The 71,477-nt window shown below is 41.9% G+C and overlaps 2 protein-coding genes across 3 annotated transcripts; both read left to right on the top strand.

The window, feature by feature from the left end:
- The first annotated feature begins 1,430 nt into the window (after window positions 1-1,430).
- LOC131084108 (G-protein coupled receptor 26-like) lies at window positions 1,431-9,027 on the top strand. 2 transcript variants are annotated; one of them, XR_009114505.1, is made up of 4 exons: window positions 1,431-2,198; window positions 2,919-3,032; window positions 6,967-7,579; window positions 7,630-9,027. XR_009114505.1 is itself a non-coding variant. In XM_058025223.1 (3 exons), the coding sequence occupies exons 1-3, from the start codon at window positions 1,531-1,533 to the stop codon at window positions 7,202-7,204; spliced, it is 1,020 nt and encodes a 339-aa protein (XP_057881206.1). In that variant the 5' UTR covers window positions 1,431-1,530; the 3' UTR covers window positions 7,205-9,027. The 2 variants fall into 2 exon arrangements, 1 of the variants encoding a protein (XP_057881206.1); XM_058025223.1 differs by having other exon boundaries at window positions 6,967-9,027.
- Window positions 9,028-23,641: 14,614 nt separating this feature from the next.
- Window positions 23,642-58,148, top strand: CPZ (carboxypeptidase Z). Its single transcript, XM_058024481.1, has 11 exons — window positions 23,642-23,729; window positions 35,889-35,912; window positions 36,844-37,218; window positions 38,341-38,553; window positions 40,601-40,797; window positions 41,735-41,896; window positions 47,652-47,810; window positions 51,837-51,972; window positions 53,055-53,194; window positions 55,811-55,910; window positions 57,778-58,148. The coding sequence occupies exons 1-11, from the start codon at window positions 23,642-23,644 to the stop codon at window positions 58,131-58,133; spliced, it is 1,950 nt and encodes a 649-aa protein (XP_057880464.1). The 3' UTR covers window positions 58,134-58,148.
- Window positions 58,149-71,477: the final 13,329 nt, after the last annotated feature.

Genomic DNA, 71,477 nt, shown 5'->3' on the forward strand with positions numbered 1-71,477 from the left:
ACAGCATTTCCTTAGGATATTAACAGTAATTTTGGACAGTAGGAAAGCTACCTTTTCTTCTCCTTTTTCTTTGTGTCAGTTCTGGCGATCAACTGTAAAATGTGACAGTGATTAGACATGGCAGCTTTTTTCTGTACCAGTCTTTTGATGCACCAAAACTTAGTCACTTAGTCTCTTTTCTCTCTCTCTCTCTCTCTTTTTTTTTTTTTTTTTTTAAGACAAAGATTCACAGCATTTTTGGGAATTAGCCACGTGATCTACATTTCTGACAACTGCAGGGGGGAATTTCTGTCCTCTTTCTTGTCTGTCTTTTCAGCTTTTGTCAGAATGTGATAACAGATAAAACCTTTCTGACCACCACACTACCGTGTTATCAGTGTGACTGGAAAATGCTAAAGAGAGAGACTTTAGTTTTCCACAGAGTGTGCCAGCATCACCCTAATGGGGCTACTTGTTAATAACTTGTTCAACCAGCTGGTGAGTCCAAGTACTCAAAGTGGAGTCTCTAACCGAGAAACATCCCTCACTGGCCAGCAGCGTGCCGGTGTGAATACCCAGAGGGCAATCACAGCAAGCATTGAAGGGGGAAAAGGGCAAACAATCCCTCAGATGGAAGGGGGAGTGCCTGCCAAGGGGCACAGACACAGATTTTGAAACAGGTTTCAGGAGCACCAGATACAGCTGGTGCACTCAGGGTGTGCCTGAGCACAGCGCAGGGATCAGACTCATCCCAGTAACTCATATCCAGGTCTGATCCTTCCTGAGCTGCACGCTAGCGGAAAGTTGGGTTGCTGCTGCTCTCGCCTGCCATCCGGGAGTGGATCAGCCCGACGCCGCGATCCCTGGCTGAGCCTGTGCCTCGCAGCCGCTCGTCTGCGCATGAGTCGCTGCGGGAGGCTCCGCGGCTGGAGTATTTGAGGGGCTGGGCACGGGGAAGATGCTCAGAGCCTGCGGAGGCCGTGCGCCCGGCGGAGCGGAGCGGCGGCGGGGCGCGGAGGGGGCGCGGGCTCGGGCGCTGCGGGGGCCGCGCTCGGCGGCCTGAGGGAGAGCGGGGCGGCCGTCGGGGCAGCGCCGCTTCAGCACCGCGGACAGCGCCAGGAGCACCGCGCCTCCGGCCCCGCTCCCCCGGCTCCGGGCGCCTCGGGCCCCTATTCCAGCTCCGATTCTCGGGTACCCCCCTTACCCGCTATCTCCCGATCCGGTCGCTGCAGCATCTACCCTCGGCTCCGGCCACGCTCTCCCGAGCCCTGCTCCCCGCCGCAGCCTGACTGCTGTCAGAGAGCCCCCGCCCCGCTGTCCCTGTCCTCCCCCTCTCTGCCCCGTCCCGCCGGCCGGCCCCGCTCCCCTCGCCCCTCTCTCGACTCCGCTGCCCGGCGCTGCCCTTCCCGCTGCCCCCGGCGCTGCCCCGGCCCCTGCCCCGCCGCCGGCACCATGCGCGGGCGGCCGCGGTGGGCGGCAGGCGAGGCTGCGGTGCCGGCGCGGGTGCCCCCTTCCTCCTGCCCTCGCCCGCTCCAGGCGACCCGCTGAGAGATGGACTTGGCAGGCGTGCTGCTGGCGCTGCTCCTCGTGCTGGTGCTGGTCGTCTCTCTGCTCTCCAACCTCCTGGTGCTGCTATGCTTCGTCTACAGTACGGAGATCCGCAAGCAGGTCGCCGGGGTTTTCCTGGTGAACTTATCTTTCTGCAACCTGCTTCTCACCGTTCTGAACATGCCTTTTACCCTGCTGGGCATCCTGAGGAACCAGCAACCCCTCGGGGGCTGCGTCTGCAAGGCGGTGGGTTTCCTGGAAACTTTCCTGACTTCCAACACGATGCTGAGCATGGCAGCGCTCAGCATCGACAAATGGATTGCCGTGGTGTTCCCCCTGAGCTACACCAGCAAGATGCGGTATAAGGACGCTGTGATACTGATGGGCTACTCGTGGCTCCACTCCCTCACGTTCCCCTTGGTATCCTTGTTTTACTCGTGGGTAGATTACAACAGCGTTTATGCCTCTTGCACCTTACACCTGAAGGAAGAGACGGAGAGGAGAAGGTTTACAGTGTTCACCATTGTCTTTCACTCTACCAGTTTCATGCTGTCTCTGGTGATCTTGTGTTTCACCTATTTAAAGGTGTTGAAAGTTGCCCGGTTCCACTGCAAGCGGATAGACATTATTACCATGCAGACTCTGGTTTTGCTGGTGGATATCCACCCCAGGTAACGGTGCGCGCTCGGACCCACAGCCCCCCGGTCACCCGCGGTAGTTACCCCAGGCAGAAAGAAGCGATATCCCGCCTCCCCAGCACCCTTTCCTGCCTGCCCCGAGCGCTCCTGCCTCTGGTTTCAGACGCTGCTGACAGTGCCAGGAACGGTGACTTGTGCATTTGTAGCCTTCTCTGTTTGAACGCTAACCGGGCTCTCCGGGTTATGCCACTTGCCTGAGCTCCCTTCAAGCAGGAGGCACTGCTTAGCTGAGTGCGGTCGTCCCGAGGCTCGGCAGGGCTGGGGCTATGCTCCCTCCCTCGGGGCTGCCCTCCTCTCCTCCGGAAGGCTGCCTTCCTCCCCTCGGGGCTGCCCTCTCTCCCTCAGGGCTGCCCTCCTCCCCTCCGGGCTGCCCTCCTCCCCTCGGGGCTGCCCTGCTCCCCTCGGGGCTGCCTTCCTCCCCTCGGGGCTGCCCTCCTCCCCTCGGGGCTGCCCTGCTCCCCTCGGGGCTGCCCTCCTCCCCTCGGGGCTGCCCTCCTCCCCTCGGGGCTGCCCTCCTCTCCCTCCGGGCTGCCGTCCTCCCCTCGGGGCTGCCCTCCTCTCCTCGGGGCTGCCTTCCTCGCCCTTCCCTTCCCAGGTGCTTTCGGGCGTGGAGTTCTTCCCCTCTTCCTTGGACTCACTTTTCACCTCCTCCCTTCTTGCCTTAACACCCTTACTGCTCTTTTCCCTCCGTAGTGTGAAGCAGCGCTGTCTGAACGAGCAGAAAAGGAGGAGGCAGCGGGCTACCAAGAAAATCAGTATTTTTATAGGGTCGTTCGTGATCTGTTTTGGTCCTTACATTATCACCAGGTTAGTATCCCCTGTAGGGTTGCGGGACTTTGCGGGATCAGGATGTCCTGTGATGCCCAGGTGCCCGGGGGTCCTACAGCTAATTTTGGGGGGCCAAAACGAAACGGACCCCCGGGGCTGGTCTTGAGGACCAAAGGACACGAACACAAACACGTTGCTCCTGTCCGCACACCCAGTCCCAGGGGACAGCCCCGGCAGGACCTGGCTCTCCTTCCCTCATCACAGCCAGGTCTGGGCACCTCTGCCAAAAGCAAGTGGCTTTTAGGACAAGTACCGGGAAATAATTACGTGCCAGGGGGAGATAAAGGCAGTTTAAAAGACTTGACACCCTTCCTTATTAGCACAACCCTCACAACAGAGAGGAAAACAGACAGACTTTTCTGATTAGCTTAGCTTAGGGTTTTTATGGGGTTTTTTTGGTTTTTTGGTTTTTTTTGGTTTTTTTTGTTTGTTTGTTTGTTTGTTGTTTTTTTTTTTTTTTTAGGCATAAGGCCAAGCTTGCTGCTGTTGGAAGCTGAGTTGATATAATTTAAATTCGTCCAGCCTAATAATTTGTCAGATAAGGTTTCAGTCTGGAAACACTAATGCCTGTAAATATATTGCTAATGGTGCAGCACAGACTTGTGATGAGGTGTAAAAGTTATCTCCCAGGAAAAGTAATCATTAGACTCCTTAAATGTATAGGAAACACCATGTTCCTCAACTGGGCAGAATTATAAGTATCCATTCTGGTGGTTTGCACCTTTTGAAGTGTCCATGCATCATTGTCCTTATCTACTTGTGTAGTCTTCATACAATAGATGATTATTATTATTTTTAAACCTTGTGTAAACCAGTGAGCTGGAAGTCAGTGTAACTACATTGAGTTGCAGCAGGCCAGATTTAACCTTTCATCTCTAAACTGCAATGGGCTACATATTTCACAAGTGATTTTTAAATATATTTCCCACTTTCACAGTGTGTTCCAGACAATTTTGAAGAGTGCTGACTTGTGTTGAAGGAGGTGAACTAGTGTGCAAAACCCTCTGGTGAGGGCTTCTTCAAGGTTGCTACCAAGCTGCCAGTGTCTGCAGCCACAGCAGCTCACAGAAACTGGCCAGCTTCAGTGCTCTGATCTTACAGTCACATACATACAGGCCATTTATGGTCAGAGTCACTGCCCTTTTCTGAGAGGACTAGGGGGCAGGTTATGGCCAGTGCACCAAACAGACAATTTTTTTTAACATTTTTAAAGTCACATTTATTTCAGTTCCCATTTACGTGTTGGAAGGGAATCCTTCCTGATTGCCTGGAAAACTATATCTTTTTTCTGCAGTTGAAAAGATTATTACAAATATTAACGTTACATCACATAGTTAAAAGGTCAGTTCATCGTTGTTCAGTACATTTTGAGTCATGTTCTATTCACTTTTACCATAATCAGGATGTAATTATGTTGAGCAAAGTGGATTTTGCCATCTTCTTTCCATCTGACCATTACAAAGCTCAGCAAATTCCAAACATGGCCACATTTTTCAGGGTGAAGGTATTTCTCATAAACTTCTACAATAAAAGTTACTTCCTTCTTCAGGCCTTGCATTTGGCAAATGTGAGATGGTGTGTGACAAACTGGTACCCAGTGAATCACTACAGAGAAGGCTGAGGGCTGGTTTATGGAAATGTGAGTCAAGGTCCAGCTTCTGTTTGTCACAGGGACCGAGCTGGTTCAGTGACAGCAGAATGGGAAGGTTTGGGGGAAGACATCCTAAAAGGCTGCTTGTCTCAAAGGCAAGAGAGTGCCAAGACAGCACTTCATGAAAGGTGGTGATGGAGGTGAGACTGGAGGACTTGCTGCCACGCCTGATTCTCTGTTCTTCCCTCATTCTGGTTTTAAGGGAGGTGGCACTGAAGCATTCTCTGGGGAGGCAATGCAAAAGCCATCCTCCCTGTCATCTTGCTCTTGGCCTGGTGACTCATGTTGCATTGTGAGCTCAGTATTTGCTCCTCACTTCAGAAATTTGAATGAGATTTGGCTCATTAGCAATATATTCGTCTGTTCACTAAGAGGCGACAGATGAATTTAATCTCTTCTGTAACAGCACTGAAAACATGGAAATCATACTAAGATGCATTCAGATGGATATTTCTGACTTGTTTTGGCCAGACCCTTTATCTTATTAAAATCTGCGTAATTTTTCTTCTCTTGGCTTCAGTGCAATTAAGTTAGGATCCATAATGCATTAATGGGAACACAGCAATACATCTATGTTCAAGACTCAAAGATATCTTACCCCTCTTATTTAATGTCTTTAAAAAAAACATCAGTTGTGTAAATATCAATTATATATTTCTTGTATTAGGATGATATGCAGGATGGGATAAACCTAATCATGTAGCAAGTGTCATCTATTGTACATTTTTTCTCATATTTTGTATCTTCCTCTTCTACTTATTTTGAATTCACTGGAAATTTTTTTCTGAGCAACTTCAAACAGAAGTAATTTGTGTTTTTAAGTGCACTTGCCATAAAAATGATTTTACTTTTAGTCATATAAATAAGGAATTTTCCTGTCATTTGTAGCAATGTTCAGTCCAAATGATGGTAAGTCAGCTTTTCTATGAGGAGGGACTGGAACAGCTTCAAAAGTCAACACCCTGAAAGTCAGGAGCTCTGCATTTTGGAAAGAGGACAGAAGGTTCTTCAAGCCTCGAGAAAGCTTCTCATCTTACATCTTCAAACAGTGATGACTTAGAGTAGAGAAAAGGGCTATTTTATCTCCCAGAACATTTTCTTTTCTTCTGGGATGAATAGAGCAAAGTAGAATACTCCTGCTCCTGCAAAAGGCTTTACAAAAGACATACACAAATTAAAAGTCCCTCACCCTGTTCTTTCCACCTTCCTGGAGGATTTGCAGATGAGATGGGTGAGACATTTGCTGGAATAGTCTGAAGGATTGCCCTCCCTTCTGTGGAAAAATTGTTTAACTTAGTTGTGGTTTCTGCCCCCATGATTAATGCCTCCCTCTCAGCTGAGGTGCTGAGGCCACTAATCATCCGTGAAGCACAGGCCAGGAGACACAGGCCTGGATGGAGCTGACTGGTCATATAATGATGATAAAAGCGTTGTCTCCTTGTTTTCTTTGGCCAATCTAGAAGTCAGCCAAATGCCCACAAAAACTTCCGTGGCTAAGTCATTGTGGGTGTGATGCTCAGCACACTGTGGGATTGCAGGTGCCAGCCAGACCTCCCTGGGATACTGCCAGGTTGTTTTTCATACTGCAATGGGCTGACATGAATCCACTTTGCATCTGTGTTAATTCACCTCAGTGGGGTAATGAAAGTGCTCTGGTCTGGTCTGAGGGGATGGATTCAGTGACCTAGACCACATTTCTGGTGTCATTTGAGATGCCGCATGGCATCCAAGTCCTTTATCTAGGCTGGTAGATATGCCACAGGACCTTCCAGGAGCAGCAGCCTGATGCCAGTGGGGCCATGTCCAAATGTCTCAAGTGTCACTAGACAGCTCTGCTCAGGAAACTCAGGTCACTGAGTCTGGGTGCCCCGAGACACATGTGTCTATCTCAAACTTGCTGTGGGAGAGAGGTAGTCAATTATGGCACCACAGTTTTGACCACTTACCAGCACAGCTCAGTAAATTCAGAAAGTGAGCAGTAAACTACAGCACTCTCTTATCTCCTCTGCACAGAAGCATTACCACTGAAAACAGTTTTCCCCTCTTTCCATAGTAGGAATTGATTTTGTCTCCCAGTGGCTTTGCTAGGAAAGTTCTCTTTGCCCCTATTGAATGTGAGATGTACAAGACGCTACTCTTGCAGGGACTGTGTACTGGAAGAAAATAAATGGTACTTGAATGTTTCATGAAGCATGAGTTGAGCACTGGCCTCAGTGTGAATATAACACTCAAGTGTTTCCATTTCTCTTTAATGTTTAACAGGTTGATAGAGCTCATTCCTTTTGTTACCATAAATTACTACTGGGGAATTATAAGCAAGTGCCTCACCTACAGTAAGGCTGCATCAGATCCGTTTGTTTACTCACTTTTACGTCAGCAGTACAAAAAAGTTTTGATCAACATCGTCAACAGGATACTGAAGAGGGACCTGTATCCCTCATCAGGGTACAACAGCTCTCTCGACACTGAAAACGATTACTGCTTGCACAGAACAAACTGACAACAGGAAAGCACTGCCCTTCCAGGGAGACAGGTGTTTGCTGCTGCTGGAAAACTGCCTTTCTCCTCTCCTGCTGACAGTGTGACAGTGTCTCCAGGGTGTGAAGGCTGCATTAATGTGACAAATTGCATCGTGGACTTTCATAAAAAGGCTCTTCCCTGGTCTGCAGCCAAGCACAATTCATGGCAAAGCCTTGTCCCCAGTGAACAGAGTTGCCTTGAGGGGTTTTGAGAGAGTCTTTCGAGGCTTTCAAGGAGCTTAGACAGCTCTTAATGTTTCACGTGTGAAGACTTGGTATGTCTTGGAGTGTTCCATATCAAACATGACATTCCAGTGTCTTCTGGGAGCACAGGAATCCCCACATTGGAAGGACTGGTTCAGAGTCCTCCTCTGGGAGCACAGGAATCCCCACGCTGGAAGGACAGGTTCAGAGTCCTCTGTGCTGCACGTGCAGCCCAGGATGTGCTGTTGGTTTCAAATATCAAAAATAGATATTTTAATTTATTGATTTATTGTATTGGTGCCTCAAGTGAGTCAGCACTTTGAATCTGAGATTGTTATTATTATTACTATTATTTATTACTAGGCATCATGATTGTAACATAGCCTTTAGGAAGTGGTACATATATATATATTTGATATGCCAGTATTCTATCAAGCATAACCAAAGTCCACATATCTGAGTTACTAATATTTAACACTTCAGTGGTATGTGATTACAATAATTGCAGCAACAGTAACAAAGACATGTATGGAATTTAGTTAAATAGCACTGTAGTTCCACCACTGAGCTAGTAGTCCTATTCAAGCAAGCTTTTTATTCAGAAAAAAAAATCAGTAGAAGTTACAGATACCATTGTGTTTAAGATATATTACTTCAGAAGCTATCTGTTTTCAAAGGAAAAACTAAAATATATTAATTCTTTTTAAAGGATATATAATGTGTAAAATATCTCATGCATTGGCTATATATGGTGGATTGTCATAATACTGTACAATCTTTTCTTTAATAATGATCAATTAATCTGGTGATTTTAACTGAAAACAAGAGATGTCAGAAATATTATAAAAGACCTGCTGCCAAATGCCCAGAAACATGAAGCTGCTTTGCTTTCATATGTATTTTTCTCTTTTATTTCTTTTTAAATTTAAACAGGTTTTGGAAAAAATGTGGGAATTATTTTTGAACAATATTCTTTTGATTATGTAAACATTTATTAAAATTTAAGAATTCTATGGCATTCAATAAACTACTATTTTCTAATTGAGTACATAAGGGAAAAAGTAAAGCAATTCTAAAGTATATTTTAAGAAAAATAGAAAGAAAGATGACAGTAAAGTACTCTTATTTTTTATGTAACAATGCACTTGACCCTATAAAGCATCGAGAAGGCTATTTCTGGTCAAACTAAGCATATAAGCATGTGATTAGGCACAATTATAATTTTCTTTGAAGCTAACAGTTCTATTTCTATGCTGAGAATTAAGTACACACTCAACTGTTTTTCAAAATCAGTGTTGAGCTGTCAGCACATTGAGAGGGTTTTTCCCACCATCCACAGTGAGGAAGGAGAGTGTCTTGTTCAATCCCACTGAAGTCAAGGAAAGATGATGTTGCCTAACAAATACAATGTTCTCTTACCTCCTGCTTTTAATCTCTGGGGCCTTTACGATGCTCTTTTTTTTCTTTCCCCCATGCAAGTACCTTAGGCCTCTGTGCTTTGCATCTATAGTTCTGCCTGTGTTTAAACTGAATGTACTATAATGGTTTTGTCTTCTTAGTAAAGTATTTGTACTCTCTTCAATTTTGTGTAAATACAGTATTTCAGAAAAAAAAAGTTGTCTGTGGAATCTTTTTAGTTTAAAATGTCTTCCTGTCTCCCCATGCCTCCCCCTCTTCCATGCTGCTAGAAAAACCTGATGTTTCAGTCTCTCATTTCAGCTGCAACATAAGGACCTGATAACTCTGTGGGGAGTGGGAGTGATGCTAAATTTTCAGTAATTTTTTAGTCAGTTTTGTGCCAAAAAGTTTTAATAGCTTACAGTAGCTGTCCATGAATAAACATGAGCATAATGATACCTACAGTTGTTAGCTTACCCTTGGTTTCCTAAACAAAATGGTCCTCACTTTGGGAAAAGAATATGTTGCATACAGTTAAGACATACAAATGAAATAAAGCATTATTATTAGAGAAAATGGTAAAGAAGAAAAAATAATAAACTTTAAAGCTATTAGAGTAATAAACTTCTAAAGCTAATAAGCTATAAGCCACATTTCAAAGGTACAATACAGAACCTAGTTAAAATGCTACCTCTACTATTAGGTTAATTAATGATGCTTACATATGCCAGTTGAAGGTGTACACTTTACAATACTTCTCTATTTAACTAAACATTGAATATTTCTGGAGATGCTCAGGTCTACATGGGGAAAAAATATTTGAGCCTGCACTAGGTGTTACAGAACATCTTTTAGATTTAATTTCCACATGTAATTAGGAAGCCGAGATCTGCAGTGCTGCAGACCAGAAACTGAGCAAGGGCAAGGAGACCTGCAGGGCTCAGTCCTGATTTGCAATGAAGTTCAACAGCTCTGTTTAGCACTACAAAAGGCATCTCCCCCTGCTCAGTATACAGGTAAATTTGTCCTTTCTCTCTTCTTCTCACAACCCACTCCCACCAGAAAAGATCTTGCTCTACTTTTCTAACAAAGCTGGAAACATTCAGTGAGGTCTCACTTTCATTCCCTTGGCTTCCTGACACAAGCAGAACTCACGAGGTTTGTGCTCCATTCTCCATGCTGTAGGTTATTCAGGGGCAGGAGGAGCTGGGGGAAGCCACACTCTGCCCCCATTGTGGCCCTGGAATGCCACAAAAGGCACCCAAGGATTTAGTGCTAAATATATTGACAGGATGGGAACATTCAGCACAGGTTGTAGATTCCCTCTTACTGACACACTGACATTTTAGGTAAAACACAGTCCTGACAGCAGGGTTTTGTTTGGATCAGATTTCCAACAAAGCTGAAGTGTGATATCCAAAATGGCCTCTTGCCATTGACACACTCTTGCCAACTCAAAGGTGGTGCTCTAGGAAACTTCATCTGGATTTCCTGCCCAAGGGCCTGGGGCACCCTTGCTAAGAGACAAGAGATTGGCAAATACTGAGCAGGTGTGTTGGGGAGGTGGAAATGCCATAGAGGTGAGCAGGAACTGCCTGAAACTGTGATTTCCATAGCAGGAGGTGTCTCACCTACCTGTGGCTGAGGAGAAAGGATGGCAAGCTCTTAAAAGAGTGTACAAGAAAATTTCTCAAAGCAGTAGGGCCCCCAGAAATTTCCTGGGCTGTGGCTTTTCAGCTCCTGGCTGCAATTCAAATTCACAAAGTCCTCTCCTCTTCTCCAAACCTGTATTTTGTCTGCAAAGACTGGAGCTGAGAACTGAACCTCCCCTGAATGACAGACATCCTCCACCTAATGGCAGGCAGGGTATAAACTCTGCAGCACAACAAACCTTTAATTAGTCCACGCAAATGAGGAGACTCATAACTTTAATTTTTAACACATGCTCACCAAAATATTTCCAAGCCTGCTGATTTGGATATTCTCAGCAAGATCTGGGATGGCATTTTGAATCTGCCTTTTCAGAGGAGGAAATCGAGTCTGCGTGCCTCATTTTAATAGGTGAGTGTGCTGATACTCATTTATGAAAAAGAGGGTCACCTCTTCAAAAAGAAAATAAAGCTTTTTTTTTTTCCACATAAGCTCTGAGACTGACAGACTGAGTTTCTGAGGCAATAAAGTCAAAGTATTGCTTCGACTACAGATTCCCAAAAGGTTTAGGTATGAGCTGGCTCCCAGTCTGCTAAATACTGACAGAATGGATGTGCTTCACTACAAAAGTAGTTTTCTTGGATGAGAACTTTAGTGTCTCTGAGCTTAGATGGCAGCTGAGCATTGAGGACCTTGAATTCTGTGAATTTTCTCTCCACAAATTCCTTAGCCTCACTGAAGAGCAGACATGTAACTCATCTGGGAAAATCAGCATCTAATAAACTTCTGCAAATAATCGGTGCAGCTCAGTGATTACTGAATACATATTTACATTGTCTTAATGTGAGTAATGCTGCTATTGAACTTATTGAACTTAAATTTCAGAGCTAATTGCAATGTTAGGCTTGTTACATGGTTAAATCTGTTTACAGCTGGAGTCCATGAGCTCAAAAGTAATTTCCAACTTAAATGGCTCCATGATTTTAAGTGACAATCCAAGTTTCTTAGTGCAAGTGCTTGGATATGACCAGAGACTATGGCTGGATATGATCAGAGATCATGCTCTTTTACAACTGCAGGTTAAAATCTGAGCTCTTTGATAAATTTAGCAGCATTGAGCCTTATTGAAAAAAAAAAAAGAAAAAACCAAAAAAACTATAACAAGATATTCAAGCCCGTCTATGGGAAATGCTTAAAAAAAAAATCAAACACAAACTGAAGAGAACTATCTAGTGTGAGTGGGAAAGTTTGATTACATCATTTAGAGGGCATATTTTCTGTTGTATTTAAGGTGCTTTTCCCCCTAAATAATTACCTGCCCTTGTGCAGATGGAATGAACAAGCAACTGTGTGTCTGTCTGAAAAGCACACAGCATATTTCAGTATTGTGAAGAGCAAATGGCTTGTTCAGTCTGGTTCAGGAGGACACCTGGTTTGTGGGAAGTGTTAATTACACAAGTAAATCAGAGATTCTGGTTTTTATTTTTAGAAAGTAGTCCAATTAATATTTAATGGCTCAGCTGGAGACACAGCAGAGATGACCTTAAGAAAGGTTGTAAATATATGAATATCTTTCAGTAGCAGAAGCCTGGGGGAGCAAAATGTCACCTGGCAGAGTATATGCAGCCAGCTCCTTCTCTGAGCTGGAGCTGCTTTTCCCTGTGGCTCATCAATGGGAAACAGGCCAAATGACTGGTCCCATTTCTGCATATCCCTGATTCTTCTCCCTTTAATGTCAGATTTTCCTTGCCAGGACAGAGGATGCGTGATGCAAACCTGGTGCTTCTGCTCTTTTCTGTAAGTGAGCAACGCATGAACTACGAGCTGCTCCCAGCCAGGCTTCTCATACATTCTCTATGCAAATGAAACATATTGCAAAGCAGGTATGTTGGATGTCATAGAGTCCATATGGTTTTAAAGGTAGTTTTGAGTGTTGAGAACTACAAACCATTCCAGTCCACTGACATCACTTTTTAACTAGTTGCCTTTAGCCGTAAGTGAAGCACCTTCGTTTCAGGGTCCAATCCATTATCACAAGACTGCAAATTGTTGAGCAGTCCACTGTTGACAATAAAGATGCCAAAAAAAGCCCAAAAACATTTCCTTTGGGATAGAATCTAAGTTTTGCAGTGCATGTTTCATCCATCTCACTGCATCTTTCTGTGTCATACACAGGTTTGTATCCAGCAAATTTGGAGCAAACTATCCAATATATCTTTAAGTTTCCAAGTTTCCTTTCCTTTACTAAATGGATTGAAATCTTCAAACACTTTCCAAGAAAGCTTCTCATGCCTAACACTACAGTGCTTTTACTTAACCCACTTTCCCAATTTGATTTTTTTTCCAGCCAAGGCGTAGCACTCAAATTGTACTTCAATGAAGCCTGACCGAAAGTGGCAGACTCATTACCACCTTCTTTCACTCTTATAATTTCTGTCATTACATATTCAACCTCTCTCTTCTCTTTGCTTGCAGCTGCCAGCCCTGATGCACATTTTCAGAATGTTCTCTGAAATCCATTTAACTGCTCAGTGCCCTTGCTCCATGGCATGGAACTGGAGATTGGGTTTGTGTGGTTTGTGTGTGTGCATCCACGGAAATATTTAAACATGTTTTAGGTATTATGTTTCATATTTGTCTTTTATCATGGGAAAACAAAATGTTGATTGGTGACATGTGGCCTTTGTGTTACAAAAGGCTGCTGATCACTCCGTGCAGTTCTTAGCTCAGACTGGTTTTCAGCTTGAAATCTGGCTTTTCAGCTAATCAGGCCCTTATTGTTATCATTGTTAATGAAGCCTGCTTTAGGCATTTAAAGTATCTTTTGGGCTTCTCACCCAGAAGTCTGAATACTTCATTATCCTTTTATTCTTAATACCTTGCTGGAAGCCAGATAAGTATTAGAACTGCTAATCTCAGGACACCTGAGGCACAGACAGATGAAAGACCACACAGCCTGGAAAGGATCAAATTACATGAAATGTGGTTTAGAAGATACCTAAGAATGAAAGACAAATAAGGTCATCCTGAATCTGTCTGTTCATCTTTTGGTAAAGTTTCTTAAAAATGTGCTTGTCATATTAAAAATGTGCTTGTCATAATGGTAATCATACCTCAGAGTTGACAGTGGTGCTGAATTTTTGGGAGAAAGATATTTAGGATACAAGAATAAGATGTTCCTCCTCCCCTCATCCTGAGGAGCTTACTGTGCCAGCACCATGCAAAGAGGGGAGTGGCAGACACCCCTCACTCATAAAACACACCTGCATGTTGAAGTTACAGCTCCCTTTTGAGCTGTCCTAGATGGAGTTTCAGTGTTCTTCTCTGGGTGTGACAGCTCAGGCTGGGACCTCTCTTCTTGGAGAACACCACTTTGGCCAGGCTGGAGTTCTGGTTGAAATTTGAGCTGCTGTGTATGAGAGAGCAGACTCCATGTGGAGGACGGTGAAGTTCAGTGGGGAGGGCATTTATCACAAAGGAGGGAGGATGCATCTGCCTCTCTTCTGAGGGCTGCTTATATCCCATCTGTTTATGACATCACACTCATTTTTTTAGTGGGCAGAAAATAAGTTTCCTGAATCAGAAAATAAGTTCAGGGAAAGGTCCTGGCTTTACTGACTTCCAGTGGAGGTAAACTAAGATTTTTCTTGAAGGTTTTCATCAGTAGACTCCAAGTCTAAATTTGCAGAAATCTTTTGAGAAGGTCATGTAAGATCACCTCAGTTATGAAGTTTGCTCACTGGATGAATCACATTAAAGAAAAAAAAAAAGTTTGATTCTTGTATACCCTAGTGAACCACCTTAACAGCACTGAATGGAAATGTAATCTAAGGTGTACATTTTTCTAAAAGTGACAAAAAAGATGTCAAGCAGACTGAAAACACAGATGGTGTGGCCATGGAGGAGCCTGCAGTGCAGTGCTCTGACAGTCTCTTACACCCCTGAGCCCTTTTCTCCCTGAGCCTCCTCAGGCTGCTGTGCACACTCCTGCTTTCCCCTCTCTGCTGAGTACCTTGTAAGCTCCTTTCTTCCAGACCCAGAGGAACACAGGGTCAGTGGTTCTGAAAAGCGATTCAAACCCAGGGTAGGTTCCTTCCTTCTTAAACCCCCTGTTTATTCTTCTTATTCATAAATTACCTCCTACTCCATTACTCTAATCTCTGGCCTTAGAGCTGAGCAGAGACATGAACAGCATTTGCTCTTTGCATCTCTGCCAGCCTGTCTTCCCTTATCCACTGCTGGAAGCTCAGTCAATTCCCATGCTTCTTCCACCTTCATCAGCTTGTAAAGTTTCTACCTGCCCTCTGGTTTCTCATGTCAGCTGAAAGGCAGGCTATTCAGACCCTTCTTTCCTTGATGCATCATTCCCTTGGGCTATTGTGATGGTACTCTCACTTTTTTTTTTTCTTTTTCCTGTGGTTTTGGTTTTCTGTGGGGTTTTTTTGTTGTCTTTAATCAGTTTTCCGCTGACAGCCCTTTCAGTTTTTAATTTTGGACAGCTGAGCAGGATTGCAAAATGCATATTAAATAAACTTGGAAGAAAGCTGTGCCCCTCATTTTTTTGTGCTCAAGAAAGCAAGCTGATAAAGGAATAAAGCCAAGAATCTTACTGAATCTACTTTGTCCTTCAGGATTACAGCCTACCAATTTCTGCAGTCAGTGGTACATAGAGTAATAATATGACTACTGTCACATTCTCACTTTCAGATAAAATTACCAGATATCCATTTATGGCTGAATCAAGGTATTCAGCATGAATTCCTCATAAAAATAAAATTCTTATTGTTAGAGCTTCCATAAATCTTCCCACCTACTGTCCTAATAAGCATAATGAAGGGAAGATTGGATGGAAATGCAACCTACCCCATGTGGATGCATAGTGGGTTTCTCCAGGCTCTTTCTGCAATGGCTGAATGTCTGTAATTGCCCTGGCACTTCAGAGCCTCTCTGTCCAAATCTGAACCTCTCAGGTTCAGCCCTTGAGTGTCAGCCACCTTCTGATTTTCAGTTGATTTTCATATCACGATATGAACCTGCAAAAACCCAGATAAATGGATCCCAGGACCTTCAGCTTTATAATTTCTCCCCACTGCCATGACATTGATTTGAAGAGCCCTGGGAGTGGCTGTTGTTTGGCAGCTGGAAGCAGAACAGGACCAACATAAGGTGGAAAATGTAAATAGTTTACTCTGACACCCTGGCTTCCTCACAGAAGTTGGATTTGCCTTCCAGTACCATGCAGTTTACTCCAGGGAAAAATAAGTTGTGATTCAAGCTCTGTCTAGCACAATAATCTGCAAGGAAATGGAAAAACTCAGGAATTTCTGGGGATATCTCTTCTCCAAATTTGTCTTGCTTAGCAGTGCTTTAAAGGAAGGTCCTGACTAATAAAAATTTTGACCAGTAAAGTTAATTTTTTTCATGAGATATTAGTTCTTTTTTGTTCCCTAATGATAGTGAAAGATAACTTAGTGATATGAACGGTTGAGGGAAGTTAGGAAAATGCAAATTCCCAGTTTTTATGGGGATCTCAGTGTCACAGTAGCTCAGTTTGTGACTAGAATGGCCAATGACAGCCTTGGAGCTGCTAAAGGTCTTGTCCTGAAGCCTTGTAGACTGAAGAAATCTCTCCCATAGAGTTCAGTTTGATTTATGGATAAAAAGGCATTTCTCACACTTGTTCAAAATTTAGCAGTTCTGGGTCAGCTCTTTAACCAGGGAAACATGATGATATCAGTAGCACTGGATCACTTGACACTGGCAGAGGTTTTATTCCAGAATGCTGGGTTTTGAGAAAAGCAGAGAGGAGTTTTTGACTAACTGATGGAGCTGTTCCCAGAGTTTAGCCCATGGCATTGTTCTCACAGTTCAGCCTGTGGCTAGTAATTAAGACCTTCTAGCTGATTTTTACTCTCCCTACTGCCTTGTGCTGATTCTCTTGACCCTTCACAACTGTGTCTTGGCCTGCTTTATTCAAGTTATTTTTTCAGACTCCTGACTATCAAATTATTCATTATTTGACCAAGAAAAAAACTAAATTCAACAGCTCAAATTATTTCTCATGATGAGTCAATGCTTAAGCCCCCATCCAATTTGTTACCTCTCTGCAAATCCTTTCCAATTTGTTCATTCCCAAAATGGGAATACTCATGCTTCTCATGTCATTAAATGCACAATAGCCTTACTGAAGGATGGCACACAGCAGTGCTTGCAGGACTCTGTAGCTCTCTGGTGGACCCTGGGACAAGCCAGGAGCAGCCCTGAAAGCAGCACAGCACCACCACCCTGCCCTCCCCACACAGATGTTTTGCAAATTCTTTGAATAAATGCAGAAAATAAAATTTTAACTAAAAACCCTTATCTTTTAATATATTCTCTGTTTATTTTTAATAGGCTGTGCCACTCTAAAGAGTTGGAACCTTGATATAAAAAAACCCCAAATATTAAGACACATATTAGCATATTAGCATGGCACAGATATTTAGCGTGGTATAGATTCTCAGTATACTGCTATGTAATTTTAAAGTGCTTAAATATATTTTTAAACATTTTATATTGACTAATTTAACACCATTTTTCTCCTGATGTTAAGTCAGACTCGTGTCTCAGAAGTGTATTTCTGAAAGTGAAGTTAAAATCCCCAGAGCTGAAATGGCTACTGGTTCTTGCTATCTCTGATGAACTCCCAGTTTTCTGGGGAGTACCAGCCTTGGAGGAATTTATTTTTTTCTTTGGAAAATGCCAAGGATCTGCTTTAAAATCATCAGGGTCTCTTAAGTATTTCCCCCATGGGGTATCTACAAACTACAGCACTCCAAATCACTTTTTCAAAATGCTTCCCAGCACCTCTGTGAATGTGAAAAGCAAGCCCCAGAGAACTTCTTTTGAATGTTTTGGCATTAATGTTCTGTGAGACAGGGAGAAGAGATGAAGTGAAATGAGTCTCAAAATAGGACTGTCAAGTTCTTTTCTGGTAGAACTTACATTAATTTTTAATACCCCATCTGTGATCAGAAGAAAAGAAAGATCTTTAGTTCTCAGCACAGATCTTTTTTGAGCACACATTTTTCCTTGTAGCTGTTATATATTCAGTTCTATGATTCATGAACATATTTGTATTATTTTCCTTGCTTTATGGGAGTCGGGCAGAGTCACCTTTGGGCCTCATCTTGAACAAAAACAGCAAAATGCATCACCAGTAACCCCTCAGCAGTAATCCTGCTTTGCTACTTTACATGTGGGAGTAATAAGAGGCAGCCTTTGAGAGGATAACAAGGTCCTTATGTCAGCCCTATCTCTTTAATGATTAAATTTAAATAATATTGTGTGCTTATAGCAGGATCTGGTGATCAGTGCATGCTATTTTGCACATGTTCTGCTGGATATAGAATCATATTTATTATTGTTGTCCCTTTGTGGTCTCGTTCTACCATCTGGTGCCAGGTTCCTTTCCAGTCTTTTGTGTCATTGGTGCCTTTGATCATGGATGAATTTTAACTAGATATCATTTTCTCCTGTCATCAAAAGAAACTTTCTGAGCAGCTTCATTTCTTACTGATTAACTGAAACAAGCACAGAGACCACATGAAGGGTAGGCCAAAGGAAAGGCATGTAGCCAGTTGAATCTTTTGGGGATGGTAGGGCCTTCTCCAGTTTTAATTGTGTTCTTCTGCATTATGATAGGATCAGCTCAGTGAATCACCTGGATGTGGTATAAGCAACTAATTTTGTGGGTCAGTGACTTAGTTAATATGTGACAAGTCAGAAGATAAAACCAGAAGTTAATTATCACTGACAGTACTTGTATTGAATTTAAATAATTTAAATATTTTTCAAGAGCTGCATTTTTTAACGTGTATTATATTTAATCAGGAAGGAAAGATGTATCTGTGACTATAATATTAAGTGAGGGAAGTAAACCCACCCACTCATTGCTTGCTTTTGTTTCCAGCTTATGAGGAAAAACTGGGGGAAAGAAATTGGGAAGACATGTCAAAATAAAATAAAAAAAAAAATAATGACCAATTTTGGAAGAAATTTAATTTTTTGAGTATGGTGAAACTGGTTCACACTGAGGTTTACTGGAGCATTATTCTTTCTCCCTTAGTGAGTTGGTACAAATATGTACTTGATCAAAAATGATAAAAAATAACTGGTAGAGTCTACAGGGAATTTTGAAGTATTTAAGAAATGTAGGCAGTTGCAGTCCATGATCCATTCTAGGTTAAAATTTTAGGGTATAATGTGTAGGAAAACAGGAGAACTTGTTCTTGTGGTCTTTTCTTTATAGTCTCTCAATCAAATTTCCAGCACTCAATGTTTATGTGTGGCAGTTTCTAAACCGAAGTTTTTAATCCTGTGGGTCATAAGGGGAACAAATTGAAAGTTCAGATAAAAGGTACCACTAAAAACCTCTCAGTGAGAAAGTTAAAAGCTCCCCAAGCATAAAGTAGATGGTGCCAGAAGGCACAGAGAGACATCCCAAAATATCTGCTTAAGTGCAAAGCTCAGAATAGTCTGTGTATCTTTAGAAGAAATTAGCCATCTCTCTTATCCAGATGCATGTTAATTTGAATTAGAAATCTTTGTTTGGAGAACAAATTTGTTTTCCTTTTTTAACTTAGCATCTAGAAGCTGAAAGAGAAGCCCTTGTGGGCCTTTTCCAGTTCTCTGCTGTTACATGAAGCTCAATCCGTTTATAGGGAGATAAGATCTTGCAAAGACAGGTAGAACAGGATTGGATTTTTTGAAATATTGCTATTGCTTTGCAGGAAGTTGCTGATTTAGTCCCTGTCTGTCCTGAGACCAGTTCCTCTTCTCTGCCCTGTTTTTCAGCAACTGAAACAGGGAGGAAAAAAAATAAACAAAACCCACAGAATGCAATTGGTTGCCTCTCTGCAATTAAAATATCTCCTGGATTAATTTAAACCACTGTGAAGTCCTGAAACCACAGCTGCTGACTTTGTGCTGGAGCAGATGTGATGTGCTGCCGAACACTTTCTGCCAGCTTCACTAGCACCTAGTCAGGGAGAAAATAACAAGCCATGAAGTAGCATTTTCATCTGGTCTCTGTCTGTTTGTCCTTCTGAAAAGTTATCTAGACAACACTGCTTCTGTTTAATGTTCAAACTCCTCTGAGCAGAGTCAAAATAAAAAAGAACCAGGTAATGAAACCCTGTCTAAATCTAAGATATTCCTCTGCTAAATTTCTCTTACAATAGTAAGAATCATGAGAATGCAACCAAGTTAAATGTACTGTATTTAATCCCACTTTGAGTACCTGCCAAGGACATAAATCAGTTTTGGTATTTAGTCCAGTCTGAGGATTTCTGGATTGCTGCTGTACTGTGGACTGTAGGCTAAAAGAAAGGTCAGATCAGGAAAACACAGTCAGCAATGGCAGCTAGTGAAATTATCTACCTTTATTGATTGCAGTGATTCAAATGCAAATTATGGAAGCCAGGTGATCTGCTTAACAGTCACTGGTTCATTTTTAAGATTCTTTTAGAATTGGGGTAAAAATTGTATATTTAACCCTAAACCAGAACTTGTTTTCAACTTCCTAAGATTAGAAGATTTACTAAACATAGCAATGAAAATAGAGAGGTTAAGAAATCCCTCTATTCCCAACCATCCCTGTCCTAGGTGCTTTTAATGCTTTTAGGTTTGGTCATGCAGCTGTGGAATTCCTGCAAGTCTCATTTGATATAGTTAGTGTAAGCACACAACAAAAATATGAGAAGGGCAAGTGATATGCACAAACTGCTTACAATGGGCTGAAAAAACCCCACACAAGTTAGAAATGTTGGGAGGCTGGAAATATTGTATAAATGGTAAGAGCAGTACCTGTACTACTGCTCCCCTCAGAAAGGTGTAGGTCTATAGGGGAACCCAGAGGTGACAAACATGCCAAACCATTCACAGAAAGACACACTGTAAATCCTGGGCTCAAGTCCCTTGGAAAGAAAGAAAAGAACAGGCAATCTAAGCTAAAAGTGAAATAACCCTTCCAGACCTTCTGTTTTCTGTACCTTAGGGCATGAAAGCACAAAAAAATTTATAGATGGTGGTGGCAAACTGATAAATTTACCTTTGTTTTTAATTACCTGAATGTCATTCTTAGGCCCCCATCTATCCTACTTATGCTCTAAATTTTTTATTCTGGTATCAAATAGACACCCTGATGAAATGTCAATAGTCTGTGAAAGCTGAGGAACAAAGAAGCTTGGAGCTTGCCATCTACTGACAGCTTTATTTAGTTGATGCAGTGGAGCTTGTGAAGGATGTGATGTTTGTGGTATCATCCAGGCAATGGGGACTGTGCCACAGTCCATACAGAAATGAGAGTGAGTCCCACAGTGGCAAGCACACACACGACTCCAGACAAGCTGGTTTGCCACCAGCACTCACATAACAGTGCACAGAGCCCAGTCCTGCTGTCCCTGTGTGGCTGCTCAGTTTGGAGGCTCACTGGTGAAAGCACAAATGCTCCCACTCTGCTCCCTCACAGACTCCTCAAACATCAGCACAAGCTCTCAGGTCATGTCTGCACCCTGGGCCCTTTACTCAGCCACTGAACACACCTCGAGTCTTTTCAGGTACTTAGCAGGTACTTGCCTGCTAATCCAGACTGAAGTTTGCTAGAAACCTACACATGGACACAGGATTGTATTCACTTGGGAAATATAAACCCTCCTGGTCTCTCCAGAGGCTGACACCTAGATCTTGCAGCTTACACCTCAGTCTCTCAGCTTGCTGGCATTTTGACTTTTCAGCTCTCATAAATAGGACAGAGAGGGAGATTGCATAGTAGGAGAAAAAAAAAAAAAAGTTAAGGATTGAATATGAAAATAGACTGGATTTCAGTGATCAGGCATAGGATTCAGACAAGTGTACAGCCCCACAGCCTACCTGCATACAGCCATGCCTTTTAATCTCCTCCTCTGATTTTCCTGCTCTTGGCCTACCTCATCCACCCTTTACTCCTTCCCATCATAAGTTTTACATGGTCTGAATTCACTTCTAATATCCAATAATAATGACATTGACCACATTTTAAAACACATGGTCCCAAAGTATGTGGCATCTACATTGGCAATGGTGACTGAAGTGCAGTGGAGGTGAGAAATCACTCAAAAGAACGTAGTGCCTAGGCTGGGGGGCAGCAAACAGAGAAAATATAGGCAGGAAAACATGCCAACAAAAAAGAAGTGAAAAGCTGACAGGACTATAGATAGTACAGGATTAGTTCTGCAGCAGAGTTCACCACCACAAGCATTGGGATATATGTGACAGGATCTCCCCTCACACTCTCAAGGGCTGCAGAAAACTGCAGTACAGACATGAACATTTCCAAGGGCTGAGGCTTGGCTTCTGTCTGTAGGTATAACCTCTTCTGCTTTTTGTTGTTGTAAAAAATTGAGCCACATCACTTTGTTTAGCTCTGAGCAGCTTCTTTTTTTCCCTTTAACACAAAATGCACAGGCTGGGCACACAGCAAGCCTCAGGCTTTCACACACCCTCAGCTGTTCCTGAGCACATCAGGTACAAGTGTGGCAGATTGGTACTCAGAGCAGCCACTTGTTGGGGAATTAGGCAGAAGGTGAAGTATTCCTTCCCTTGAAGGCCACACTTCCGGTGCTTTTTTGTTTGTTTTTTTTTTTCTTGAGGGTCCAGCCATGCTGTTGTGTGATCAGGATAAAAAATAAGGCAGGTAAATAGTATTCTTGTCCTTGGAAGTTTGTTCTCTAAACCCTGATAGGCTTTGGTACTGCTAAGTCAGTTTAGACAAGGCAGACTGCAGTCTCCAGATCTAGAGGGGAATCCTGAAGATAAAAAGCCAACCTGCTTTGCAGAGCCTGCAAGCAGAGGACGTACTTGACTGCTGAGCTTCTCAATGCATCCCTTTCAAATGAGATGAGACATCAATTACTTTTTGAGACACACACAGCATTCTCCTGCCCTGTCAGCCTCTTTAGTGGCTTCCCTTTGGGGGGTTCATTTGATTACATTATCATACAGCACCATAACTCCCTACTGATCTCAAATATTGAGCAGCAGGAGCCAGCATGCTCTGCCTGCAAGGAGAGATTCTCTGCTCTCCCATGTAAGCAGGTATCTATTCTCAAAGGAACATGCACTGCCTGAAAAAGATAGGATGCTTTGGTCTGTTTTGGTCGAGATTTTGAGGGAAAATTCCCCTTTTTCTGTGATATGAGACGTTTTCTGATATGTAGGTAAGAAATGAGGAATTTGCATCTTAATTTAGGTACACTTCTCCACCATACCTGTTGCACAGAAATTAAAACATACAATACATATTTCTTTAAAATATACTGAAAAAAAACCACCAAACCAACCAAACAATAAAATTAAAAGATCAATTTACTATCAACCTAACGTAGATTTACATTAAGTCCAGTTTAAACCTTATAATGCTGTCCTGGAATCTTATCCAGTCATTTGTGAAGTTATTATTTTTTTAAGAATATACAGAAAACACTGGAATCCCTCCAGACAACTCGATCTTATCTTAAGTAAAATGCCCAGGAGGAGCCTGCAGAGGAGAATCCTGGTGGCTGTTCTATGTGTTCCCATTCTCTCTGTGCTGGAGGGATGCAGCTTAGAGTTGTTTCACTGTCATGTTATGTTCTAAAATTGCAGTTAAGTATGTGATGAAATACCACAGTTTGAAAGTTGCTTTCAGTTGTTTGCTGTTCTGTCTCTTCCCTCTGCTCTCTCCAGACAGCTCTCTTGGCTTCAGAGAGACACACATTCATGAATGTCCCTTGTCCCTTAGGAAAAGTGCTGCATGAAGACCAAAGGGACCCGGGGGGGGCACAACCCTGCAGGATCCCCCCTTTGCTCAAACTGTTTATGGAATTGTAAACCAGGCTGCAGGAGGGAGACAGTCTGGAGGCAGAGGGGAGGGGGAGCTCATTCCTCCTCCCTCTCTGTCTCTCTCAAAGCCTTTTGCTTTCCAAGCTGAAATGCAGCTGAAATCTGACGCCTGGACTGCACACACTGTGAGACGTGGGCATGCCCTTGCAGTGCACTGATTTCCTCTGCAGCTCGGAGAGCCAGAGCCGCGCTGGGGCTCGGCAGAGGAGTCACTCCATCAGGCACTGAGTGCCACATCACTGTGCTGCTGTGCAAGGGGCTCCAGCATGGTCCTGAGGCTCCTGCTCCTCCTCGCTGGGCTGCTTAGGGCCACCAAGCCAGCACCCCGCTGTGAAACCGGCCAGGAGACCCTAGGTAAGGCTAACCACCCCTAAAGTCCTCCTTCTTCTCTTCTGCCTTCTACTGGAGATAAGTGAAGAGTTCCAGCTCCAAGGGGAGGGAGATAGGAACTGTCACTCTCCCCTTGAGATGAGGGGGATCAACTCTTTGGAAATCTGCATACTGCTGGTGGTGAAACTGGGAAGCATGGATGGGAAGGTGGGAGGTGTGTGGCTGTGCAACAGAAAAACAAGGCTGTCATGTCAAGGCTGATAAAGATTCCTCATCACTGTCTTTAGGCTGTCACAGAGGTGTCTTTCTGGCAATCTGTGCAGCTCCCAGTTGTAAGGACCCCCCTCACTCTTATGGGGAATGTAGAAGGTTCACCTCATCTCTGGCCTTGCCTTCTAGGAATGTGGTAGCCAGATTGCAAGAAGGTGACCTTTTGACCGCCTGTATGCTTTTCTACTTAAGGAAAAAAAAAAAAGCTTTTCCTTACATTTAGCTTTAGGTCATTTATTTCAAGTCCAAAGTATGAGATTTATTAGGATCTGACAGCTGTAGGGTGTGTTTTAGCTTGCTATAAGCAATATGGAATTTGTTTGAGTTGATAGGCTGGAAAAGCAGATTTACCCTTTAGAATAAAGGTTAAACACAAACGTGCTGCTAAATTAATTGAAAGTTTTGATTCAGTAACAACTTGGCTAATAAAATATATTAACAGCGTCTTTTAAAAATACATGTTTTTTATCAAGTGTGCTTAATTATGTGGGGACAGTGGAGACATGAATTTTAGTGTAGTGACAAGGTCTATTCCAGGAAAACTATTTTTAGAGACTTTAAACCTAAAATGAGTCAGAAAAATATTTATTTTATGGGATTACAGGAAGAGATAAGTTAACCTGAAACTGACCTTAATGCTACCCAAGGAAATTCAACTATATTTCAGTGCTTAAATATAAGCCATAGACTGTCACTGGCATTGAACTGCTACACAGTACAGTCCATGAGCCATGTACTGCATATAATTTGAGAGTGCTGTTCCCATGAACATCAAAGTGAGGTCTACCACAGCCTAAAGGGATTTTATTTTTGGATAAAGCTGCACAAAGAGAAGAGTTGTAGACTATTTACAGCCAATTACAGGAAGAGGCTATGTGGTTTGCAGCATGACCTTTCTCTGTGAGGTATGATTCTGCTCCAGTTCCAGCTGATCAGGGTCTTGCCATGGGATATTAATCCCAGCAACCACAAATGTATGGATCATTGAGGGGTGACTCTGAGAGTGTTCTGTGTGTGTTGGCAGCTGTGGTGCCTTTAGGGCAGGGCTTGCAGAAAGGCAGCTGAATATGCTGCTGGAGGGATGGTTAGAGGAAGGGAAATGGAATTGTCAATGGCACCACACTGTGTGCCATGGAGGGATCACACTGCCCACTGCAGGGCTGCTGGGTCAGACAATAAAGAGGCAGCTTGGACATTGAGAGACCTGCCAGATTTCTCCAGGGTCTTTCCTTTCTAAAGGGGGGATAAGATCATGTCAGGATACATGAAAATAAAGGGGCCTGCAGTGATGCACATGTTCACAAATGGACCTTGCAGGGGTCTCCTCTCAGCGTTCAGGTCATAGGCTGTATCTTCAGCTGTAGCAGTGGGGTTTTCTCTCCTGTTTTGGGCTCCATTGTGTAGGTCTTGCTGTACCCCAGTGGCCAGACCTGTAGTGCCCTCTAAAAGGAGACCAGCCTGGAGCTGCTCTTGCAGGAAAGAACAGCAGGAGCCACTGTCTGACTCCCAGCAAGGCTGGAGCTGCTTTCTGCAGGCTTCCTGGTGGTATTTGTTCTGCAGTGACTCATTTTGCTTTTTTTTCATTTTTATAAGCAGACAAAATGAAACATGATTTACAATACCAAGATCCTTTGAAAATGCTTTGTGCTTTTCTGTTAAGAAAAATAAGGAAATGGTTACTGTCATCCAGCTCCACAATATGACAGAGGCATCATACACTGTGTGGTGAGCTTTTTGGGCAGCAGCTGGGAGCTGTGGCACTGAGAGAGGCCAGATGCCTTCTCTGTGGCTGTGTCCTGTACTCCTGGGCAGTCAGTAAGCTCTGTCTCTCTCAGATGAGATGCTACGAGGTCCCATTGTCAGACCCTTATGAGTTTAACTGGCCTCTTAGCCTATAGTTTGGGTGAGAAAAATACAGTTTAACGTGGAAATGGCCAACCATTTTCAGAGTGAGCTAATAAAACAGGTTACTCTTTATCCAAGTTGGGCATCTCTGCTGCTGACGGATGTAGTCCAGTGGTAATTAGTTAAGTGAAGTGCTTTATAAATATTGACTACAAAACTAAAAACCCACAAAGGCAGATTGAAGAGATACGTCTTGATTTAGGTGACTTTCCTTGCAGCTGCGGACAACTCTACAATTGTGATGCCACCGGGGTATGCTGAGGCTGCAAAACAGAATCACAGAATGGCTTAGGTTGGACGGGACCTTAAAGGACATCTCGTTCCAACTCCCCTGCCTTGTACAGAGACACCTTCTACTAGATCAGATTGCTCCAGCCCCCATGCAGCCTGGCCTTGAACACTTCCAGAATGGGGCATAACAGAGAAAAACCCTTTATCCATAGTGATGCTAAAAGCAGCAAAGCCTTTCCTTTCCCGTTACTTGTATTCAGGGAGCGCTTTTCTGCGGAATTCCAGGGGAACAGGGGTGTTGCAGTGGGGTTGCGAACCCCCGGCTCTCACAGGGAGCGCGGGGAGCCCAACCCGGCTCGGCCCCGGCCCCGGGCAGGGCCCCGCCGCCGCCGCCGCCGCCTGTGGTGCCCCCGTGCGGCCCCTGCTCGGCCCGGCCGCGCGGCTGAGGCGGCACCGTCAGGGCCAGGGGGCCACCCGAGCCTTCTGCCGCCCTCCCGAGCGTTCTGCCGCCCTTCTGGGCCTTCTGCTCCCCTCCCGAGCCTTCTGCCGCCCTGCCCGAGCCTTCTGCCGCCCTGCCCGAGCCTTCTGCCGCCCTTCTGGGCCTTCTGCTCCCCTCCCGAGCCTTCTGCCGCCCTCCCGAGCCTTCTGCCGCCCTTCTGGGCCTTCTGCTCCCCTCCTGAGCCTTCTGCCGCCCTCCCCGAGCCTTCTGCCGCCCTCCCGAGCGTTCTGCCGCCCTTCTGGGCCTTCTGCTCCCCTCCCGAGCCTTCTGCCGCCCTCCCGAGCCTTCTGCCGCCCGCCTGAGCTCTGTCCCAGCGCATGAAGGGCTATTTGGGCCGGGGCACAGTCTGGCAGATGGAGCCGTGGAATTGCTACTGGAAACGACCACTGTGATCTTCGAGTTAAACCATGAACCCAGCCGCCGCCGGGTTCAGCGCCAAACCAGGTCCCGAAGCAGCACATCTACACATCTTTTAAATCCTTCCAGGGATGCTGTCTCAACCAGTCCCCTGGGTAGCATGCTACAAGGATTGACATTCTTCTTTCTGTGAAGAAATCTTTCCTAATATCCAACCTAAACCTGCCCTAGAGCAACCTGAGGCTGTTTTATCTTCATCCTTTTACTTGTTACCTGGGAGGAGACTGACCCCAGCCTTACTACAACCCCTCTCCAGGCAGTTGTGGAGAAGGAGAAGGTCCCCCTGAGCCTCCTACTCTCCTCTCCAGAGGAGTGGGGCCGTTTAACCTGAAGCTGTGGAGGTAGGAGAGCAGCCAGAGTGATGGTTGGCACACTTGTCCCTTGCGAGTCTCCTCCTTTCCCAAGCACCTTGTTGTTTTCATCATTTTTTCTTTCTCCTGAGACAGACACTGTGCCATACTGAGGATCTCTGGCCCCCTCTAGCCAGTGGAGATGAGAGAATGGAGAGGTACAAGGAAGGGAGATGAGGAGTGAGAAATCACCAAGGCAGGGGTCAGGGGACAATTACAGTATATATTCTGGAGCCCAGAACAGATTTTGTGGCACTGGCTCTTCTTGGAGCTATAACATTGAATAAGACTGACAGAAGAAGTATGTTCACATAGAGATGTTATACCTTTTCCCGCATCTTTGCAGCTCCAAACTCCACAGTGTTTGCCACAGTTTTTGCTAAATAAAAGGCAAAAAAAGGGAAAAATTGTTTCCTCCTATGACCTTCACACTGGTCCTGGTCCATGGGACCTGAGCAAATTTGTTCACCTGCTGTGGATGTTTCTCATGCTGGTTTCTTGGTGAAACCTGTGCACACAGAGGCAGAACCTCTCCAGCTGCTGCTGCTCCTGTGCTTGCACTGACCTGGCAGTGGGCTGGGCTCTTCTCCCCACCCCAGTGGGGTGGTCCCTCATCCTGCTGTGGCTGGCACTGGCAGGTGCTGACATGGAGCATGGCTACAGGACTGTGCTGCCACGGTGGGAAAGTCCAGGCTGCAGGAATCTCACTGGCTGGACTTGAGATGGATGTGTCCAAGTTATGTCAAAACAAAAAAAATGCACAACTAGCATCTACATCATGCTCACTCACAAGATGAGAAATTCCTGCTCTTTGTGAAGCCAGTTGTCATCACTGAATCATGTGAGCTCTGCTGAATTCCTGCCAGTGGCTCTAGGATTTCTACACAATTATTATTTTAGCAACACTTGCCTTCAGCTCCTTTTAACATGGGAAATGGGGTCAGAAACAGACACTTATGAGAGAAAAGTTAATATTGAAAATAAAATACACAGGTATCTCCTTATACTGCCGAAATGATTTATGCATGATTTTTAATGTGAAGGCAAAGTTTTCTTCAGAACATTTGTACAGACATCTTTGAAGTGTGGGGGTGTGCATACATAGTCAAAACTTGAACAAAATCCCACTGCTCTTAGTCACAGCTAGGCTTTTAGCAAGACTTAATAACACTAATGGTTGCTCCCCCATAACATTTCTAGACACTACCTCTCCCTTCACACAGTCACGGTGTTTGAGGATGCTGGCTGGCTGACAGCTGCCATGGTGCCCTTTGGACTGCTGGTGTCTTGTGAGAGCCAGCCCCTTTGGAAGCCTGGGCCAAATGCTGGATGAAAGTCATGTGTTATTGCCTGATGCAGGGCTGGGCATGGAGGTACCATCAGAAGTCACCTATCATGTTGTGAGCGTGGTGTTTGAGGCTGGTGGGCCATGTCCTGGTGTCTTTGCTGGGCTTTTATGACCCAGGGTTTTTATCACTGCTGAATCCTCGTAGTTGGATGCAGCTGTCACAGATCAGTGGAGTTTAGGATTTGGGGTTTACTTTGTCCACTTAAAAAATAAAGCTGAAATTTCAATCCCTTAATTTATACTCTTGTAACTCTACTGATATAATTGACACCCAATTTTTAGGGTTATAATAGGATACATTTATCTAGGAGACAATATGAGATAAAGGCACAGATTTTAAGTCAAGGTTGTTAAATCAGCTGTCAATCTTTTGTAACATAAAAGCACCACATTTGGTTGAAACTCTACTTACAGAAGAATCAGATGGGGTGTTAATTATAATAGTCCTCATACTTCTAAACTAAAGAAAAGACAGAGTTGATCTAGAGGGATGGATTCACTGTTTAAAGAGGATGGGATGATATTTTGGCAAATGTTTTGGAAGGATTGTGGCAGAAAAGATAAAGCCCTCAATTTTTCAGACATGATCCTTTTTCCCATGGCATTCAACAGAGTTGAGCTTGCTTAAAGGAAAGCTTCTAACTGTGGTAGGTTGTTGGCCAAAGCATTTGGAGAGTACTACATCCTTAAACCATGGGAACTGAGCTGTAAGGAGTGCATGGTCGCAAAGTAAAGCTATGGGGGCATCACAGACCCAGGTTACCTCATCAATAAGTGCTTTCATCCTTCACCAGGCAACCTGGCAAAAAATTTGATCCTTTAGATGGTAGTTGTAGAGATTTCCTGAGCTATTCCACCCTCTTACCCCAGCTGTTTTTTAATGCCATCCCCCCAGATTTGAGCTTTTTTTCTCTTCCTTCATTGACCAGATCCTGAGAGATGATTTCCATATGTCTCCAGACCATCCTGGTGCACAGGAAATCCTTGTTCAGCAGCAGCCCTGTCACATGTGAAGTTCACTAAGCCTTCAGCCAATTTGGCAACTGCTGGCCCAGTTTGTTGTCATCATCTTTGTTGCATTTTGTTTTCTCTGTGGGTAATTTTTCCTTTGCAACTTGAAAAAGGATCTCAACTGAGGCAAGAAAAAGGCATTTAGTAGGTTTTGTTTAGGGAATTATGTTTGTATTCAGGATTTTCAACTCCTGAAGGACTCCTTGGAGCAGCACTTACCAGCCAGAGACCCAGCTGGGGTGACACCAGAGTCACTTAGAGGCACCAAGGCAGTGGTGGGGACAGACAGATAGAAATACTCTTCATCAGTTCTTTTAGGCACCACCTACAACTGCAGACATGTTTAAATTGCATCTGAACCAGAAACAAGGGAGGATTACAGGTGCCCACTAAGGCTTTGTGCCCTTGCCATGTGACAGGCCTTGGCGTGCATCTGCACAGATTTTGACCTGTGGTCTGCAGGCTGTGACCTTACATCACCCATGGAAAAGCTGCAGCACCTTCTCACTGGCTTCAGAGCAGTCCTGAGAGAGAAACAATCCTGAAAGAGCTGATTGCAGCGTCATTGCTGTGGGCACACCTTCAGTATTTCAATAAAAATTGATGTTTAACCAAATGCCAGGCAGCAGGTGGGTTAGAAAGAAGAGTGATAGGCAATGAGCACTGGCTTGGATCTTCCTGCTGTGATCTTGCTCTGCAAAATAAAGGCAAAGGGGGCATTAATCTCTTTCAGGTGCTTTCAGGCTTCTTCAAGTGAGGGAGCAGGGTTAAAGGAGGGCTGCACAGAGCTCTTGGGCGCTGCTTCTGTCTGTTTCAAACACATTCCTCCCCCAGGCAGTTACTGAAATTGCTGGAGGGTTAATAACATCTATTCAGTCCTCTTCTCACAAAGCATTTGATGTATCCAGAAAATGGAGTTAACCACGTGGCTGCTTTTTTGCAAGCACTCCTCTCTCCTCTAGCTTTCCTGGAATTTCTTCTCTGTGGCTGGGAACCTTCCCCACTTCTGCCTCTGCATGTGTGCCTTGGGTGTATGGCTGCCTTCTTTTCAGGGCTTTCTGCTCAATCATTCTTCCCTTGCCTGAGCTGCTCAGCTCTCTCATTACTCTGCCCCTAGTTCCCTTACATCTCCACTCCTTCCACACCCTTTTCCTGATGATTCTGATCCATTTAAGTGTTATATAATGGATCTTGTCCTGCTCTTGTCTTTTTCCTGTAGCTAGGAGCTGCTCTGGAAGGTTATGCTTTGCCATGTGAGGGTGCTTTTCCAGTGCTTGTATCTTGCTACTGATACTAAGTTTTGTCTCTTTAGTGAAAAAGGCAGAATATCACTGAAAGACTGACTTGATGAACCATGTGAAACAGCCAGGAGAATAATAGTAATGTGATAAGGAACTAAACTGCTTTGTTTGGAAGTGGAAAGTGGAGGCTTTCACTATAAACAGACTAAAATGAATACATATGTTCTTCTAGTTTAAAAAAGATTTGTAAGAAGCCCAGAAAGCTGTGAGGGTATATGTTGGTCTTTACAATATAAATTATCTCATCTATTTTGATCTGCACTGACCAACACACCCCCCTACCAATCTGCCTCACTGAATGACTTAGATATTTCAGATTTAAAACTTGCCCTTGGGCTTATTCCTGATCATCAATTGCACAAGTCTCTGTTGGCTTTGCTCTTGAAAAGGCAACTGGCCAGCCCATGGTACTAGAAGTAGTTGTTGAGCTCTGTTGTCTGGGTTAGGGTTAATCACAGCAGCTTGCTTCCTTTGGTGCTGAATCATCAAGGGGAAAAAATGTAAGCTTGGCAGTAAAATATGTATGTGCTGCATTGTAGATTTTCAAGCTTGCCTTTGCAAATTAAAACCAGAAGCGTATTTTATAGAGAGAGCTCAGAAAGCTTGAAATGGCTTTTCTCCTCTTCAATAAGTTATTTTATCCATAATCTTAAATAGAAGCTGTGCTACTGAAAGGACTTTTGTAGCTCTAGTGGAGTACTTAGAGTACAAAAATAAACATAAAAAATTGAAAAGGCTGTTCTGTGTCAGGAAGAAAAAGGTCCCTCTGTACCAACCTGTTGGCGGATGGGACTTTGAGAGGAGGTGACAGTGTCTTCCTTTGAGCCCAGGGAAGCCTTTACACAAAAAATTGAAAAATTTTAGATTCTTTCAAGCACAGAAGAAGCAGCAATTGAAGTCTGCCAAGTGAATTGGGAGACCTGAGAAAGTCTTTGTATATCAGCCCCTGTCATTTCTCTTATGAAAATGAGGCAGGGAGTGGCTGAACTCTTCTGGCATTGCCAGAGCTTAGAGAAAACGAGCTGTCATGGGCAGGGGTGGGGATTTTCTGGTGATTTCTCTGTGCAGAGACCCAGGCCAGTGGGTGCAAGGTTGCAGGAACAGACCGTACAGCTGCAGCCTGGGAGCTGGCCTTGGAGAGCTTCCTGCTGCTGGCTCTCCAGGCAGGCAGGCTCTGGCCCAGCTACGTGTATCCACACTTATTTATGTAAGCACACATCCTGCAGAATTATCCTTGGCCCCTGCAGAGCTGCACCCTCCAAAACATATGTAAGCATTGGTGTTAGGAAACACTGGGAAAGTCCAAACACCACATCAGCACACATATTTGAGGCTGGCTATAAAGCAAGGTTTGGTATAAACCAGACCTTTTCTCTCTTGATTTATGTATACTGACTCCTGATGACCTGAAATCTCAAGCTGTTTCAGTCCTGGGTGTTTACAACAGAGCTGTGGCTGATACATGGGTCATACAGCAGCTTGCATGATGGGGAGAAGTGGCCAGAAGAAGTTGCATGGATGTCTTTAATAAGGAGAGAGAGAGAAAATGCCACAGTGTGCTGCAACAGTGTGAGGCTTAAATCTAATTTTAGCTTAGATCTAGATTTAGGTTTAGATCCATATCACTATAGGACACGAAACAAAACTACGTGGACACTGGAACCTCCAAAGTAAAAAGAAGGACGTTTAATTTTTGACTCCAGCATTTATAGATTTTCAAAAGTGACAGTGGCTTTGAGGATGACAGTGCCACCTCTCCAATGACACTGGACAAACCATCAGTCCATCAAATTTCTCCTTCTACAGAAAAGAATGCAAAACAATAATTATTTGGAGAAAAGCACATGAGAAAGTTTATTACAAGAATGTAAACATCAGAAGGCTTAGAAGAACTTAGAAGAACTTAGAAGAACGGGGTGACAGATCCAGGTTTAGGACCCAGCAGCAAGGAGCTGCTTTTGCTAATCAGTGAGTGAGTCTTGGTAGCTTTGAGTTTGTGAGGGGCATCCTGGATCACAGGGAGTGGAAAAGCTTTACCCACTAAGCAGGGCTGTTGCAGAATTACCTCTGCTTATTACATACTGAGATGAATGATTTCAGTTGCAATGGAAAAGATTTATATGGGTTTGGTGCCTCATCTAAAAAATAGATTTATCTTCTTCAGTCAGCATATTTGTTAATGAGCACTGGCCATGTTGCTTAATAGATTTCCTCTCCCTATATAGATATGGTAAAAATATCAAAGCGTGGATGACATGTAGCACAGTCTGAGACCAGAGCTGTCTTTCCATCTCCTCCTGCTCACAAAAGGAGCCAGTCCTCAGGTGAACCCCTGGACATCATATCAGTGGAATTTCACATCTCTTCCATCACTATCCATTGCTTCCTGATGCCTCTCCTGGCCAGCTGGGCAGAAAGAGGCATCAGCTAAAGGCAGCAAGTCTGCTGCTGCTCAGGGAGCTGGGGCAGGGAGAGGCAGCATCACATCCAGACCCTGCCTGCTGCATTTTCCCTTTGGTTTCCTCTGCTTGCTCTAGTGTGTTGCCAGAACTCTTTTTTGCTCCAGCTGAATAAGCAGAATTCTGAGATGCCATTGAGAACAGGGCTGTGCCACATCTCAAACTGACTGTTGGCTAATAGCACTCCTGCACAGCAAAAGTGCTCGGGGAGACTGTATGTGCCTCAGGTTCATTATTTGATCATTGCAGGTCAGAGACAGAAACTAACAGGACATTTGTAGGTTGGTCCTGGAGCCAGCAAAGGGGGAAATGCCTCTTTGGGGAAACCTGAGCAGTTGTAGAAAGACCATTCACACTCCCCAAATACCCCACAAAGAACTGTGCCAAGCACATACAACCCTCTAGTCTAAAATAATAGCTACAATACATTAATTTCTGCTCAGGAGAGGAAAAAAAAAAGGTGTCAAATATTTCTCATCCACCCCTCAAGGTAACAAAGGGGATTCATTGCTAATAACCCTGGTGATAAATGGAGATAGTGTCACTCTCCTACTCTCCTCGTTGGGACGTGGCTAAACTCAAGCCAGCCCTCCCCCCACTATATTTTCCCTTCTGTAAGGAATGTTTGGCTGACTCTAGACTTATGTCCAAGGTCTCTCAAATGTGAATGTGGTGATGTTAGTATATAAGACTGTCCAGATTCAATGGGCAGTAACATCCAATTTTATCAGCAGGATTAATTGCTGGAGCTCTTACTAACAAGAGATCGTTTCTTTCTCTCTCCCAACTGGCATTGTACAAAATGCTATTCCTTGATTATCCCCAGATGTAGCACTGTATACAGTATCTGGCTGAGATGAAACTTTTTTAGAAATGCCTTGACCTTAATAACTAACTCACAGAGGGGCTTGTGCCTAGCTAGGGGAAACAATGAAACCCTATAATGGATTCATGACTGTTGATGAACCACATATTATTTAATGCAATTATCATAATGTACTGAGCCTGGAAAGGAGCTTGTATGGATATAATTTTTTCTAGCTTTCTGCTTAACAGAACTTGTTGGTGTTGAGGATGGGCTACTTCTGCTAGTTCTGATGCCTCATTTGTTTTATGAGGTAATATGGCTCAATTACAATCCATAATATAGAACCAGACTGATTTCCAATTAAATGTCTCCCTCCAATATAAAATCCCAGGGTTAATTTTGTTCTCATTACAATGACTTTATTTTGGCTAAAGAATGATCAACTCATTAGCAACACATATGCAGATGATTACATTTAAACAAATATGCCAGGAGTAGAAGTTTAAACTCTTCAGCAGGAAAAAAGGAAAACATAATGAATTTGGTCTTGTGAGGATAAATGCTCAATTTACTGAGCAAGAAGCTGGGATGCCTGTCCCCCCAGTGAGAGCAGGAAGAAATAGCAATAGAAGAGATCCCCAGTACGCCACAAGAAAGGTGAACCCTGGGGGTGTTCAGGCTGGCACAGAGAGATTTAGCTCCTATGAGGCACTGGTGAAACCAGCTCCAGTATCTTGGCAGAAATATGTTTTTTCTTTAGCTGCCAGTATTGGAGAAGGACAGGACAGAATTATTGGCTACAGGAGCAAAAGAAGCAATTGATGACCAATTGATGGTCACCACACCATGCTCCTTCAAAATCAAGAGAGCATCATTTATTTGACCTAGTAAACAAAAAGCAGAGCAGATCTGTTGGCTCTTTTCTAACACAGTGTGAAGGAATGCACCAGGGAGTGAGAGCTACTTAAGCTAAAGGACAATGCTGGCACAACAACAATGGATATAAACTGGCCACAAATACTTTTAAGCAGGAAATTAAAACGCAATTTCTGGCCGTTGGAAGAGTGATCTTTTGGAAAAGCTTTCCTGTGAGAGTAGTTGGGCAGGGAAATAATTAGCTTTAAGATATTATTAAGTGTGATAAAACCCAACTGCTGGAGATACAATTAAGTAGGATGAGGAAGGAATAAAGTCCCCTCATATCTACCAAAGGCTGGATTGCTTTAACATGAAAGGTATCCACAGCATTATAAGGGACAAAAATATCTTTTAGAGGAGATTGATAAAACACCTTGATATGTACAGGACTCATATGGACTTTTAGACTACCCAGATTAAAAAATACCTAGGTTTTGGTAAGTGAAATTTCCTAGGCACCTAACTGTGTGTGGATGAGGGGCAATGGGGTTTCTCAGCTGAGCCTATTCTGTGATTCTGTGATATGTGCCTGCTGGGAATATATACTTGTTCCTGGTATGGCTCAGTCTGCGCTGCAGCAGATACCAGATCAGACAACTCCTAACACAAAGAAGGAACCATGTGTACCCACCCTGTAATGATTTTTCTTTTTCTCTTTATTTACAGGTCAATGTCAAACTGTACAGAAAGGTATGAAGTGTCTTTCCTTGCTGTTCTTGGAGAACCTCAAAACCATAAGTATTCCTTCATAATTTCCTGACAAGTATACTCATTTTGGTGCTACAGTGGGCTTTCTCACAAGAGAAATGTGCTTTTTCATGCAGTGCAGTATTTTGCTGCTGTGACAACAGTGTTTCTTACTAGCCAGAATCATTACCAAGAGAAGGACACTCAAATGTAGGCCCATTACTTTAACAGCCAGTAATTTTATGAAGAGATGTCTTTCTATTACTCTTTTCCACTTCTAAGTGGATTGAGGGTGTTATCAACACTTATCTTTCCTAAGACCTCCTAACCTGATTCATTAAAATGTATTGGGTTTATGAGAATGTACATGTAATCATATTATGGGTCTGCTTGCCTGTGAGTTAAGCACCAGAAGAACTTTTCATGTCTGGGCAATTTCAATCAAACTTTGTGGAGGGTCTGCAGTTTCAGAGATAATAAATTCTACAAATATTGTGGGGCCAAGCAGGGGAAAGAGGTAACTTAGCATTCCCCACTAAAGAAGAAAACCTATAGGATCTCACATCTACTCAGGGAATCCATATGATTATTCAAGGACAGGTGAGAGAGTGATATCACAAATACACTTTTATTCAGGAATCTGAGTTTTTCTCAGCAGAAACTGAAAAAAATGAAATCAGCAAATTCTTACCTTTTTCTTAGTAATTCTCTGGTCAAATCCCTAAACTCAATTTATATCTCCAGAAGCAAGCATGCTTCCCATCATCTTTCTATAAGTGGTTTCAAACATGCAATTCAGTTTGCAAACTATTCCCAGCCTACTTGACAGCTAAAGAAATAAGTTTGTTTGACATAGTATTTCTTACGTTCTCTTTGTCTACTCAGAATATGAGTGAAGAAAATTATTTTTCCTGTGTTCATCTCCTTTTCACAGCAAAATGCGTGGATATTGCCCTGAGTTCTTGTACTGATGTTGCCTACACTCAAATGGTGTATCCCAACTTTCTGGATCAGAAGTCTCGAGAAGTGATTGAGTACAGCTCTGAGTACCTGCTCATCAGCGTGCTGCACAACCTGCTCCAGGGGGAATGCAACCCCGACCTGAGGCTCCTGGGCTGCTCAGTGCTGGCCCCACAGTGTGAAAAGGACAAAGTCATAAAGCCCTGCAGGCATGTCTGTGAGAACCTCAAAAAGAATTGCCTCCCTGCCTTTGATGCAATAGACATGGCCTGGCCCTACTTCTTAGACTGTGACCGCTTCTTCGCTGGGGAGGAAGAGGGGTGCTTCGACCCGCTGGCCAAGCTGAGAGGTGAGGAGGGAGGGAAGGGAGGGAGGGAGGGAGGGAAGAGAGGGAGGGAGGGAGGGAAGGAAGGGAAGGGAGGGAAGGGAGGGAAGGGAAGGGAGGGAAGGGAGGGAAGGGAGGGAGGGAGGGAGGGAGGGAGGAAGGGAAGGGAGGGAAGGGAGGGAAGGGAGGGAAGGGAGGGAAGGGAGGGAAGGGAGGGAGGGAGGGAGGGAGGGAGGAAGGAAGGCAGGAAGGAAGGCAGGAAGGAAGGCAGGAAGGAAGGAAGGAAGGAAGGAAGGAAGGAAGGAAGGAAGGAAGGAAGGAAGGAAGGAAGGAAGGAAGGAAGGAAGGAAGGAAGGAAGGAAGGAAGGAAGGAAGCTCTGCTAGCACACCTTGTCTGCATGGGGAGGGTCACGTCTCACTCAGCTTGACTTATCCATGGCACACAACCTCTTCATTTGTCATCTCAGTGTGCTTTGTAGAGACCTGTAATTTTGTGTCATTAATTTTGTTCAACCTCTTTAAAAGACTTAATTAAACCGTGCTGAAGAAGTATCTATTTCTCCCCCTCATTTAAAAAGAGCATCAAGACAGGCTGCTCAGAGCAAGATATTTGGATGCATTTACATAATCTCTGTCCTGTGTGATAGCTGTCTATATATTTGAAATATTTTATTTAAAAACTGAAACTTTAGTGCACTTATGCACTGAAACTTTATGCACTATGACTACCTGTCAAGCTTAACAGCTCATTAAAATATTCTCATTAATGATTGTCACAGATTTTTGTTTGGATGAAGGTACAGATAGCTGAAGACAGATGAATCTCATAAAAAAAAAAAAAAAGATTCCCCAAATTTAAAGGGAAAAATCTGCACAATTTGTTGCTGAAATGAGCTAGCATACCAAAGGTCAAATTTAACTGGAGATTGAACAAATATTTGTTAGTATGCATATGCATTAGTAGGATTAAAAAAAAAAACATGTCACAATAAAGTGTAGGATGTACTACATACATTTAAGGTTTTGATTGCAGCTTTGTTTTCTATAATTCTTTTACTTATAAAGATAATTTGAAAAAAAGTTCAGGTTTTCATACAGTCCTCTGAGCATTATGGTTTTAAACACTGTTATGATTTTTCATTGCAGGAGAAGTAGATGCTGAGGAAGATTTGCCTTCAGACTTGCCAGCAACTTTTATTCAGTTCAAACATCATTCCTATTCCCAAATGGTGAGCACTCTGAAGAAGACTGCCTCGAGGTGCTCCCACATTGCCACCACTTACAGCATTGGCCGCAGCTTTGAGGGGAAGGATCTTTTTGTGATTGAGTTTTCAACCAAGCCTGGACACCATGAACTGCGTGAGTTTGATCAGTGCTGCTGCAGGTAGAGCAGATTGTTCAAGTGAAAACAGGCCCTGTTACTGGGACATCTCCTGAACTGTGAAAAGCCTTGACTCCAAAACATTTCTCCTCCCTTGGGTTCCTGAGTTGCACTGATGATGATTCCTTGTAGCAATTACAAGGAATACCCAGCAGCAGTTTCTTACTGTTTTGGGCTCTGTGCATGACCATGCTTGGTAATGCTGTTCCTTGTATCACTGTGTATTTGGCTGCAGTGATATCACTGTTATTTATTTGTGCCCAATGCACAAATTTGGGATACTCTGTTACTGACTTGCCCTCCCTATCATCTACCACTTCCTCACTGTCCTTCACATCCTAAAATACACAAGTCTTCTGAGAAGGCTTCAGGTAGAGAAGAACATTGACACTGAAAAGGGATGATTCAGCACAGAAAACAATCCTCCTGAACAGAGATTCAGTCAGTACTATACCTGTCAGTTGGTGATAACAGGAATTTACGTTATGATAGCCCCTGAACAGATGTTATTATACCATTTATAGGTGCTAATATGTACATTAGGACATGACTCCTCACAAATTTTCTGCAGAGGGGAACACTACAAATCTCTATTTTGTAGTTTCATCACTAAGAGAGCAAGGGCCAGACTTTTAAGTGTTTTAAATTCTTCACAAAGCAGATAACTTTCTAGGGCAGAATTTGGTATTGTTTTCCAATTACTGACTCCCAGGTCAAAAATTATACTTGTTCAGATTTGGTGGATTACTATGGCCATTGCTGAGAGCCTCAGATTGCTTCTCATCAGAAGAACTCCAGCATTGGCACAGCCTCAGCAGTGTGGCAGAACTGAACTACATCTGACCTAGTACTTTATTGAGATTATGGTCTCAGGTCGGGCTACTGTGTCCTCTATGTGCTGTGCTGCCCACAGAGGGGACTCAGAGAGGACAGCAGAGATTGGTCGCTTTGTTTACTCTCAGCTGTGCTGCCCTGTGTGATCTAGAGGTATTTTGAGGTGCATTTAAACTTAATCAGGTCCCAGCAGATGTCATTAACAGAGCAAAGATCTACTCTACATTTTCCTGGCCTATCACCCTTTGTCTCTTTTTCAAAGATAATAAGTTGCAGGTGTCTTTTTAAGCTTTTACTCCATTTGCCAGGAAAACACAAAGCCTATGAATCAGGCTTTTAAATGAGAACTGTGATATGGCATGATAAAAGATGGTAGTTTAACACATTTCCTAGCATTTTTCTCTAAATCTATTGCTTCATGCTGCTCGGACACCATAAAAGGAGGTGGAAATAGGTATAGAGCTGCAGATTTTACCAGCCTGAGCAAGTGGCATAATGGCTCTGTGCCAGGCTCCCTCCAGTGTCTAGTGCTCAAGGCTGGCCAGGATCAAAGGCAAAGATGAAGGGATAGGCAGGAAAAGGTGTCTCCAAAGTGCACTTATTTTCTACTTTCCATTAGTCTCTAAGGAAGGATGGAAACTGAGAGAATAACTACAGAGTATTGCAAAGTTATGTGTTTCTAATAGGCTTATTCCAAGGCTATTTAGCCTGAAAGCCCCTTTTCATGCATAACCCAACTTCTTTCTTAAATAAAGGGGCAATATATTACATATCTGCAGGTGGTTTCTAGGATCTGTGACAAAATAAGGCATTGAAGCCCCCCACGGTAGCTCAGAGTGCCGGGGTTGTGTTTTGGTCCCCCTCAGCCATGGCTTGATGTTTTTGTTTTCGGCATCCTTTGCTCACAATTAATGATGACTATAGCAAAAGCTCGGAGCAATGATCACCTCTTATGGTATGGAATCCTAATAGTTTGGAGTTAACTTTATTTCACACTATTTAAACTGTTGCTGAACTGATGTTTAATGGAGAGAAGTTCACCTAGAACTGCTGTGCTATTTGCAGGAACGTGTGCGTGTATTTAGCGTAAATAAAACTTTGACTCATCAGTAAGCAACTTGGATCAGTCTGATTTTGGAAGCCACTCATGTATAATGAAATTAATGCATCTCATTATTTGACATTCCACAGTCAAGCCAGAATTTAAGTACATTGGCAACATGCACGGAAATGAAGTTGTGGGGAAGGAGCTGCTGATATACCTCGCTCAGTATCTGTGCTCAGAATATCTTCTTGGGAACCCTCGTGTCCAAGCCTTGATCAACAACACCAGAATTCATCTCCTGCCCTCACTCAATCCTGATGGGTATGAACTGGCTGCAGAAGAGGTAAAAATTTTATTATAAGGAGATGTTCAGGCCTTTGTGTTTTTATAATTCTTCACGGGAAAGAACAAACTGAGAGGGGATGTCATGTAAAGGGAGGAACACTAATAATTGACTGCCAGAATTCCAGGTAGGTTTGGTGGTGCATTGCTTTCCAAAGATGATGTGAACAGAACTAGGAGGAAATCAGAGCCATATTTGTCAGTTTTGCTGCCTGCATGCGATGATGTAGGAATGACTGTGTTACTTTTTCACACACTTAGCACTCTCTGCTATCAGATCTAGAACAAAATGCCTGACTCACTATAATGACTTACATTGTTTTATAAGGCAATCCAGTCTAATAACATGCTCATGTTCCCCCTCTTTTAAATCTGTAGGCATAATGAAATGTGAATATTTTCTGTATTGTCAAAGTTTCGTAATGGATGGCAGTTTTCCGAGATCAGCTCATGTCTGATGGAGACCTGTGAAAACTAAGATTCTATTATTTGTTACCTGACATTCTCATTTCCCCCTCTCTGTTCTCTCTACCACCACTAGCATGAAATTAGACCTTTTTTTCTCTGTTTTTGCTCATGTGGTGAGCTCTGTCCATTGTATGAGTCTGGGGTTATTGACTGTGCCTCATCCTGTCCTGGGGCATCAGCTGTATTTTCTTTTTCTCCTCTAACCCACTCTGCATGCTGCTCTGAGCAAGAGGCTCCTGTGTTCCTCTCATGAGTCACATCACTGGTGAGTGAAACACTTCCTGAATGCTAGTTAGTGCATTAATATTCATGGGGACAAAATGTGGTTAATTAATAAGCGTGGGTTTTTTAACAGTACAGACATTTTCAGTTTACTTCTTTTAAAACTTCCCTTTGATTAATCAATTTCCACTAAGTGTTATTTTGAGACAGGGAACTATTCTGAAATTGGCTTCTGTGTGACAAAATAGGGGGCTGGTTACAATGGATGGGTCATCGGACGACAGACAGCTCAGAACTTGGACCTGAACAGAAATTTCCCAGATTTGACATCTGAGGCTTACAGAAGAGCTGGGATTCGTGGGGCCCGTCTGGACCACATCCCCATTCCACAGTCCTACTGGTGGGGTAAGGTATGAATTACACATTTTATAAATCATTTCTACTGCAGAGCAGCTCAGGAGTTAAGAGACTGAGATTGCTTGTTCTCAAGTTATTTACTTGTAATTAGATTTTATAAGTAGGACTGAAGTGGACAGGCTCGGAATTGGCATGAAAATCATGGTGTGGATCTGGCCAAAGAGGCAGGTGTCACAAATAGTTTGGAAAATTTGTGGACAAGTTGAACTTTGCTGGTTTAGATTAAGAATAATGACTGTTATGAGGGGGTCACAAGTGTGTAATAATTCATCATTAGTGCTTTAAACTGCGATGCCTGTTAAAGCCTTTTGTGGATTTGGTTGTCATTGCACCAAGTCCTGCACAGGTCTGATGCAATAGGAGTTTCTGCCATGGAAAACGTACAAAGGCTGCATGCAAAGCTGTGTGGTGTCATCTTCCATTAAGAGTGGATGTTTATATATGACTGTAACCATATGGAGCAGTGGAAACAGCCAGTTGAGCTGCAGAGGTGCTGGGAGGGAAAGTTGCTGCTGCAGAGGTCAGAGCAGGATGGAGGCAGCACTACAGGGCCTCACACTCATCATCACTAAGGTGTGTGAGATGTTATGTCAGGAATGCAAGGCTCAGCCCTACCTGTGTTGCTGGCAGACCCCAGCACAACTCTAACTGGACCTTAGCTGCCCTTGAAAGAAGAATCACAGGAAGCCAGATCAGTAGTTCACATATTGAGAGCTCTGCTTTTCTCCTGCTTTTATACTAATTGTATTCTGATTCAATATTTATTGCTGGCACAAAGCCTCAGACAGGTGGTGAACAAGATTGTTTCATCTGGTGTCAGCAGAAGATTTGAGAGATCATACTCCAGGTTCCTACTCTGCTGCAGGTGGTCTTATGTAAAGCCAGGTCTGAATCCCAAAGGCATCCCTGATGCTACCCCAGTGTTCTGGTACCCCATTTCACAGTAGTAAAATCTAGATAAAAGCACCTCATTTCCTCAGGATAATGTGCAGATAAAGATCCAAGGCTGTAAGGGGCTCAGTAATGCACAGTGTATTAGACCACTAATTTCTGCCATAATTAAGCTCAAGTAGTTTATTCTATTTTTGCATGTAATCATAGATCCCAGATTGTGGCACTGAATTTCTGCATGGTTATAAGGTCACAAGCTTAGTTGTTTTCAACTTTTGACTGAATAATAACAGATAACAGCAAGTTATGTAAATGCAAGTGGAGATCAGAGCCTCAGATGGCAAAGAAAGGTTGAGACCTGTGGAGCAGAGCCTAAGGCCAAATGGAAATAACAGGTAGAAAAAGAGAGGATATTAGGGGAAAAGTCAGACAGATTCTGATTCACCCCTGTGCTGAGTTTCCCTAGTGGGATGCCAGGTGCCCACCAAAGCCACTCGATCACTCTCCTCCTCAGCTGGACAGGGGACAGAAAATATAACTAATGCTTATATAAATATAACTAAAAGCTCATGGGTCAAGATAAAGACAGGGAGAAATTGCTCACTAATTAACATCAGAAGCAAAAAAGATTGAACTTGAGGAAAATTGTTTATATCTATTTTATTTATTATGAATCGAATCAGAGTAGACTAATGAGAAATCTTAAAAGCACTTTTCCCCCACCTCTGCTTTCTTCCCAGGCTTAATTTTGCAGCTAAATTCCATACCTGCTTCCCCACTGTGGTGCAGAGGAACTGGAAATGGGGGCTGTGGTCAGTTCATCCCGCATTATCTATGGTACTCCTTCCACCTGAGAGGAAGGGCTCCTGAGACCTTTCCCCTGTTCCAACATGGGAAGGAAAGGATGGAGATCTTCCTTCAGCCATGTGCTCCCTCTCTCTGTGTGTCCAGAGATGCAGGGTTGAGGACCCAGGCAACACTGAGGAAGGACAAATGTGTCTTTGACCCCCATTTTTTTGCCAGTGCCTGGTGCAAACTGTGAGCTTGTCCCTGTAACTCTGGATTTCCTGGCTCTAACCTCCTCCCTCTCCAAGTCCTGCTTCTGCCCTGGTTCTTCTGCTGACCTGTGAGAGAGGTGGTAGTGGCAGGCAGCCACTTGCAGAAGCCATCTTTACAATCATGTATTTATCTTTCATAAACACTGTGTAACATCACAGCAGCTTACAGAGGGAAGGGTGGAGGCAGCCCAACATTGCTCTCACAGTTACTACCACAGCTCAGCCCCAGCTGCAGCATCTCCCTGGGTTATCTGTCACAGACAACGGGCAGAGAACCTTGGCACACAACCACCCCATCCCACCTGAGCTGTACCTCAGTGGGTGTGGACCTGGGGTTACAAATACAGCACTTCTCCTGCAAAGCTTTTCTTGTTTTTAAAGAAGAAATAAGATGGCCATCCATCCTCAGAGCACTGAAACTCAGGGAACTTCTAGGTGCTCTCCTGGCCCCAAAGCTGGTCCTCACATAAAAAACCCTCAAACATCTCCAAATCCATATGCTTTACAGAGCATATGAAGGAACCAGGCCTGTGGCCTTAGTGGCACCACAAAATCTCCTTGCTAACTGCAGTTTCCTGTAGTTCACAAACCTGGCAGTAAGTGCTCTCCCAGCCCTGTGTCTCCTGTGCTGATGGTATCATGGGACTGCCAAATCAGCTGTCCCTTAATGACCTTCAGTTTTGTCAGGCAGATGAGTCCATGGCTCTTACAGTGGTGCTTTGTGCATGCAGGAGCATTAGGTTGAATGTTTCAACACCAGCCTCTCCCCTTTCATTTACTTAACAGTGTTTGTTACCTGCCTTATTAAAGTAATTACCTGAGTGCTGCAGGGCATTGTACAAAGATCAGGAAGCAGAAAGTGAGCTCTCAGCCAGGGCTCCTGATCCCCAAAAGCCTGGCTTCATTCAGAGTGTTTTGTTCCCCTCTTTTATGAATTATTGTAATAAGTGGTCTGAGGGCTCAGACAGACCTCAGGGTACATCTCAAATATAGCTCAATTGTCTTGGTTCAAACAGAATTCGGAAGTCTATGCCAGTGGAGGCTGGCATACTCTTTAAGAAAATTAGTCTGGCTGCTTTTTAAAGGGAGAAAAAAAATCTTTGAAAGCCATGGAGACAGTGACTAATTGCAGTATAATTGAAGAAATGAGATTCAGGTTTAGAAAGGGTAGTAGCCCTTCTCTGTCCTCATGCAGAAATAATTTCCCTGTTTTCTAGTTGTGCTCTGAATTGTTCTTGTGAGATGGATACTTTAAAATTGATCTCATCTAACTTAAAAGCAAAAGCCCTGGTGAAAAAAAAAATTAAGACTCCACAAAACCCACATTAAAGGAAAAGTCAAAGGCCAGAGTGGCATAGATAACACCTGCTATCATCCAGTGGAGCTGAACCAAATATGCTCATTTACTGAAATGGTATTAGGGTAAAAATAGTGACATTGAAACTCCTGGTTTTTCACAACATTGATTTCAGTAGGACACTGGTTCTGTGAGACAGCACTGTCATGGGGCTTATGCAAGTATCTGCTTAGCCAGTTGTCTGATCAGGATGAAGGACTGAAACCAGGAGCTCTCAAATAAAACTGTGTATTTTACCCTTGTTCACCGAATTGCAGAAGCAACTTGAAAATCATATCAAGGCCCAAGGCTGATGTTTGAAAGCAGGGCTGATGCTGTGTCAGGCATGGCCTCTCTGGCTGGGCATTAGGAGCTGGGGCAGCTGCAGCAGGGCAGGGAGCTGATGAGATTTTGGGGCAGCAACCTCCTCAGAAGGGCTGGTGCTATGGACTTGGAAGCTGTGAGCTTGTTCCAGGTGCTCAGCCACCCAGAGAAACTCCCAAAGTATCCAATCCATGGGGCAGGCAGTGACACTTACAGTCCCTTACAAGCCCTCAGGGGTCTTCTCTTCAGAAGAGATGGGCTCAGAGGATGAGCTTCCAGGGTGCATGTGGAAGTGGCTGGTTCAGTCCAAAGCACTGCTGGGATAAAGGTCATGATCAGCTCATCCCAGAGCACTGTACAAAGGCCAGAAAAACAAATCCTTTGGTGCAGATAGCATTCTTTGGACAGTGCCATATTTCTTCTTAGGAAGCCTGGGGTCTGCTTTCTTCTCCCACTTCTTGATTGTGTGAGACTGCTAAAAGTCCTTTCCTTTTGGAATGCCCTTTATCTGCATTTTTTAATAATTTTTTCCATGTCATGCCCTTCCTGGAAACTCTGTGTTTAATCTTCCCTATTATGTAAAAAACTTTGATTTGGTTTCTGGTGTGCAAAGTGCATTCTGTGTTCCTCAGTTGATCAGACTTTACCTGTTACATCCCATTTTTTAAGTTGCCTCTTTAAAATGCGGAAGTTGAAAGCTACAGAGTAGCATTTATCTCAATAGCTGCAGAAGGGCATTTTAAGGAAACCCAAACACTAGAAAGACTAATTTAAAAACTATGCCATCTATAGGGAGGTAGTCTCCTGCTTAGGTCAGGAGCAGACAGGGAAATATCTTCTTAAATCATTCCAGGTAAAACTATGTTTAGATGTGGCTTTTTCCTTGGCTTTCTGCCTCATTGATGGAGCTATAATACACGTATTGTGCATCTTCACAGCGTTTTTCTGTGCTCTACCCCTGGGTTAGTGGATCCCCAAAGGTTTTTTTAACAATAGTAGATTAGGGACTGATCCAAAGAAAACAGGAATTACTATTGTTGAAACACAAGTATATAGGTCTTTAGGGGCTTTATTGAGTTGATTGTGTAGTTTTTTTCTTGTTTGTTCTGGATGTTTTTTCCCTGTACACTGTTAGTCACTAGTGCTCTGGAGCCCTGGCTGCCTGGTTTTCTGAGTGCTGTGTCAAAGCAAAGAGTGACAAGCAATCCCTAAAGCAGCCCTAAATAGAAGCTGGATTAATTTCATTAGAACAGGTATTTCTCATTTTTATGAAACCTGCATACCTGCAGTGGTGCGGTGTCCAGATAAGCAGCCTCTGTCCTCCTCAGGTTTTCCCCAGGTAACTTCCCCCAGCTGCCAGGAAAGGAACCTCAGCTCTCCGGGGGCACTGGCGTGAGTCTGGGCTTGCAGGGACCGGCCACCAGATGCCACTGTTATCCCTAAGAATGAACCAGCACCGGAGCAGGTCCCGGAAATTTCCCCTCAGAAACGGGGTGAAGGAGCCTCCTGCATGCCGGCTGCCTGAACATGTCTTAGAGTCTGCTGCCCTCTCCCTTGCCCCTGTTACTGAGGGGGGACTGTCAAAAACACCTAGATTTGGTGACTTATCCGCCACAGTTCACTGCAAGCTAACTGCAGGCATTGCTGTGCTTTATACGTATCAGTTTTCATTTATTTACAGATTATCCTGCACATAAGGACAGCAAATGCATTTTCAACAAGGGTTGAGAATTGCAAATTTATCCCCCTATTCCAGTTTATCCATTCAAAGTTAATCCTGTTGATTCAGAAATGAAATTAGATAGGGAATTAGGTAAGTAATGATAAAATGCCACAAATTTTCCAGCCTAAAGTAACATAATCTGAAAATGTCACTGTAATGAAAAGTTTCTTCCTCTGTCAAATGCTCTCTTTCCTTTTTTGTTCCATTTTTTCCACAGTGAACAATGTGTATCATCCATTCCCTGGAGAAAACTGATTTTCTTCCCCCAGTAACTTTTGGGCTGGAAGAGCCAAAGAGCTTCAACATTCTCCTTTTGACACAGTCTCTTCTCCATCGGGCTTCATCCTGCACAAGATCAAATCCCTTTAGAATTGCATGGCTAGTCACAGCTTTTTTTTTTTTCTCCTGGATTTCAGGTGGCCCCTGAGACAAAAGCAGTCATGAAGTGGTTGAGGTCTATCCCATTTGTGCTGTCTGCCAGCCTGCATGGGGGTGAGCTAGTTGTGACCTATCCTTATGACTATTCAAGGCATCCTATGGAAGAAAAAATGTTCTCCCCTACACCTGATGAGAAGGTAATGTTGCTTTTGCGGGGTTAGGATGTTGGTTCCATTTGTGGAACTACGGAAACATTTACTTTTAATAAATAACAAACTTTAATTCATTTAGGTCATGTATGTATGTGGGTATATTATGTATAAATATTTATATACATACTCCAAATATATATATATATGTATGTATATATATGTATTCAATATGATATCAGCTCATTTGGATAGAGCTGATGCTAATAATGCCAAGGTCAAGTGCTCAATCCCCACAGAGGCCTTTCACTTGGACTTGATGATCCTTGTGGATTCCTTCCAACTCAGAATATTGCATGACTCTAATTTATACACTTACTTAATGTACTTTAAAATATAGTATTGTTAACTCTCTATCAGCTTGGTCTGGAAAGATTTACCTATCTTTTGTGAGGTCAGATAAGGTTTCATAAAGCACAGATTAGGAAAATCCACATTTTAATTTTTAAAGGGAGTCGGCTGTGATATTTTTTACCAGAGGTTTCCAGAAGAAAAGGAACAAGCCTGACCAGGAGTGTTATTTTCCTTTGGAATCCATAAGGAGTGAACGGAAAAAAGACTTGTTGCCATATGGTGGCAGCCTTGTAACATTTATTCCAGGTCAGACGAATGGGATTGGTTCTCCCTCTTGTCCCTGAAAAGTTCCTCATTTGGGACTCACTGTAAATCTTCTGTGAAATTTTTTGCCATCTTTCCTATTTCCCTTCGGCTTCCTCAATCTAGTATTCATTGCTGACATGCCCACCAGGAGAACAGCTAGCTTTTCAGCCTGCTAGCTGAGCTACAAATATCTGTGGCCCCTTAAGAAAAGTGGTTCTTTATATAAACAAAGAACAGTTGAAAATAGTCAGAAGTTGATCTTTGACTTGAAGCATCCTTTATCTTTGAGCATATCTCTAGGCTGACTTCTTGTGAAATGGCAGTTCTCACTAACACATATTAAATATTTAAAGATGTATGACTGTTAAACATTTTCTGTATCAATCCATTTCTTCTGAGCTGTACAATGCCTAGTGACTATGTGTGTATGAAAATGATTTAGCAGTAAAATTAACCAGGCACTGCACAGCAACAAGCCTGTGTAAGAAATATCTGTTGGGTGCTAATGCAACCTGCAGAACCTCTTACTGAGGACGGGGGGAAATCATAAAATTGTGCTTTTACATCCCACTGCCTGGGCTAGGGCTATCCTATGCATAGGTGGTGAAGGAATATTGCCATGTGTGCTTCATCAAGCAGTTCACCCCTGGAATGGAAGTACAGCAGTACTTCCATCATTTCCACTCAGGGACAGCACGTGTATTTTGAGTGGAAGTATGCAGCCACTCAGACAAAGGGCTCTATCCCAGTGTAGTGCACAGCTGGACAAACCCTAATGGCACTCCTGGCTTGCAGCACAGCGACAGGGAACCCTATACAGGTGACTGCTGCATAGTCAGTGACTGCAAAGTCTGGGAATGTGGCTACAAATCTGGACATTTAGAACATGCAGGGGAGGGCTGGGGATGTGTTCAGTGAAAAACTGATTTTTCAAATGACAGCACAAGAAACCTTAACAGCCCTGTTAGTACCACTTGAAATTTTTCACAGAAATATATAAAACCTGTACCAATGAAGTGACCTGCATTTAAATAATGTGTTCTACAGCTGCTACTGTCAGAGAACCTGCATCCCAAAATACAGCAGTTTGGTTATCTGCCATACATTGGCCAAAACCATTGTTCTGAATGCTGACTTCCTACATTTGCTCTGCAAGGGGAAACTTGCAGACCAGGGTGAAATGCTGCAGAGCAGATGATAGCCAGATATTAAAAAATCAAATTTTGAGAAATATATTCAAAGCACGTTTCCCCATTTGAAAATGCATCTGTGCTTCCACCTCTGCATGTCTGTCATGGTGCATGCATGGAAGCACAAGGATCCTCTCCTCTGTTCCAAGATGCTGCAGATTTCAAGTCTTTTTTTGGCCTGCACCACAACCTGGGACAGTACTGGCTGAGAGCAAGGAGTCTCAAAACTGGACCATGTCCTTACACTCACATTCTTGCATCTGGTTCAGCCCACCTCAAGACTTTCCCATAATTTGGGATTTGTGGAGATGGATGTTTTAACCCTTTTTTTTTTTTTTAACAAGAAACTGAATTGATGACTCTGCTCACCAGAGCAGAAAGGTCAACACCAAGTCAAGTTCACTCCCTTTGGTGAGCTGAAACACTCCCTTCCCTCCCTCTGAAAAACCCAACCTGTGATGGTCAGTGGGGTAAAAGTGCTGGCTGAGGTAACAGCACTGACCTCACTTTGCTGAGTGAAGCCTCACACTGCCAAAGTCACAAGGATTCCTCTGGTTTTCCCCTTTTTATTACTCTATATTATACCTAAAAATCTAAGTTTCCTTGAGGTCCATGACTGGTCATACATTAGCTTCTAAGTGATAACAGATGTATTGTTATCCAGGAACTTTTTTCTTCCTCTTCTCACTACCACTGGCCTTCTTTTACTTGAACTATTGGCCAGGCAAAAGCCTTATGCCTCTTGGTGTGAAACAAGAGGAGGCTTGGTCACTGGAAACAGGACATCTGCAGATGTCTTTGTAAAAGGTGAGGCTCATACTCCTAACTCACATAGTCACCTTCTAAACTTTATATCAAATATCTTCCATGGAACGTTCAGAAATTGAACCCAAATTCCTGTAGAAATTAAAGATATTGTGCCTGGCACTGAACTATTGTCAGTGAAATTTCTTCTTAACATATTTAATTAATTTCTGTTTCTTTTCAGCAAAACTTTGAAGGACACAATTTGCTGGCCTGAGCAATATTGAGACACATAGAAACTTAAGGGAGTTGCAACAGCATTTTATATTAAGTCTGAATTTTTTGTTTCTGGTCATCAGAAGTATGTCAGCAATGTGTCTTTACACTTACATTAAACTGTCTTTCCACCTTTCCTTGCTCACCTACCTCATCCCATAATTGGCTCAGCCATGTGATTATTAGAAACAATCACAAATATCAATCAATGTTGTATGCCTAATCTTTTGGGTCTTTATCCTTGATGACAACACTAGGATAAAGATTTAGGATCTCTTCTAAAACTAGATTTTAGACACCAAACTTCTTACACACACTGTCTTAAGCAATATGGAATGAAACTCATGATGATGAATAGTAGTATCAAGTAGCACCTGATAACTGCTGTAATTTCAGTGTCGAAATCTGAGAGTCTTGCCTTAGCAAGATAAGGTCCAAAGAGACAAAAAGGAGAGGGAGGATTTTTATACAAAGTTGGAATAACCATTGGAGAAGAAGGGCAGGAACATGATTCAAATAAATGGTTTCTTCAGATAACTGCTCTTTCTTCTGTCTTCACTACGTGTTCTGCCACTGTTCCTTTCTGCGTGGTGACTGCTCTGCTCTTCATCAGTGTCAACACTCTTTGGAAATCAGTGGTGGCATCCTGCATCATCACATCCTATCCTTCACTTTTTGGAATGGTTTCTGCCCCACACAGAAGGAGCTCTCTGAGATCAAACTGGCAGGTTTTCCTGTGTGAGTGATAAGTGCAAAGCAAATTGACACTGACTATTTTAAACAGCAGCATTCAGTGTGAAGATTTAGTTGGGCTGAAGGGTAAAAAATATCAAAAACTAAAACAAAACATAAAAGAAGCCTAAATTTAAATTTTAAAACCTGGGACTTGAAGTACAACCAAAAATGTCCTTTGCTCCTGCCCCAGGTGCTAGATTGAAGCCAAGTATCAAAAAATCCATTGTTATTTAATATGTTGTCCCTGGATAAATATATTGGAGCGAAGAGAAGAAACTCCAGAGAAGAAGACAAATCAAAATTTCTTAGCAACAAGCAAAACTTCCTTATAGAGCAGTTCATCCCCTCCTTCAGTCTCGAGGACACAGGGTGGCTTGTTGTCTGGACTGACAACAGCAATAGTTAATAACAGCAATGGCAAAGTGTTCAGTTTGTAAAAGCAAACATATTCCAATCATGTCTGTAACAGGTGTTCAAGATGCTGGCTAAAGCCTATGCAGATGCACACCCCGTCATCTCAGACCGGTCTGAGCTTCGCTGTGGTGGGAATTTTGTGAAACGTGGAGGTATTATAAATGGTGCTGAGTGGTACAGCTTCACTGGAGGTAAAACCACTTTACCATCATATCAAGTGAGGTAAAACCTCTATGTGACCTTTATAAGACACCAGGGTTTGAACAAAATGATTTTATTAATTTCAGTTTGGTTAAGGTCCTGCCCATGTAAGCATAATTTTTAGGGGATTTAAGTAGTAAATCTATGTTGGTAATGTTTTATGCCGTTAACATGGGATGCGTTCAACCCCAATGGGACTTGAGGAAAATTAACAAGTTATGCAAGGGTCACATTTGTTATACCATATAATATAATATTTTTTATTTTTAAATCTGACATATAGAAATAAATTTTTAATGCTATGCTCTCATTCCTTAGCTTCCTGAGTCTGAATCCATCTTGTAGGCAATGCATGTGCTGCTTCCTCATCTGTTTAAATAAATTCTTTTTTCAGGGAAAACTACAACAGAGACAAACGTCCAATTCAGTTGTGCTTCCGCTGTTAATTTGATTTCCCCAATAATAGTATTTTGTTTTCTTTAGAATTCCTTCAATACTGGCATGGATAAAATATCAGTGTTCATAAATTTTCAGCTGCGCTTCACTTGTGTTTTCCAATAGGACCCAGCTGGATCCCCAAATAATTATGTTGAAACTAGACATTTGGAATGCTTTAGGGCATGTGTGAGAATTAGGTTTAGATCTCTTTGGCTTACTTTCTTCCTAAAATTATATCCAATGTCTTTTGTACTGAAAGAGTTTTGAGCATAATAATGGCAAAAGGTCATTTCTTTTCTGGTGACCCTTGGCAATCACCTCTGATACAGCCAATTATACAGTTACTGTAATTAACCAATCTTTATTGCTGTATTGCTACTTCTTGGCCAGGTGAATAATAATGTAAAATTATGCTTTTTTGCCTGAAAGGAGTGTCATTGTCATTAGTTTTTATAGTTGGAACAAGCTATAGAATTCTGAATTTGTTGAACACTTTTAATATATTTGCAAGTGCTTTTTACAGTATAATAACCCACACCCATTGGGACAGCATTCAGCTGGCTGCAGCAGCAAAGCTCCAGCTAAAAGCTACAAGGCTGTTCATAAGCTGTCTTCTTTCTTTTTAAACCTCTAGGTATGGCAGATTTTAATTACCTTCACACAAATTGCTTTGAAGTTACCGTGGAGGTAGGATGTGAAAAGTTTCCTTTGGAGGAAGAATTGTTTACAATATGGCATGAAAATAAAGCTGCCCTTCTGAATTACATGGAAATGGTACTGCTCTGCTTTTACAGACCTTTTTGCTTTCTGTTTTTCTTTTTCATTCTTTGTCAAAATTAATTTCTTTGCTGTTTTCCTGGTTAGCTCTCGAGATGATGCTGAATCAAAACCACACTCCTCCAGGGTCCCCAGTGCCTCAGTTTATCTGGCAGGACACACAGGTGGTATTTTGTCTATGCTGCAGAAGGGCTTGAGACTGAGTACTGCAAAGGCCTTGAAAATAGTGAGAAAGGGAATTATCTGCGAATGCTTTGGGGAGCATTATTCATCAACTGTGCAAAATTTTAGCACTAGAGAAAACCTTAACATTGAGAAAAGTATGAATCAACTTTCCTTTTGAAGACTAAAGCAAGAAGATCTGCTCTCCAGAGAGCTTCCTGAAATTTTCCTTTCCATATTCCATGTTTGTGTCCCAAACTCTACTGTCCCACAGCAAGAAATTTAGATTCAGCTAAAATCTTGCTAGAAATACCATTTGCACACTTTTGATCTTGATTTTTTTATGACAGTAGTTTTTAAAAACCTAAAGCCAAATCTTCTAAAGGAAGAACTGTGTGTCTCTGAGCATTAAAGTGTGCCACTTAAATGTCATTTTTAATAATAAGTTTAAGCTCAGCAAAAACAAATACCTCACTGACAATAAGTAAGTGAGCACAGAAACAGAAGTTGCTCTTTCTCTCAGCCATTAGCAGATTAGCTTTCTGTCATGCCTTATTTTGATAGAGTATGCAGTAATTTAAAATTGTTAGGAGTGTTTTTATGGCCTTTCTAAGCAACCTCTTGCTACTTGTGGTAAGTATTATCATTCAATAAAGTCTGCAGTACAGACCACCAAACTCATTTCGTTTTACAGCTGTCTGATGAAAATGAGTTTTAGTGAATCCAAATGGAGCTGGGTTAAATCCATATATATTACAATTGAAGTCTTCAAGATGTAAAGATTTTATAGTGTGAGATACTGTAGAAGTCTGTGCTGGAAAAGCTTTTTGAGTAAATGCAGGACAGTAAGCAAAACAACTTTGCAGATAAGGATGACTGAATTACCCACGATAAGGATTAAGTCTGCCATAACCAATTCAAACTTTTCTTATTCTGATACATACCAGGCTATTTGGTGTGTGTACAAATATACTTGCCTCAACACACAGAAGTAGAATTCATTTTCCTAAACACTGATCTCTTCTCCCCATCAGAAGCAATATCAAAACACCCTGCCAAACTCATGTGACACCAATTTGAGGGAAAAATGAAATATAGTACATTTAATAAAGCAAACCAAAGCAAGATTGAGAAAGAAATTTCAGTTTTGTAATTTTTATCCTGTCATGTTATAATTGCAAAATTAGTATTGAAGCTAGATGAGGTCATACTACTTTGAGTATGTCTACACTGTAAATTGAATTTGAGTCCAAGATGACTGTTCTGACCATATTTACTTTCTATCCATATGATAAATCCCCAAGTTTGTACTGCAAAGCAAACTGCAGTGCTTCATTATAAGGGATAGTTTTCAAATCCTTATATTGAGTTGCTCCTAAACTTTCCAGTGAGCAGCTTAATTCAGTACATGGAACAGCTGCTTAACAAGAGCAGTGACAACACAGTCTCACCTTAAATTAAAAACTGCTCTCACTAGACTAGACTTATTTTTTCAAACTATGTATTATCAACTACTGTAACGTTGGATACTTTAATGATTATTTTTAAACATCTCTATATTCCAACATCTCTATATATGTGCTTTTCCCATTGTTTTGATACTTTGTGCTTTTTTTCTATTCTTCTCTTTTGACAAGGGTACTGAGAAAGGGAAAGTGAGTAGAAGAGAAAAGAGAAATTGGGGAAGTAAAGAACAACCCAAGCTGGTCATAGCTGTTTATAGAAAAAATCAAAATGGAATTATTTTTCACTTTAAAATGTCATATACATTTCCAGATATAAAATATTTTAAATTTGGAACGCTGTAAAAAGAGAACCTTAAGAGGCCTAATGTTTCAATACTTTGAACATTTTTTCTGTTTTGTTTTATTTTATTGAATTTCCAGTATAGCTGTTAGTGCACCTCCTTGTATGAAAAAATTCACATTGCTCTTTAGTTTGTCACCAAGCACATTTCTCAACAGCTCAAGCAGCTCAGTTCTGTGCTTGTAGAGAAGGGGAAATGGCTGTCATACACATTGCTGTCATGACATTCTGACAGGCAGTGAAGTGTAGGCAGCAGAGTGATGATCAGTCACAAGTACCTGAAGTGATGCCTTCACATTGTGTTCTGGGCACCAGATTGGTTTTGAAAGCCTTAACTTTTCATTTCTTTGTGGAACAGTCCTTAAATACTGTGGTCACATCACAAGGTGCCAGTGATTTGTGCAGAGAAGGGTCTCTCCAAGCAGAGCCACATACCTGTCCTAAAAATACTCTGGTTCCATTTTCCCTTCCCTCAGTCCCCTTGGACCTCCCTAAATAGGCCATGTGATCTGAAGGGGCATTATCTCCTGAGAGCCTCTGAATGGGGTGAATTTTTTGACAATTGCTTCCTCTCTACAAAGGTTTCCTTGTGATGAGGAGGTGGTATTGCAGTGACTCACATCTAACTCTGCTTTGCTTTGCCAGGTTCATCGGGGTATAAAAGGAATTGTGTCTGATAAGTTTGGCAACCCAATAAAAAATGCTCGTATTTCAGTCAGGGGCATTCAGCATGATGTCACCACAGGTAATATTTTTGGTTTAAGATTTTTCCTGGGGCAGGTTGAAAGTACCTGAGAGCTTAACCTGCAAAAGTATTGCCATGTTTGGTAGAAATGACACCTTAATGGAAAACTGAAGGCTCAGATGGGGGTTCTCTTCTGGAATAACAAGAGAGAAGACATGTTAAGCTGACTGCTTAGTCTGTCCTGTCTCTGGGATGATGGAGCTCTTCATATGAAAAATTCCACCTGGAACAGTCGGCTGTCCACCTAAGCTAATTTGGGAGGATATGGCAACAGCTCTGCTCAGGGGCTGTAATTCAGCATGTGGAGATATGGAACCTTGATAGAATAAGTTAGTTGAGATATTGTGAACATGTTGTGGGTAGTGCAGTAGAATCCCCTCTGATTTTCACAACTAGAATAATTGCAGAAATTGAAGGGTCCACAACTTTTCCTGTTCATGTGGAAACACATAAATGTGTGCAATTTTTGGAACTATTATTATTAGAACATTGAATTATGTCCACTTTATACCTGTCACCAGCTGATAAACATATATTGGGGCATATACAACTGTTATTTTTCACAGTCATAAAGTTCTGAGCTCTTAGGCTGTCACTGAAATCAATGCTTTCTTTTTATTATTGATTTCAGTGAGAACAGGGTAGGCCATAGAAGTGCAAAATAGAAGATATGAATGGTTACATTTTGGTCTAATGATCGTTGTTGAATCAATTTGGAAAGCCAGAATGGCTTATAATGTAGTGGATGTTTTCCAGCTTTCAAAAAAACCAGTACTAGAGGGGATACAATAGTGGAGATGATGCAGATTATTAAGGCTGGTGGGAGACTGGCATGAATTAGGGTCTTTTTCAAACTTCTTCCCAGACAATGGCTTCCCATTGGCAGTGGACCTTTAAAGGATTAAGAATTAAAGAAAAATATGTTTACACTGTAGGAAAGAGAGTATTTGCTCTGAGTTAGGTGGGGTTAATAATGTCATATGGTTAAAAAGTTTTTTGATTTTAGTTAAAAATAACTAAGAAATTCCATGAGAAACTAGTATTAAATGCAACACTAACTGAGCTAAGAGACTTGCTATTCAAAATAAAGGAAATATAAAATGAGGAATAAATTTTAAATTTTTCAGTTTTAAAGCTCCCTGCTTTTGCCTGCAGGGTCTAACCTTCAGCTGGAGGAAATTTACACCCATTTTACACTAATGGCAATTTATACCAGCTGCAGCTCCAAGTCCATACATAGTCTTACATGCAAGAATGTCTGCTAAGGAATTGAATGCAATTTAATTAAAAGAGGGATTTCTTAGCTCCTCAGACATTCTAAATATATATATGTGTATATATTGCAGCCTGGACTCTGATTTCACTTTCTTAAGTTTCACTTAGTTTTAAATTGATTTCTTTGGGAGTTATTCATGGTTCCCTTGGGAAAAGCATCATGAAGGAAAGTGTCTTTTCACTGTGATACAGAAACAGCAAGTAGGGACATTTTGTATGTGATTTTTACTCCATTACTTCCCAAGGGCCAAGTTTTCTTAAGTTTCACTTAGTTTTAAATTGATTTCTATGGGAGTTATTCCTTGTACCCTTGAGAAAAGCAGCATGAAGGAAAGCATCTCTTCCCTCTGATACAGAAACAGCAGGTAGTGACATTTTGTATGTGAATTTTACTCCATTAACTGCCAAGGGCCAAGTTTTCACAGGCAAAGTCTCTTTTATGTTATCTAGAGTTTGCCTTCAAACATTTTCCAAAATCTGAGCTGCTTCCATGGCCCACCCCTTAGCTGCCATCTGAGGTAGTGCGTGCAGCTACAGGGGCTGTGAGGTGAAAAACTGATCTTGGTTTTGTTTTGCTTGTCCCTTTCCCAAGCTGCTGATGGCGACTACTGGCGGCTCCTGCCTCCGGGGACCTTCATCATCAGCGCCCAGGCGCCGGGCTACAGCCGGGTGATGAAGAGGGTCACCATCCCCACCAGGATGAAGCAGGCCGGCCGCGTGGATTTCGTGCTGCGGCCCGCCGAGGCCTGGCCCAGCAAGCTGCTCCGGCGCTCCATGGAGGATGCCTACGACCCTCAGGACCCGCTGGAACTTTTTGACCCTCACGCCCAGCACGGGCAGGCCGAGGCTCGCGGAGGGTCCGCGGCAGGCAGGGAGAAGCCGTGGTGGTGGTCGTACTTCAGCTCCCTGGACCTGCACAAACCTCTGTGGCTGCTCAAGCAGCGCTGAGGGACGGATGGCGCCGCACTCTGCTCGCTCCGCTGCCCTTCCCGACACCCGCGCTGCTCTTGGCAATATTTAAATGTTTCATTTGAAAATATAATATTAATTCAAGCACGCTTGCTTCTTTTGTTTTCTCTTCACACACAACTGAGTATATTCAAGTGGGCTTTTAAGTATTAAAAACAACGGTGCACATCCATTCAAAGGGCAGATTTTATGCAGGTTTTTTCTTGGTAATGCTCTGTACTTCTGCCCATGTAGTTAATCATCACATTCATTATTTATTAAGTTCTAAGTACCTGCAGGAAAATATTCCTGATCCTTTAATGCATTTTTGTACATGTTTTAATACATTAATGATAACACACTAAAAACAACATTCAGAAACACTCAGAAAACTCCTTTATTTTCCATTTTTACATTAGCATATTAAGTTCATTACCTCTTCTAATAACAGCTCAAAATATAGGGTCTTTTTTAAAATTTTTAAGTGTTTTTACAAATTTAAAAATAAGCTTTTAATGTATTTAGCAAAATACTGGAAAATGCCTTTACTGCTGAAAATACATACTATAAAATGTGTGTAGACGTAGAAAAATACTTGAGATAATTCATGAGGAATTTAGGTTCAAGTGTGACATATTACACTGAAGTTTTTAACATCATGCACTGTTCTGAGCCTATGTATATGTTAATGAAACTTGTAGACATCAAGGAATCAAACTTCTTTTCAAGATACTTGAGTAAAGTTCAGTGAATAGTGGTCTTGCAAGATGCTGTCCTCTCTCAAATATCAGATGCAATGGATTTTTTAAGGTGATATTAAAGAAAAGTCCTTGATTTTGATGAAACACATAGACCCACACCTCCTTTTAGCCTGGACTGTTAATGAACTCCCTATACAGACTGTATTTCCTCCTCTAAATGCCACAGTGCTTGAATGGTGTGATTGTTGGAGCTGATTTACTTTCTGCAGGAGCTGCTGGATTAGCTGTGTGGATTGTCCTATGAGTTCTAAAAACTTTTTTTGCTCATCTTAGATAAAGCAGCCCCATTGCATGAGCCCCATAGTCCACATGCACATATCTTATTCTGTAGCTTCCTAGGAAGACCCAAGAGATGAATGATCTAAATTCTGCAACCAGATGCTGCACATGGCTAAGTACTTTATTCCCAGTTGTAATCTGATTGAAGTTAGGAGTCTGTTATTCATGTGCTTGGATGTCTGCAGGACTGGAGACTATGTTAAAATGAAAGAAAATAATTTCAGAGCATTAACAAAAAGTAATTATATGGGAGTGAATGTACTGCATGCACATGGCTAAGTGTTCCTTGCCCAGGCTTGCCAAGTTAAAGGAACTCTGAACCCTAAATATGCCAAAGAAAATTGAGCAGGAGATACACCTCCAGACTTTATTTCCAGTAATAGGTATTACTACTCTTTTTTTTGGTCATTTTTTTCAAAGCCAGCTTCCTGTGAAAACAGTGGTGAAGCTAACAAAATCAGAACAATATGCTAAATTGCTAAGTATTAGCTGCACTTATTAAACACATAATTTGTTGCATGCTTAGAAAGATTCTTTCTCTGAGTACTTGCTAGATTCTCACAGACCTATTTAGAAATTTTTTTAAGTGATCACAGTAAACCCAAGCCTGCTGAAATGCCAAACAGAATGACTGTGCAAAAAATTCACTTTTTTCCTGCAGTCCAGAGTTGAAAAAGTAGATGAAAGTTAAGACTTGGGAAATATGATTTCTGAGTAGATTTTAAAGACATCTTATGTTTGAGACAGTTTGAAAAAGCAGTTTGCTGTACTACTATACCACTTATGGTATATTAGTGAAAAGAGAGAGAGCAAGAATAACCTCTCTCAGTCATAAAGAATAACCCTCAGTCATAAAATGAAGTGTCCAGCAGAGAAAAAGTTAAGATCAGAACCTTTTGCAGGTTCACCCTTAGCAGCCTTTATAGAAGGGATGTATTAAACTGCATTGAAGTAACTGTGAGGCTCCTGGGAAAAGGTGTGCTTTGTCTTCTGGTGCTATTTAATCTTTTTCATAAGAGGAATTCTGTTTTCAGTTCCCTTGGAGGTGGAAAAGACTGGTAGAATGACTAAGTAGCTCCAAAAAAAACATTTTACTATAGAGGAGATTTAGGACTTATTTATTGGTGCTTTCAGAAAGAAAAGAAAAGAAGTAAAGGAAAGAAAGAGGAAGAAAAAGAAAGAAAGAAAGAAGGAGAGAAAGAGAAAGAAAGAAAGAAAGAAAGAAAGAAAGAAAGAAAGAAAGAAAGAAAGAAAGAAAGAAAGAAAGAAAGAAAGAAAGAAAGAAAGAAAGAAAGAAAGAAAGAAAGAAAGAAAGAAAGAAAGAAAGAAAGAAAGAAAGAAAGAAAGAAAGAATTGGTCAAAGCCAGCCAAGTAACAATGCAATCAAAATTAGTATCACCATTCCATTTTTATTTGAGTTTAATACAGACTTAGTTCTATATATATATGTGAGAGAAAATATTGGCTTGGATGTGTATGTGTATCCTGAACTGGATTACATAAATCTTCTCTAATGTTAATTTAAATCAAGTAATGTGTGTTTAGTATCAGACAGTTTTGTTAAAAAGAAGAAAAAAAGACATAACCCAAAATAACCCACTCCATGACTATAATATGGTTCAAAGGATTTTTAAGTGGTGGTGAAATTTAAGCAGCTGTAGGCAGCTCTGTAACTAATATGTGGAAATGAACACAGTGATCAGCTCCCTCATGCACCTCTGTGAAAGGCTCATATACAGAGTTTAATGGAACATAAATTTAGGAGAATATTAAATACTTTTTAAATAGAAAGAGGGATTAAAATGCTTCAATGAAACATGCCCTCCTACAAGTGAAGTGAAAGTAACATAGGAAAGAAGTGAGAAATAACCAAAGCTCTCTGGCAGTCTCCTTCATGCTTGAGCCCTGCCTTGGATACTGGGCTTGGCCTTTTTCCAGTGCTGCTTTGGACCCTGACAGGTTCAGCAGCCAGACAGTGCTGTCAGAAATTATAGTGTGTGTTCATCAGACTCCCTCTCCTTTTAAGTCAGAGTCTACATAATTTTTTTCAATTACCTTCCAACCACATATTGAACAGTATTGATGTATGTTTTTGCAACATCCTCCTTAATAATTAATTTCCCAGTCTCCATATTTATTTCAGAGGGATCTTCTCTACCATGGAGCCAAACTTTTCTGCACAATCGCACTAATAAATGTTTTGACCTGCCAACTGTCCAGACCTCACTGCTCTGCCAGCAATGAATCTTCCCAAGTCAAAGCCTGTAAATCTAGCTAACAGCATTACAAGCATAAAGAGCAAAGAGAAAGCTCTGCTTATGTCATATGTGCAATTTCTCTTTCACTCACATGCCAGAAAAAAGCCAAGAACACATTAAAAAAATATCAGCAGTTAAATCACAAGCTGTGTTCATGAATTATACAAAAGAAGATTTGGGTCTCTTTGTTCCATTCATAAAAACTTTTGAGATCAAAAATAGCAATAATAAAAAAAAGCATAAAATTTGCAGCTGTTTACATCTTCATCTCCTGTAAGAAAATTGTATTCCAGTCTTGGGCCTCCCACATCTTTGTTTTCCTAAAGACAAGAAAGTAGAGAAAGGTGTCTTAAGCAAACTGCTGAAAACAGAGCTGTAAGTGTCAAAACCACTGAGTATTAGAAGCTCTTCCTGCTATCATTTTTCACAGTGTTCATGCAGTTTTTCTCCCTTTCATGCCTCGGTTTAGCAGCTAAAGGGAAGCACTCCAAAACAATATTGCAGTCTGTTCTGAAATACTGTGAACCAGCTGTCGATCAGAGTTTGCCAAGCCAGTGCCATTTCTCTGTGTCCATCACTCTAGTATTGCTCTGCATTTCAAAAACAAGCCAGAGATGTCTTTAGTGGTTACAAAAGCATCCATCAAAATGACACAGGTCGGTGTGTCTCTGAGGTGATGCTTGCAGACAGGCTGGGAGATCTTTGTCATGGGTGGGCATTCACCCCACAGCAGTGAAGCCCTGCAGATTCAGCCTTTGGGAGAGGAGTAACAACAGGGACTGGAGCTGTTTGAGTGTCTTGGATGGAAATGTGAGCTGAAGCTGATGCTCCTCTTTACAAGCTCCTGTCAGAGGTACTCTCATGCTGTTTTCCTTCACTGTAAGATGCACCTTTTGAAGCTTCCACAGTGTAAAAGGAGTGGACGGGGAGGTTTCACTATACTTCTCCTGCTGTCTTTGTCTTCACAGCATCTTGGAAGAGAGATTCCCTTTGATGTTTGTCTTTTCTGACATCATGCAATCTCAAATTGTGCAGGCAAAGGGCTTCTCATTGGCCTGCTTGGTGGGGCAGCCAGTCCTCCATGAGGAGGCTCCAGCCATCCCTCATGCTTAGGTGACACTAGAAGGGCTTTTCTGTCGTGGCTCTTTAGTAATCTTTTTGATCCTGGGTGCAGGTCTGCTTGCATCAGAGTGTGAGAGCCTGGAAAAAGGAGTGGGGAGGATGTTTTTAGTTTGGTTTTCTTTCTCACTATGCTACTCAGTTTTTGATTAACAGTAACATTTTCGCCAAGTCAAGTCTGCTTTGCCTTCAACAATAGGCAAACCAGACTCAGGGTTTGAATTTCTCTAAGCGTCAGAGTTTTCAATTAAAAGATACTGTAATGATGAGGACAAAATTTTTTTGCCTATTTCATAAGCAGGTGTGAGATATCTCCTAATGAGCTGGTGGCAGTCCTATCAGCAAAAGCTGCTGAAAAAGATAAGAGATTGTTTTGCAGGGAGCTGATGATATAACTTTATGAAGTAAATCCATCTAATGAGGATGATCAGACATGAATAGTTGTATTATGGTTTTATTATCCCTTCTCATACAAGAGAAGCCTTTCTTACAAGAACCACATTGGCACAGACTTGTTACCCTTGTTGTGCTCACATTGACCATAAGAAGTCTGGGCAGGTCATCAGGAGATCAGCGACATGGGGGTCTTTTGAGGGCAGGAAGGTGCTGAGGACTTACTGGCACAGCTGCCACCCAGAGGAAGTAAGCAAACCAGCCCAAGTATTTATCTGGAGAAAGAGGAAAAAAATGCTCTTCTGAGGTGATATGACTGTGTTCACAGGTAAATTCTTACTGGACTAACTGCAGATTGTTCCTTTGCCTGAGACAGTCAGAGCAGCAGAGAGGAATGCAGGAAATTCTGGTCTGGATCAGACCAGTGGCCACCTCCATGTAGTGCTGGTACATCACAAGCTCTTTTTGAGAAGTAGAATAAAGCCAGTCAACAAATATAACAACCTCTTGCCAGGGCTTAGTTCTGGGATGTCATCATGTCCTGTACCAGGGCTAGGGTAGCACTGAGGGAGGTCCCCACGTGTCTCTGCAGCCCATGCCCATGATGCAAGCTCTCCTGGGTCTTTAAGAAATGCCATCAGCCTTATTAATCCTCAACACAGTTTACTCTGTTTCTCATTCATGCAGACAATCCTCTAAATGAACTCTATATTGGAAAAGGGTTTTTATATTTATTAAATTTGAAATGTCACCAACCAGGACTCCAAAACTTAGAATGATCATTTGGAACATCTCTCAATTTATACACGCACACTTCTACACAAACACACATGCACGTCCACATACATGGAGGCATATTTTTATAGAGTGTGCCTATAAACAATTATGGATTATAAGTTATGTCATATACTAGTTATTATTTTGCATTGCAGTCAGAAAGATATTCAAACCATTAGGAATAAAAAATTTTATTTAATTTGGTTATTATTTCTGAAGACTTAATAAATTGTTTCAAATCAAACAATATCTTCAAAATTCCTCTTCAAAAGCAGAGTCACAAAACCTAAGGTATTTTTCTTCATTAATTTTTTATCAGGTAAACTGAATGAAACACTGATGTTGCCAAAAATATGGATATGTAATTTTTCTGCCAAAAATTAGCACTAGTGCATTAATGCAAGTGATTTAGTTAGTTCTTCTGTTTTTATTAAATACCAAACTTAGGCAGTTCACAAAGTGAAAGCCTTCAGTAAAAGAATTATTAATGAAATAAAAGTCAAAATCTGATCAAGTTAAGCAGCAGTAAGGCTTAGTAGTTAGGACCACCAGGAATCAAACAAAAGGAGAGACATGGCAGCTAAAACACCTTTAAAAAACTGCATTGTTTTGTCACTAATGCAGTGCTTAAGGCAACTCTTCTGCCCTCCTGTAGGTAATCAAAAATGAGAAGTTTGTTTTGACAAAATTTTTATTTTTTCACTAGTGTTAAAATATGAATGGAGAACAGAGAAACTAACTTTGAAAACTGAATGCAGACCCATCTGTCTATAGGAAATAAATCACTGCAGTCAGTTGAAATCACTGACAAACATTTGTCCCATTTGTGTAGAGGACTCGTGAAAACCCATTTCTCATCAGAAGGCGATTTCATTTTAGGCAAAAGAATTGGACAAGTCCAAATTTTAAAATCTCAGAGCCCCTGCTCAGCTACTCCAATTTGTTCACCAAAAGAATGCAGGATACCTTTCTTCTAATGTTAATAACACTCACTTAAATGTCTACTTGTCAACTTGCTCAAAATCATCAGTCATGGCTTGCTCAGGGGTACAGCTCCTATTTCATTCTCTGCTGGGATTCACAAATTGAATTTTCCTCTGACTACCTCCCCTGAAAGGCTTGGTCCAGTCAGCACTCATGTTGCTCATCTGAAAGACTGCAGTATCTGTGCCAGCTTGCATTTAAAACCCAGCTAGAGAAGGCAGAGCCTTCAATATCCCTCTGTTTAAAGTATAGCTGATACATCCTCAGCTCTTTCCTCCATAAAAAGTGCTTTGGAACCGTGTATTCTCTCTTACTGGGCTATTTTCTAGTGATTAGGCCCTTCTGGGTAAGCTACTTGATATTTCTTAAGTTGATATTTTTTAAATAAATTGTAGTATCAGAGAATCCTAGAATGGTTTGGGTTGGACAGGACCTTAAATTTCATCTTGTTCCAGCCACCTGTCAAGGGCAAAGAGATCTTCCACTAGAAAAGGTTCCTCAAAACCCCAACCAACCTGGCCTTGAACACTTCTATTTCTAAAGTTAAAATAAATTAAAAAAAAAAAAAAAAAAAGCCATAGCTATTCTCCCTGTTTTCAAAGGTTTCTCACCACTACTAAAGTGTCTTAAATACATTTATCAGACTGGACATGTGAAGAGACCTGTGGAAGGCATCAACTCACTAGATTTTCATGTAAATATACACAACCAAGATATTAGCTCTAAGATCAGTTTGTAGTTAATGCAGATAATAATGCAAACCTTAGATGCAAACACTTTCATAACAACTCTACCCAGGCCCCAAGTTCCAAAATAGTGGCCGTTTCTGGTGCAATACTTGGCAGACACAGAAACATGAGGGTAGCTAATTGGAGAAATTCACTGACAAAATAGATAAATCACCCCACATTGAGGTGAATTTTGAGGATCTCATCCTTTAAAGGTACTAGCAAATTCTACCAAGGACCATTTCAAGTCCTTTTCCTATCACATTATCATGTAGAAATATATGTTTATTTATAAAACTTCTGCCAAAACCCTATTGCCAGTATGAAGCTTGCAGGAACATGTAAGAAAACAGAGCTCCATCTGGTTTCTGTTCAATCAAAAAAAGAAATAAGAGAATGGACCTAAGTCTTTGTGATTTACAATGATAATTTTTGACTGGCACTTAGTCTGAATCCTGTAAATTTTACAAATTCAGAAGTATGTCTTCAAATGTCTCATGAAGGTCCTAAAGAACTGTTTGGAAAAGCATTTGACAGGTAGAAATGTTCCAAGGACACAGGGAAGGAGCTGTAAAAAAACAATCTTTCCATTGCATTCCTAGTGTTTGCAAAACCACGTTTTCTTTTAGCAGAGATAGAGTGGTTGCTGTTTTTGCAGCTCTTCTTTGACAGAATCCTGAAGATGCTTTGCTTTCTTTGCAGAAATGTGATCATTGTAAACTGAAAAAAACAGCTAAGTGAATCTGTTAGATACAGGGACAATAATCTGACCTAAAATATCGGCTCTGTAGATCTTAGCCTTTAAGTTTGTGGGAACAATCATGAATACCAGTGCAACTTTCTACATAACTCAGCAGTCCAATCTGCTTGAATATGGTTAAAAGAAGAGGAGAGCCTTCCCCAAAGGTTGCTGTCCAGTAATGCCACCCTCACATTTTCTCAGGCAGGTCAACACTGCTTCTTCTCTCTCCACCCTCCTTTTATTCAGATTCTGCCCAGTTCATTGATGGGAAACAACAGCAGCATAATACTACATATTCATTCCTCTGAAAGACCAGTCTGCTCAGGGATGTTTCAGAAATTCTCCATTATGCAAGAAATGCAGTTTAAGCATACTGGTGGAAATCTCAACTTATGATCTTACGTAGAGGCGTATGGTTCTGATGCACAAAAAACAGTGTCTCCTTTAAAATAACCCCTTCAGGAGTTATTTCATGTCATGTTAAACTCTTGTCAAGTACTTTGCTCCAATTCTACCTCGAGAGAGTGATTTTCATATTTTGCAAATATTTTAATGTTGGCTTTCTAAAGATGATGTTGTAATTTATTACCTAAATGAAGCTAAGCCCCACTGCTGAGTCTAGGGACAGCTTTCAGAAAGTGTGATACAGAAATCTCTCCAGTGGGAAGTGGCCATTTGTCCCTCAGTGAATGTCAGTTTGAATGCTTTCCTGGGTAGAGATGGGCTCCTGGATTTTGGCAAAAGGTGGCATGAAGCAGGTATGGCATCTTGGCCCCAAGACTGTGAGAAAGCTTTCAGGCTATACTAAACTATGTGATAGGTCTAAGTCTTACATTTTTTTGAAGATGCATTGTTGGAGAATTTTGCTCAGAAATGGCTTATAGAGTTTTGTTCAGACATGCCATAATCATATACAGCTGATGGAAAAGTAAAAGGCAGCTGTGAGGAGCAAATTCTCACAGCCTGTTTCTGTAAACAGCTAAGTTCTCAAGCCTGTCTTCAATAACAAGTAAACATTCTGTCCTTGGCTGTTTTGGGAAGAGACATGGAGGTTTTGAGAACCCTTCATGTCAGGGTGAGAACACAAATCTTGGATTCAATAACAAACCACAGGTATTGAAAACAAAAGGAGGGGTTAATGTGTAATCTGTGACCTATGATGAGCTCGGATTTTGCAATATGCATGAGCTTAATTAACACCACTATAAAAGTGTGTAAGTGAGATCAATAAATTGGAGTTCAATGCTGATCAGCAAGGATGGGTAGTCTCCCGTCGCTTTCAACAATGCATCTTGAGTAAAGGTCAGGGACTCTTCTGCTTTCCTCCTGCTGCTGCTAATATCCATTCAGCTCTTCTGCTGTTGCAAAATTTAGAAACTTGTGGCATGTCAAAAAGTGAAGGGGAACAAAAACTTTGAAGAACACAGTGCAGCTTTGCTAAGACAATTTCCAGTGTCCACATGCACTTGGGCTTATGACTTACTTCAGTAACTCATGACCACTTGGCACAGTAGCCATTAAATACATCCTCCACCCTTAACCATGATGGTAATCTATTGAATAGGAATGTAAATGCAGAGATTTGAATCTGGAATAGCATAAGACAGTTTTCTTCTATTTAATCCATGCTAAAAATGCAAAAGGGTGGTGCAGGCATGCTTTTGACAGTTTGGTTTATAAAAATGAATGTTGTGGTTAAGTGGGTGGGAAATACAATGAGGAACTGAGGACCAAAAGGGAAATGTCTCCTTGTTGAGGAATGCTTTTGCAATCTTGATTTTCTCTGTGTAAAGCTAACCTTGGAGTGTGCAGACTGAGAGAAGAGACCACACAACCCTTAGGAGCATACGGGAGTAGTCATTATGTGGACTCAGGAGTATTTGCTAAGATGCCCTAATAATCAAATGAAGTAGCTAAGCTGCCTTGTCTTGCTGGAGAATAGATTGGTTTCTCATGCCATTTACAAAAACAACACTGAACAGATTTTTTATTGTAATCATTTGAATTAAAATTCCTCCACCTTTCATCACTTTATGCATTTTATTTCTCTGTAGACAATTCCACCCAGATAAACTCTGGAATACTAAAAGATATTGTACGCATTCCTGGAGCTTTTCAAGTATCTGACTGTCTACATCAACACTGGCCTTGGAATGGTGGACCAACATATTGGCTCAGTTCCTATTTCCTCAGGCAGTGGTGGTAAGACTGGGATGCCTACCCTGACTCAATGTTGTTGGATGTGTTACACCAGAAAAACCACACAAATATGAATGCTCTCATCTTAACTAAGAACATCAGTAGGAATAAGCCAGGAGAGAGTCTACTCAAAAGATTTGTATGGAAAAACACTTTTCAGAAAGAACTATACGCCGCCGTGATTACACAGGTACCCCCGATCTGCCCTGTCTTTAAAAGTGACATAGCTCTAAATATGAAGTCTGGTTCAAATGGGGTTTCCTTTGGAATTGCTATCTTCTTTAAGTAAATGTAAATGAAAAATGTAAAAGGTCTCCCAGATCAGTATGAGCAAAGCAAATATCCTGGTGGCAGCAGAAAGCTGTAACAGCACAGAGGAGCAGTGGTGAGCGCACATAAATCTGTTAGCAGTGGAACCAAGGATGCCTGGTGTCCTATTGGTTTGTGACTCAAGGTAGAATTCCCAAGAAGATCCCCCATGTCCAAGCAGGGATAAACTTATGTGAAGTCACCTTCTCAGTAGGAACCTTAGCAGGATTTCTTCCTTTTGAGATCTTTCTTCATCTCTCAGATTTTGATTGCAATTGGCCGAAAGTCAAGTGGCAAGCAGAGATAATTGCATGAGTACATATGCACACACAAACTCCCACAAATTCATGTGTATCAAAGACTTTTACTGCAGAAACCAGCCTAATACTCTTGGAAATGCAAACACATCTGCCCCAGAATACTGGGATGGAGTGCTGCTCCCTCCTGGGCACAAGAGTGCTCAGTAGCTGGGAATCTAAAATCCATCTAGAAGTGATGAATCATTTGTTTCAAACTGCATTGCCAGTGTTACAAATAAAAAGTCAAAATGAGCTCCTTCACTTTACAAGCAGTGATAAATGCAGTAGAAGCCACTTAATTAGTCTATGATAAATTGCGTGCCCAATTAATTGTGATGACTGCCTAGGGGACAAAACCCAACTTGAGGCAGTTTGATGACTCCACAGTAATGGCACATTTAGTGAACACTGGAGTCTCTTTCCATGCCCTTTCTGCAGCTGTGGGAAGCTGAATCATAACATTTTAACTGCCAGGGATGCATTTCCTTGCACTAGCTTTGCCCCAGTTTGACCTTTTCTTCATTTTATTCTAGTTAACTGAATCAATATTATTTTAATACAGTGTTTCCATTTGTCCTCCCAGTAGCAGTGCATGGCTATGCTGCAGATTTAAAGTGCAATCAATGAAATATTAAATGAGTGGATTGGAATTCCTTATCCCTCAGAGCAGTGGGTGGGAACTGGGAGGAAACACATTAAAGGTGAGGAAGTTACCTGAATGTTAAATCAGTGCAGATCTGAAAGTTGTCCTTCATAAATTTATGTAGAGAGCCTGGGAAGCATGGCCATAACAAACAGGCTTGTACCTGTTTGAGTGAAAAGGTAGTTTTGAAATGTTTGCGCTAAACTGGTGACAAAGACCATGCAGATATTGCTCTTTCAGTTTCAAAACAGCAAATGACTTCACAGGGCTCTGTCAGGTCCCAAATGTGCCATCTGCCAGGTTGTGGTTTATTTTATACATGATTGAGTGTAGTGCTCATCTTGGTTCCTTTTACATAATCACGTTATGATAACCACATAATTAATGTTTTCAGTATTTAGCAGATAAATGAGATGAAAAAAGAGAGAAATATCTGATGCTTAGAAATTCTTCTCAAGTGCTCAGTAGAAGCCCAGATTTGTTCTAGTATATTTAATCTATAATTTGTCATTTATAGTATTTAGAATTAGCTTGCAGTTATAGTAAAGTTTGTTTATGAACCTTTAATGGGATGTTAGTGCATGGGCAAAACAAACATTTTTGGCTTTTTTTTTCCCCTCCCACATTGTTTTTACTTCCCAGATGTTACTCGCCAAAACTTCCCAAAATTTCATCCAGAAGTACAATAAAGTGACACATTTCAATGTAGTCAAAAATATTTCACTTTCTTTTGGGAGCTGAAGAATCTCCTGTAAATTGCCTTAAATCTGTGTTCTAGAAAGTATATCAGGGGTTTTTTTCAGACCTTCTACTCCTGCAAGGATGTGAATGCTTATACTCTTGCCCATTATTTCTTATAAAAATGTGGAGTTTATACTCTTGCCTCTTCTTATTTGGAAAGTTAACCTCTCCACAAATGGAACTAGAATTTGAGCAGAAACATATGGAGAAAATACTTCTTGTTCTTCTGGGTCCATGAAAAATTATGAAGTGGAGGTGAAGAATGTGAGCTTAGTGGGGGAAAAGGAGGTCAATGAGAAATTTGTCCCTGTTTCAAATATTGTCTCATCACAGACTATATTAGACAATGTCCTTCCTAGGTCAGGATCATAGAAATGTGTCTCCTGTGATTTGACTTTAGCCTCTTGGGATGGATCTCTGGTGAGAATTCTCATATTAGTGATGTTTTAAACTGCAAATATTGAGGTAAAGAACCCCATACATTCACAAATGTTCTGCAGACTTCGGTAGCTTTGAAAGAAGCTGATGTCTCCTATTAGGAAAGTTCTTTACAAGAATAATTTTGAAGTGCCATTATACATTATTAATGGAGACAGATCTGATGATGAAGAAAACTACATTTGGCAGAAAGAACATTTACTAAAAGTGTCATTAAAGAGTTTAGGCTGTGTGCTACCAAGTATTTTGTGACTCCCTTCACTGGCTTCTTGGCCTCTTTATTTCTTTCATGTCTGGTAAGTAGCTTGAGGTGGTTGATGAACATTGGAACTGAGGAAGTCTGGCTTCTCACTGCTGTTTTTCTAAAAGTTTTTTGGCTTTGGCACATAAGAAGGAGGAAGCTCTAACCCAGTCTATGCCTCATTTTGTGCACTTAGAGCTTTCCTAAGCTTGTCTTTCATGTAGGTTTTGTAGAGTCAAAAAGAAGTAGGGGTTTTACCATAACTAATTCCTCAGTGGAGGTAAATTTATGTTTTTTTTTCTTTCTAACAGTGAGTGCCTATTCCCAGAATTTATAAAATTTGAGATATCTTCCAACCTTCCTCTGACAAATTTACATGCATACAAGTGGACACATTTTGCTTAAATCTTCCAATAAATGATAAAGAACAATA

Source organism: Melospiza georgiana, chromosome 5, assembly GCF_028018845.1.
Source record: "Melospiza georgiana isolate bMelGeo1 chromosome 5, bMelGeo1.pri, whole genome shotgun sequence".
NCBI classification, from domain to species: domain Eukaryota; kingdom Metazoa; phylum Chordata; class Aves; order Passeriformes; family Passerellidae; genus Melospiza; species Melospiza georgiana.

What these genes read in the sequence shown, in the direction of transcription:
- CPZ (XM_058024481.1), top strand. Translation starts at nt 23,642, where the DNA reads ATGGTCCTGAGGCTCCTGCTCCTCCTCGCTGGGCTGCTTAGGGCCACC. An exon ending in CCCGCTGGCCAAGCTGAGAG is followed by an intron (nt 37,219 to 38,340) that starts GTGAGGAGGGAG and finishes TTTTCATTGCAG; the next exon opens with GAGAAGTAGATGCTGAGGAA. An exon ending in GTGGTACAGCTTCACTGGAG is followed by an intron (nt 51,973 to 53,054) that starts GTAAAACCACTT and finishes TTAAACCTCTAG; the next exon opens with GTATGGCAGATTTTAATTAC.
- LOC131084108 (XM_058025223.1), top strand. Translation starts at nt 1,531, where the DNA reads ATGGACTTGGCAGGCGTGCTGCTGGCGCTGCTCCTCGTGCTGGTGCTG. An exon ending in CTGGTGGATATCCACCCCAG is followed by an intron (nt 2,199 to 2,918) that starts GTAACGGTGCGC and finishes TTCCCTCCGTAG; the next exon opens with TGTGAAGCAGCGCTGTCTGA. An exon ending in GGTCCTTACATTATCACCAG is followed by an intron (nt 3,033 to 6,966) that starts GTTAGTATCCCC and finishes AATGTTTAACAG; the next exon opens with GTTGATAGAGCTCATTCCTT.